General features: G+C 38.1%; 1 protein-coding gene across 4 annotated transcripts; it reads right to left on the reverse strand.

The window, feature by feature from the left end:
- Nucleotides 1-15,587: 15,587 nt before the first annotated feature.
- IL22 (interleukin 22) lies at nt 15,588-54,307 on the reverse strand. 4 transcript variants are annotated; one of them, XM_072655321.1, is made up of 8 exons: nt 54,038-54,307; nt 36,986-37,115; nt 33,670-33,753; nt 21,612-21,841; nt 20,620-20,685; nt 20,220-20,363; nt 18,924-18,989; nt 15,588-16,227 (listed from the first exon to the last, which is right to left on the reverse strand). In XM_072655321.1, exons 4-8 carry the CDS (start codon nt 21,792-21,794, stop codon nt 16,150-16,152), a joined length of 537 nt encoding a protein of 178 aa, XP_072511422.1. In that variant the 5' UTR covers nt 21,795-21,841; nt 33,670-33,753; nt 36,986-37,115; nt 54,038-54,307; the 3' UTR covers nt 15,588-16,149. The 4 variants fall into 4 exon arrangements, with proteins under 4 accessions (XP_072511422.1, XP_072511420.1, XP_072511423.1 ...); XM_072655319.1 differs by lacking the exon at nt 33,670-33,753; XM_072655322.1 differs by lacking the exons at nt 33,670-33,753; nt 36,986-37,115.
- Between the last annotated feature and the right edge of the window lie 1,215 nt (nt 54,308-55,522).

The following is a 55,522-nucleotide window of genomic DNA, read 5'->3' on the forward strand; positions in this document are numbered from 1 at the left end:
AGGAGAGTGGGGAAAAAGGGGATCAGCAGGGGGGGGGAGGATGGAAGGGAGGGCAATGGGAGGAGGGAGCAATTTGAAGTCAACACTTGGGGAGGGACAGGATCAAAAGATAGAATAGAAGCAATGGGGGGCAGGATAGGATGGAGGGAAATATAGTTAGTCTTACACAACACGACTATTATGGAAGTCATTTGCAAAATTACACAGATATGGCCTATATTGAATTGCTTGACTTCCCAAAGGGAATGGGTGGGGAGGGAGGGATGAAGAGAAGTTGGAACTCAAAGTTTTAGGAACAACTCTTGAGTACTGTTCTTGCTACTAGGAAATAAGAAATACAGGCAATGGGGTATAGAAAGTTATCTGGCCCTACAAGACAAAAGAGAAGATAGGGACAAGGGAAGGGAGGGATGATAGAAGAGAGGGCAGATTGGTGATAGCGGCGATTAGAATGCTTGGTGTTTTGGGGTGGGGGGAGGGAACAAATGGGGAGAAAATTTGGAACCCAAAATTTTGTGAAAATGAGTGTTAAAAGTTAAATAAATAAAGTAAAAAAAAAAAGAAAGAAAAAAGGTAGGGAAAAACGCACAAGGTCATATTGAGGGGCCAAGCCAATCAATGGGATTTAAAACTAAATGAAACTTTTAGGGTCTTCCGGAGTCTAGTTCAAGGAAGTACAGTAACTACTATTATCTTCAGAAATGTAATAGATGTATCTTTTTAATTACTTCTGTAACAGTGACTACTCTGGTCCCCATTGTCTGAATCATTAAGGGGTTGGGAAGTGTCCAGTCTCTGCCATTAGCTCAACTGTTCATCGATGGTATTCCTTGATTTTTAAGAACTCCCTCTGCCTAGTTCCACTTAACCACTCAACAGTCAGATTAGCTTTCACAAAGGAATATTTTTTTCAAAGGTAAAGCAAGAACAAACATATAAACATTCCCTCCAATAGGTAGAGGTATAATACCCCACATAGAGATGCTTCAGTCTCTGGGGAACAAGGTAGGAATTAGGTTCCCAACTTAGCTCAGATCTTGTATAGCACAGTCCCACCAAGATCCAAATCTAAGTCCCCACTGGGTTTGGGTCTTGGGTACTCTGGCTTCTCAGTTCTTGCCTTCTGGCAAGCTGGCAGCAACATCGGTCTGTAATCCTACCTCCAAAGTTGCCTTAGCTTGAGTCTAGGCCCAAGGACTCCACCATCTGTGCCCAGAACTGAGGTCAAATGAAACATATTAAATACCAAGCCCATTTTTCATAGCCACAGAGCCTAAAAGAGGAAGGAGGAAAGGTAATCCTTACCCCCATCTAGTTCAGTTCATAGTGCCCATGCTATGGGTGAACAAAACATCCCTCTATTTGCCTCTGGGAGAGAATGAGACTGCCCCACCATCGGTAGTTTTAAAGATGCAACCCATTCTATCAAGTCAGTAGAAAGAGGCTGTTCCAACCAATATGATAGGAGGGGCCTTGACATCTCCCATGTGGGTTCCTCCAAGTTAAGTGATCTGAGCATGCATAAAATCCTTTTTGTACTTAGTTTTCTCATTAGATTTCAAGAGCTCTAGTCTGAAGGCTTAATTGTGTCCATCTTCCTAGGAAAAACCCCCTTTTTTGTATCTTTCTAACGCCCTACTCATGTAATACTGTATGTTACAGTCATCTAAGATTGCATCTATCTCTTTTTCCCTTTCTAGACTTTCAGTTCTATATGAACAGAAGCCTAGGTACCCAATGCACAACACCCTGTATACATTAGTCACTTAATGAATGCATGTTGAAGAAACAGCCACAGTGAGCAATGACTGATTTTGATAGACAGCACTTCTCAGAAATGCAATGACTTAAAACAATTTCAAAGGACTTATGATGGTAAATCCACATTCAGAAAAAGAATTATGGAATCAGAATGCAAAGTGAAGCAGACTATTTTCTTTTGTTTTCGTTTGTTTTTCTTTCTCATGTTCTCTCACATTTGTTATAATTTCTTTATGCAACATGACTACTATGAAAATGTGTTTAGTAGTAATGTATGTTTAGAGCCACATCATATTGCATACCATCTTGGGGAGTGAGGGGAGAAGGAGGGGGAGAAAATTTAAAACTTATGGAAGTAAATGTTGAAAATTAAAAATAAATAATTTTTTAAAATAAATAAATGAGTGAATGAATGAATGAATGAATAAATACATGCATGTTGAATTGAAGAATATCCAAATCCCAACCATTTCTTGAGAACATAATATTGAAACAAGCTTGACTTAAATCTCATGAATCTTTGTATTTGTTGATTCATTTCTCATGTACTACTATAGCAACCATTTCCCAGGAAAACCAGATTCCCCTCAGACCCAGGTCTTAAAGCATGTTTTCTGATAACCTAGTCATACTGACCATGCAATCAAACCTTTCACTTATGACCACTAGTAGGATGATCTCAACTGAACTCTGATTGTTTTGTTTGTCTATCTCTAGGGCACCAAATTGATTCTAATTTTCAGTCTAGTTATGTGTCTACTTTATCACCCCTATTTTATCATAAGCTACCTGAAGATATCCTGCTCCCTCAGTCAGTACTGGTGAAGTAAAGCATACACACATTTATCTATCTAAATAACAATGGCACTCTAACCGGATTAAAACAAAACGGAGCAACTAATTGATATTTTTCTATGTTTGGTGAAAAGAGGAGACCCTTTAGGAGTCAGAGTGAAAAAACTGACAGTTATGAGAAAGATTTATTTCTAAATCTAATAGATATGCTCCGAAAGTATCGCTCCATGAGGGCAAAAACTATACAACCATCTCTGTGAAAGGCTAGCTCTCTCAACAATCATATCCAAAACGATTTCACTTTTATCTTGCACAACACTATCCAAGAAAATATTGTATCTTTGCTAAATGGAAAAAATCATCTCATAATTTCTGGGGATGCTACTGACTGCAGATACTATGAATAGATGTTCGTTGTGGTGATGTATTTTTCTACCACTTGTTTTTGCTAAAAATAATAAAACTTTTTTGTTATTCTAAACTCAGCAAACAACAGAAAACATGGACATTTCCATATACAAAGAAGACAGAAGGAGGATTATACATGAATAATGAATCTCCATTAGGTAATGATCGTATGTTTGTTTTTCAATTATATAACTTTGGGACTTTATGTCCAAGGCTGTCTCATTTATCTGTTTCCCTCTGCAACTCATTGTGTTCTCTCCCACTCATACTAATTTTTTCCCATCATTAATATGTTTTGAGCATTTACAGTGTGCTAGGCACAATAGAAAATACAGAAAAACATTTTCCCTGTCCTTGAGGAGCTTATATTCTATAGCAAAAAAATATATATACCTCTCTCTTTAAATGGTATTTTGTGTTTGTGTTTTTTACAAGGGTAGTGAGAGGATTTTGCAGCGTGAGCTTTGTTTACAACATAGCTCCAACCATCACTTGGTGAGAAGATTGTGTTAGGGGAAGAGTTTAAGACAGATAATAACAGACCATTAAGTATAGGGTTTAGAGTGAGATTAATATTTCTAAAAAGCTACTGTCTCACTCAATTAAGGGAAGATTTCCTTTAGAAAACAGGAACAGAGCCAAGAAGTCCTACTCATTTTTAATGCTTCATTTATGATCTTACCATTCTTTTTGGTGTGTGCATGTGTTACTATTATTATGTCACATACTCTCCCCACCACCAGTTTTGCACCCCCAATAAAAACATCCTTTGTTGTAACAATTAAATATAGTCAAGCAAAAAAAAAATCAAAATAAACCCACCACAAACTGGTTACATGAAAATGTGTCTCATTCTGCACATCTAGTTCCTAATTTTTCAATCAGGAGGTGGGAAGCATGTCCCATCATTAGTTTTCTGGTTGTTCATTATATCAGTTACGGTCCTTAAATCTTTTCAAATTGTTTGTCTTTTCAGTATTATAGTTGTTATATACATTCTTCTCTTGATTTTGCTCACTTCTCTCATCATAAGTTCCTACAAGTTCTCCCAGGTTTCTCTCAATCTGTCCCTTTCATCATTTCTCATGATACAGTAGTATTTGATTATGTTCATATACCACAATTTATTCAGTTATTCCCTAGTTAATTAGCACCCTCTTTACTTCCAGTTCTTTGTTACTGCAAAAAGAGATGTCATAAATGTTTTGTGTATGTATGTTCTTTCCTTCTTTCTTTGGTCTCTTTAGGGCATAGATCTCAGTGACATTGTTGGGTCCAAAGGCATGCACAGTTTAGTAACTTTAGGAGCATAGTTCCAAACTGCTTTCCAGAAGTAGAGCAATTCACAGTTCCTTCAACAGGGCATCAATGTGTCTTCCCACAGTTGCTCCAACATTTGTCTCTTTCTTCTTTTGTTGACTTTTTCAATCTTATAGAAGAGAGGTAGAATTTCAGTGTTGCCTTAATTTGCATTTTTCTCATTATTGATGATTTAGAGCATTTTTCTTCATATGACTATTGATTGCTTGGATTTCTTCACTGAAGGACTGCCATTCATAACTTGTAATCATTTTTCCTTTGGGAAATGGCTTTTATTTTGAATTTTGAATCAGTTTCTTATATATCTTGGAAATGAGATCCCCATCAGAGAAACCTGTGGCAAAGATTTTTTTTCTACTTAACTGTTCCCCTTCAATTTTAATCCCATTGAATTTGTTGCAAAATCTTTTTAATTTTATGAAATCAAAATTGTCCATTTTCTCTTCAATGATCCCCTTTTCACTTGTTTAGTCATGAACTCTTCCCCTGTCCATAAACCTCTTTATAATCTATTCCTTGTTCCTTTAACTTAATTATGATGGAACCTTTTTATATCTGGGTTATGTGTCTGTATGGAGCTATCCTTGGGATATGATGTGAAGTGCTGGTTTAAACCTATTTTCTACAAGTCTGATGTATAGGTTTCCCAGCAGTTTTTGCCAAATAGTGAGTAGCTGGGGGTGGGGGGGGGGGGAGGGGGGGCGGGGTCTTCAGATTTATCCCAAAGAGATCTATCTTAGCTCCCTGCTTTTCAATATTTTAAAAAGTGACTTTGATAAAGACATAGACAGTACAGTTATCAGTTTTGCATGTGGCTCAAAGCTGGGTGGGAGAGATAGCATATCGGATAACAGTCATCATTCCAAACAATCAAGATAAGACTGGAATATCAGATTCAATCTAAAAAAGTGAGATGTAATAGGTACGTGTCAACTATTGAACTTGGCATTAAAAAATCCACCTCAAAAGAATAAAATGAAGAAGGCATCATTAGATGGAAGTTCTTCTGAAAAATAATCAGAAGTTTTAATAGAATGCAAAGACGAATGTGGGTTAATAGTGAGTTACAGCTACAAAGAAAAGGTAATGAATTGACTATATTGAAAACAGCTTCCAGGGTAAGAAAGGGGATGATCTCACTATGTTTTGCTCTAATCAGAATATGTTTTGAATATTATATACAGTCATGGACACCACATTGTAAAAAAAAATTGTTAAGCTGAGAAGTGTCCAGAGAAAGACAATCAGGATAGCAAAGACCCTCAAGTTTATACCCTATAAGGACTTTTGAAAGGACTGAAGATGGAAACGAGAAGATATAGGAGTAATATGATAGTTATTTTCAAGTATTTGAATGATTTTCATGTAAAAGAAAGATTTGACTTTTCTGCTTGACCTCAGTGTCAAAATATTTTTTAAGTAACCATTAATTAGGATTTCATTGGCATTTAATATTGCTTTTCTCAATTCTAAACAGTTAAATTTCTGCTTCTTAGCAGATTTGCAACTTTATTCAACTTTATATTGACTTTTTATAGCATAAGCAATTAGACGAACATTTCACATTCTTCAAAAATACAAATTCTGATTTTGTCTTTTCTGAGGTTTGGAGGTTTCTTCCATTGGAAGTACCAAACTAATATTTTCACAAAATTCAATGAAAGTCAGTTGTTTCTAGGTTTCATATTTAAATAAATTTTTTGATACAGACATTTACATACTCTTAATAAAACTGACATTTGGGATTTTCAAAACCATAACCAAAAGCTTGGACTAATAATGAATGTGCCAAAAGTGAAAACAAAGGAGACTTAGTGCCCAGAGGGAGGAACTGGGCTAGAGCCATAGCAAAATGCCTCCTCTTGACCTCCCTCTCTCAAACAGGAGCTCATTTTTTTTTTACCCCCCCCCCCCCCCCCAGCTAGGATTTTGAGGTTAAATGCGAGAAAAGTTTATTGACTTCTGCTCCATAACTTTCTCTAAGGAAGGGAATCATTTATTTAATCTGGACCTATGATGGTTGGCAAAACCTGAACCATGGGTAACCAATTTCAGTAGTGAAATAAAGTTGATAGTTCAATAGGCGGAAAATACTTCAAAGGTCACCTGATCCATCCTGGTCTTTTTTATACTGAGGGTCTGGGAAATTGAGTGATTTATCCACAAACAGAAACAGAGACAAGTAGAGACAGAGACAGAGAAAGAAACAGAGGCAGAGATGGAGACACAAGGAGAGAGGAAGAGACAGAGATGGAGACAGAAACAGAGACAGAAACAAACAGAGGAGTGGGGAGGGAGAAGAGGAGAGAAGGAGAGAGGAAAGGAAATGAGGTGATCATATAGTTAGTAAGTTTCTAAGGTAGGATTTAAAACCAGATATTTATGACTTCATATCTAGCAATTGATTTCTGCTAATTGATGGACAAAGAGAATTATTTTAGGCAAGCCAAACCTTTGTTTTTCTTTCAGGTATAAAGTAGTCTCTGAGAAGGAAGCAATATAACATCTGAAGGGAGGAATAGGGAAAAAGAATGACCCCACCTACATAAGGGCAGGGACCATCCAAGACAGAGGACTGGTTTTCCTAAGGCAGTGGTTCTCAAAGCTTGTGAGTTCCTTGAGACCTTTTCAGAGGGTCCTCAAAGTAAAAACTATTTTTATAATAATAGTAAGATATTATTTGTCTATTAAAATAATCCTCCTTTTCTAAAATCTGTAAAACGATTGCACTCTTCTCACTAAGTCTTTTTTTGTTTTATAAAATATAATAATTTTTTAATTGTTATTTATAGGAACATCATAGATTTATTATTTTAAATGAATTAATAAAAAATTTAATTTATCTATTTTAATTTCTATGATAAATATCTGTGTATATAAGCAACATAAGCAAAAGTTCTTTGGGGTTTTCAATCATTTTTAAAAGTATGAAGGGGTCCTGGGAACCAAACGTTTGACAATTGCCATCCCAAGCCATTTAGAGGAGTAGTTCCTCTAGAAAGGACCATATCTAAGTACACTGCATCAGACAGCTCCCCTTTGAGAAAGGTCAAAAACCCAAGTGTCCTACATCACAAAAAGAAAGCTCATTTGAATATGGTACAGTATAGATCCCCTATGTTTCACAGAGTCTCAGACTAGATACTTCATTGTATTCACCAATCTTAGACCCAAGATCAAAACTTTTTCTGCAGTAGACCCTTGTCTTCCTAAGTAAGATTCCAAAAAGGTCTAGGGAGGCTGGACCACAGAACTACCAAAGGAACCCACAAGTATCAAACAGGGAGAAGACTGACTATTTGATAGAAAGTATTAGAAGTCCATGAGTCAATAGTTGAAAATTGTGGAAGGTGTAAGAAGTAGGAATTATTTCCCTCAGAAGTATTTGTCTCAGGTGCCTCAGATGTGTCTTCTTGAGGTGAGGGTTTAGAAATAATAAAGAAACTAAGGATAGAAGGGCAGTAACTTAAAGAAACACTTTCTTAAGGAGAAAAAGGCAATGACTAGAAAGAAAATAACCTTTGAAAGAAGGAATAAGGGAGAGAGTAGCATTACCAGGCCAAAGGCCACGGAAGAAGGGGTAGACAGTTTTCTTGCTGGGCTCACTGGTGCCAACCCCAGCCCCTCCCATGTGCATGTTATAAAAGCGTCAATATCATTCTCATTATCATAGCCACAATGCAGCACCACCATGGCTCACTATCTTTGGGAGTAAAGCTATATAATATTTCACCTTTGTTTTGTTTTTGTTGTTTTTCCATGAGTCAATCTGGTTTCATACCATAAAGGGCAATATCATGCTGCTGGTTTCATGGCTTTCTTCCCACACACTGTTCCCTGTATGAGTCAGTGGTACTGATAACAACCTTCTTGTGGGCACCAAAATTGCATGTATTATTCAGAATGATTTCAGAACAGAGATCCAGAGATGATCTATGGAGAAATGTGCTCTAAAAGAAAAAAGGTGTGTGTGTGTGTGTGTGTGTGTGTGTGTGTGTGTGTGTGTGTGTGTGTGACAGACAGACAGACAGAAAGAGAGACAGACAAAGACAGAGATGGAGACAGGGAGACAGAGACAAAAACAGAGACAGAGACAGAGCTGATCTATGGAGAGTTGTGCTCCAAAAGAGACAGAGACAGAGATGGAGACAGAGACAAAGACAAACAGAATGACAGGGATAGAGGGAGACAGAGATGGAGACAGAGAGAGAGACACACACAGAGACACAGAGACAGAAACAAAAGCAGAGATAGAGAGACAGAGATGAGACATAGAGAGAAACAGAGACAGAAAGAGAAACAGACACAGAGGGAGGAGAAAGAAGAAGGGAGGAGAGAAGGAGAGGGGAAGGGTAGGTAAAAAAAAGATTCTAATGACCATTCATCTAGTAATTTGGAGGTCAGAAAACTTTTCATTCTTACTCTACCTCCTGTTCCCAACAACACCTAACCTAAAGTCTTTGGTTGATCTTAATATCAATACATTCAAAAGAGGGAAATTCCTTTTATTTTCCAACAAATGTACAAAACATAGCAACTAATTTACTTCCAAGTCCTCCATTCATATTTCTTTGAACTGAAATACTCCAAAGTATCCCTTATTACTTCTTCATTTTAAGCAAAGATAGCAGTGTGAACCACAGAGTAATCCCTTGAAAGTCCATCTTTCCAGTAGTATTTCTCATCAGAACCCTAAATAAAAATTTACCTGGGATGAGCAGCACAAAAAACTCCCTAAAATCTATTTTTATGACAAATTAAGTTGAGAGAGAATATCCTGGCATGTGCCCAGTGAAGAGACAGACAAGCTAACACTAGCACCCAGTACTCCCCATAAGATCACTGCCGGTCAGGTAGGAGGAGGTAGTTTCCTGTTTAACTAATTATCCTTGTAGGGGGCAGCTAGGTGGTGCAGTGGACAGAGCCCTAGTGCAGGAGTCAGAAGGACCTGAGTTCAAATCTTACCTCAGACACTTGACACTCACTAGCTGGGTGACCTTGGGCAAGTCACTTAACCCCAACTGCCTCATCCTGGGTCATCTCCAATCATCCTGATGAATATCTGGCCACTGGAGGGAGAGTGAGGCTGGTGACCTGCACAGCCCTCCCTTACTCAAAACAAAGTCAAGTGCAAGTCATGTCAATATTTCTCTGATGGCATGGTTTTCTTTGGCAACCAAGGACAAACACAGAGATGTTAAAGAGATGTATAATACAGGGGAATCAAAGGGAAGATGGAAATTTTTTGGATAATTGAAGAGGGGGCTTTGTTTTTCTCCAAAGCAGTACATTGTCAGCATCTGTTAATTTCTGATCTCCTGATACATAGCCCTGTTTATCTCTCCCTAGTTATAGCTCTGCCCCTCAGACTCCTCATACAATAGTGTAAACATGATGGCATCGTTTGGTATAATAGATTTCATTACAACTGATCCCTCTTTAAAATCTCTCATGCTATGCACACTCAATTTAGCATGAAAATACATCTTACTCTGCAGGAAAGTAGGGGAGAAGGCATGTGGGGGGATGATAGAAAGGAGGGTAAGTGGGAGGAGGGGGTAATTAGAAGTAAACACTTTTGGGGGGACAAGGTCAAAAGAGAGAATAGAATAAATGGGGGGCAGGATAGGATGGAGGGAAATATAGTCTTTCACAACATGACCATTATGGAAGTCTTTTGCATAACTACACATGTATAGCCTATACTGAGTTGCTTGCCTTCACAGTAGGGATGTGTGGAGAGGGAGGAAGGGAGAGAAGCTGGAACTCAAAGTTTTAAAAACAAATGTTAAAAATTGTTTTTGCATGCAACTGGGAAATAAGAAATACAAGTAATGGGGTATAGAAATCTCTCTTGCCCTACAAGAAAATAGAGGAGATGGGAATAAGGGAAGGGAGAGGTGTGGTAGAAGGGAGGGCAGATTGGGGGAAGAGATGATCATAATGCATGGTGTCTTGGGGTGGGGAGAGGGAAGAAATGAGGAGAAAATTTGGAACTCAAAATCTTGTGGAAATGAATGTTGAAAACTGAAAATAAATTATAAAATTTTAAAGTACCATAAAAAAACTTTCATGCTAATCTCTTTGGAACTCTCCTATGGCCTTAATATAGTATATTTTATATGTATTTATTTGTCTACACATCTTCTCCCTTATTTCAGATTGTAGCCCCTCTGAGGGCAGAAGTTCCATCTTTGTGTTCCCAGCACAGAGAAACAGTGCCTTCCACATGTTTAATGAATTAAAGGTTTATTGTAAATATGCATTCATGTGTACATAATCATGTTTTTCAGTGCATTGCTTCTTCATCATATAAGCACCACTGATCTTCCTTCACTACCACTGGCAATTTTGCAAGTGGAAATGACTGTGGTTGGGTAATTTATAATATCATGGGCTAATTCTCATTGGAACACTCTGCTGCAGAATGGAGAAGGGAATTGTTACATTGACTAGTCTCCTAAGGCTTTTACTTATCACTGAATCCACTATTGTCAAACCCCTGTCAAAATTCATTCTTCCGCATATGCTTTGTATATTCTTATGTGTACACATCTTGTCTCCCCCAATAGAATGTAAACATCTTGAGAGTAGGAACTGTTTCATTTTTTATTTGGTATCCCCAACACCTACCATAGCGCCTGAAACAGTTGTTACTTTTTGTTCAGTCATTTCAGTCATGTCTGACTCTTCATGACCCCATTTAGGGTTTTCTTGGTAAAGATATTGGGGTGGTTTGTCATTTCCTTCTCCAACTCATTTTACAGATGAAGAAACTGAGGCAAACAGGGTTAAGTGACTTGCCCAGGTTCACACAGCTAGGAAGTGTCTGAGGCTAGATTTGAACTCATGAAGATGAGTCTTCCTGACTCAAGGTCTGGTGTTCTATCTACTACACCACCTAGCCACCTAATTGCCTATTGATTGATAGGTTAATTGATTGAGCTGGAATGTTAGCATCAGACTCACAAGGCTATGAAAATTACATTACTTCATGTAATAGTTGCAAAAAGCTTTCTAACCACAATTATTCTTATTCCTCATAACATTTAGATGAGGCTAATATTGGCTGACAACTTTATCAATGAACAAACTCAGAGTAGTTGAGTAATTGTCCTATCATCCCCCAATTTCATCAGTGGCAGATGCAGTAACCAATTCTCTGAGCAACCCTTCTGGCATTATCATTCACAACTGTGTTTTAAGAGACCTGAAATTGAAAGTTGTCTGAATTCACTTTGGCACCTCTTGCCTCCAAGTTGTGATGGGACTAAGCAACAATGCAAAATCCATAAAGGTGTTTGGAAGCCAGCATGACTAAGAATGCCCGTTACCCAAAACTGAATAACTAAAAATGTCAAGGTTACAACTGGGTTGGGTTTCTTATTTGTTTGTTTTCAAAGAATTGGATCATTGCAAGCCATCTTCAAAGAGAAACAGCATCAACTCATAAGGATACTATCGGTCACTGTAGAGAGGAGGATGAGGTTAACTTGTAGGCTATCCGAGTAAGAGGAAAGATGCTAAGAATCACTCAACTCAGTTTTTCCCCCACGTGTAGGAGAAGTGGGCTGTAGCAGAGAGATGTAAGGATTACCCAGGTAGCCTTATGATGTGGAGCATCACTGAGTATCTGTGACATGCACAAGGCACCTGATCCCCACAGGAAGCACATTATAGTTGTCCCCAGCTAACTTCTCCACAGGGAAATAAGTGTGCTTGCTTCAAAGTAAATGTCATGTGATTTGTTATACGATTTCTTTCATTTATTTTAGTCTGACTACATAGCATGACTATAGTGAAAATATACTCAATAGGAATGCATATGTAGAATCTATACAGAATTGTATGCAGTCGTGGGGAGGGAGGGGGGTAGTGGGGGGTAGGTGGGGGGGATAAAATCTCAATTGTATGGCAGTGATTGTTAAACATTAAAAAATTAAAAAAATAATTAAAAAAATTAAAAAAAATAAAAATGTCATGGCATTTGATCAGATGGCAGTTTGGCTGAAACTGAGATTATCAAGTATAAGGAGACTGGAGGGGAAGGGAGAAGAAACCCATAGTTGGAAAGATAAATTCCCAGGGTACCTGTGGAATCAAAGGGAAAATTGGAACTTTTTGGATAATGATATCACGCTTTTCCTATTACTAATTAAATATGGCTAAGAAACTAAAATTGCTTATTTTATTCTATTACTTATTTTATTGTTTTGAAACTGGGATTATAATAAACACATATCCATTTGCCCTTCTGGTATTTCATAAGCCTTTCTTATAACACATCAGTTCCCTGCTCCTAAATTTGCTAAACAGCCAGCCAGTCACCAAGACCTTCTTTACCCTCATTTTCCCTTATGGACTCTCCCTTTTAACTGAGTATCGAGACTCAATTTTGCTCCTTAAATTGGGGGTTCTTGACCTTTTTTGTGTCATGGACCTCTTTGGCAGGCTCCGGAAGGCTATGGAACCCTTCTCAGAATGAATGAATTTTTAAAATACATAGTATATAAAGGAAACCCATCATCTTGAAATACAGCTATCAAAATTTTATAAAACAAGTTTACTGAATACAGCTATCAAAAAATTTTTTTTAATTTCTGAAGTTCATGAACTTCAGAATTCCCTGCTTAAATAGTTACCCTCTGAGTCATTTTTTTCCCCAGAAGAGAAAAATCCATCTCTCAAAAATTGATTAAAAGAGAAGTATCAGGGAAAATACAACATTCTCTGGATTGTATTCTCAGGGAGCAAGTAGGGGCTAAAAGAGTGAAGGGAGCAGAATGAGAGGACATTGTATGTAGTAAAAGCAATATTGTTTTATGAATTACTTTGGGCAACTAAGTCATTTTGACTGTTATAAATACATGAAAAGTAAAGAACATATGAAGAAAGATGCTAGTTGCATACAGAGAAAAAATTGATAAATAGAAATATGGATAGAATAATTTTACATATATATCCCTATTTGTCTAGTGGTAGCCATCTCTGGGGGGGGGGGCGAGGGGAGAGGGAAGTAAAAAATAGGAAAGAATTTACGTGATAACTTTGTTACATTTTTGAAGGAAATAGCAAGCTGTGCATAGTAGTTTCATGTGCAGTTATCTTTTTTTATTGTATTGTATTATGGAAATGCTTGTTTTGTTCCATGAACAGAAAATAAGTAAATAAGATGGTATAGGGCTAGACAGGTTGTGATGGATGAAATCATAAGTGTTTGATGTTTGAAAAATGCTCACATGCAAATTTCATTTATAAAGCTTATATGGCACCACTTTTAAAAGAACATTTTATTGACCCCTTTGATCTTTACTTCGCAATCATTTCAACTGCCATCCTCACATCTAACCTCCATTTAACCCTCCCTTGTGACAAATAATAATAGCTAACTTTATATATGTTACCTTGTCTGGTCCTCACAACAACCCTGTGAAGTAGGTTCAATAATTATCTTCATTTTCTATATGAGAACATGCAGTGACTTGCCCAGGGTCATATAGCTAGCAAGAATACAAAACAGAATTTGGACTCAGGTATTCTTGACTCCAAATTCAGGACTCTTTCAAGGGAGATAACATTCGTATGAAGCACTTAGTACAATGCCTGGCACATAGTAGGCATTTAATAAATATTTGTTCCCTAGCCACTACTTCACTTACCTACCTGGAAAGAGAAACAATTAAGGAAAAACATCATTTGATAGAAAATCCATGTGCGACAATGTTTTCTCCTAGTGGTCCTATAGGTGTCTGCCACAAAAAAAGGAGGAAGTAAGTTTAATATCTGTAAGTTTAATAAAACCATTTTTGGTTTGCTCATTTAGTTACTCAGAGTTCAATTTTCTTTTAGCCATCTTTTCATTTCCGTTGTTGTAATAAGGTCTATTATTATCTTGATTCTTTTAGTTTTGCTCTATAACCACTCAAGGGGTATATGGGATATTCAGGAAGGATTAGCACCTCTGGTGGGAGGGATTGCCATGTCCTTTTCAGGGCAACTCTCCCTTGTGGCTCAGCCATGTACCCAGTGGCCACACCCCAGTAAGCCATCTCAGCAGAAAGGCTAAATCAGGTTGAGGGTAACTGATGGGCTTCAAATCTGTGGTTGAGTTGAGGAGCTATCTACCCCAAGCATGTGAAGACCTTCCCCTGTGGAATGGATGGATGAGAACAATTGAAACCATGAAAGCAGCTGAAGTAGGCACTGCGGAATGCTTAGAGCTTGGTCAGTCAACAAAAACACCAAGGGTTCAACCACTGCATCCTGGACCATTGTCGGTCATTTTAACTTTTGTCCTGTCATTGGACTTTGAGGACTGAAAGACAGAGTAAGGCTGACTTTGTGCAACCCTACCTCACTTAGATCTAATTCACAAGCACATCAAGACATCACTCTGTGATGTCACTGGTCCTCTTCACAATGAAGGACAAGGAACAATATCAGTTCATTCTAATCTCATATTTCCCTGATTTCTTCATATTGGTCATTTCTTACTACCTAATAATTCTCTATTCCAGTCATATACCAAAAAGTTTAGCGTTTTGGTTTTTTGACTATTTTTTTTACCTTCTTCAGTCAATTAGTATCCAATTTGTTTCCAGCTCTTTCCAAGCACAGAGTATTATAATTAATATTTTGGCATGTATATAATTGCTGTTTCTCTTTGACTTCCCTGGGGTAGTTCCATAAACGTATATTATATGTAGGCATATATGTCTCTATATATGTGTGTGTATGTGTGTAGATATATATACATATATATGTTCAGTCATTTTAGTCTTGCCCAACTCTGTAATCCCATCTGAGGTTTTCTTCACAAAGATGGTTTACCATTATCTTTTCCAGTTCATCTTACAGATAAGGAAACTGAGGCAAATAGGGTTAAGTGATTTGCCCAGAGTCACACAACTAGCTAGTAAGTGTCTGAGACCAGATTTGAGCTTAGGATGTGTCCTTACTTCAGGTCCTGCACTCTATCCACTTGATACCAGATGCCCCATAACTATGTAAATAGATATACACATATGTATATACATATGTCTAGAAATATATTTATATGCTTATTTATACTCCTTAGAAGAATTTCTGGGTCAAAAAATATGTAAGACTAATTACTTTTCCTGAAAAATTCCAAATTGATATTCAGAATGGGTGTAACTTCAGTTGAAATGTACCAATTTTATGAGAATTCTTTATATGGCTATTAAAAATCAAGTAAATTTTTCAGGGAAAATGAATGACACAAATGATATTGACACACACTATGATAATTTCATCCAGAAAATAATCAAAAAGCAGCCAGATTGGTGAAAATCAGTGTATTTATTAATATCAAATAAATATATTATAGCTATATGATTACAAGTATATATGAACTTCTTTCAATCAATTAACATTTAATGTTTTCAATAAATAAAACTATTAAACTGAAATCTTTATAAATAAAACATATAATTATGTCATTAATAAATATAATCAACATTAGGAAGAATTCTCCACACTAAAGGATTAGTAAGTAATCATTAAATGTGTATAGAGGTCATTTTAAAAAAAATAATTAATTACACTTTTTGTATAAAACACCTTGCCAGACTAACATTTTAGCTATATAGCCCTAGCAAGGTTTCAGAAGCTCACTTTGGGGGCTCAGAAGCAGAATAATAACATTATTATTAATAAGTAATATGCTTGAGTTTTCTCCTTAAGTCAGTCGATTAGGGGTACATACGGAATGGACACATTTATGCTAGAGTTTGGACTTCATAATTGCCTTTTTGAGAGGGGAAAAAAAACATTCTGGCTTCCCATTTTATCTTCTGAAGCTTTCGATTTTCTTTCTCTATTCTTCTTACTTAGGCAAGAGTTTTAAATACAGTATTTTTGTAGCAACTTGAGCAGCAAATCCATCTCACTAATTATTTTAATCTCTCCATTCTTTCCCAACTGGAAAAAAAAAAAAAAAGAAACAAGACCATCTTAGGACTTAAACCAACAGGATCAAAATTAGAAAGAGAAAAAAGAGAAGAAATATTTAGATCTCTGGAAAGAAGCAATTCTATAGTAATAAATTAATTCAATCAAAAACATCTTTTAAAGAGCTTACAATTTCCAGTCCTTTTAAAATGGGTTCAAAGTAATATTCTTTGAATAAGGGAAGAAACTATGGTTGGGCCATTGTTGTTGCTATTACTTGTATTTCATTCTCAAAAGGACTATGGCATTAGGAAGGTGATGCCATGATATGCAAGCGAATTGGATTGGTTGAATTGGAGGACTGTGCAAGGTCACCAGCTTCACTTTCTCCTCTGGAGCCATGTGGGTCCAGTGGTCAGATATAGATCAGAAATATCACCAAAAGCCATAGACTGCAGCTATTAGAGCCATAGGGACTCTGCAGAACCCACTTGGGCACCCAGTATAGTGCCTGGCATCTAGTAGGCACTTAATAAATGCCTATCTATTGACTTGCACTCTCTGAGCCTCAATTCCTCATCTGTAAAGTGGGAGCAATAATATTTGCTCTTTTTCCCTTAGCTCCCTTATCTCACAGTCCAGATTTTGTAAAAAATCTATCTCATACCATTGTTCAAGAAATATGACTTATAACCCTTAATGTGCTATACAGTAATGGATTCTTATTTATCTCCTGAAATATACTATAATTTTAAATATACTTTCCACTAACTGAAAGTTCAAATTCATTTTTTTGCCTTAATTTCTACTCACTTTTGTCATTCTCCCAGAGAGCATTCTCAAAATATCATTAATAATCATTGGATTACTTTAGCTAACGGCTTCACAAGATGATTTAAAGTCTCTAGCTATATTAATGAAGTAAAATTCAATGAACCAGCTTTTTTCTCTCATACTCCACTGTTAGTGGAAAGCATATGATGACAAAACAAACTGACACCAGTAATTTTATGCAAAAATAGTATTTCCACAGATCATGCATCAGCCCAATTTCCTATACCTCCTAAATACACAACCCAAATTCCAAATGATCATAATTTATTATTGTTATGAAATATCACTAAATTCTCAGTCATCAACATAAGAATCAGCAATGTTTGCCACACTATATTTAATAGGCATTAAGTTAGATTAATATGTTTTAGGAAGAATTTCCATAACTAGGTTTGAAATTTTCAAAATTTGCAAGGTATAAACCTCCATAAACCTGAAAGTACAATTAACTAGGCAACCCACTTCCCAAATTTCCAATTTCACGTTGTTTCACTGTACCTATTCCATAACAACAGCATTTTCTTCACAGCACATATCCATTCCCCTTCATTCTAGTTGAGCCTCAGCTGTTATTTGGGGGGTCTACAGTTGAGGAATGTAGAAATGGAGTCCTCCAGAATCCTGTACACATGGAACGACTCCCAGGTCAGACTTCCTTCTTCCTCTCATAAATTTTACCACAACAAAAAGAAGGTATGACCTTCTGCTATATTTATAGGCAGCTGCTAAATATTAGGGCATGTTGACCATTTGTCTCACATAAAAAACAAAAGTGTTGGATGTTGTGTTAGGGTAAGCTGGACCTGAAAACTCATGAATGTTTCCTATAACATAAATCTTACAATAAGATTCCAGCTTTTCCTCCATCCCTCACTTATTTCTCCATGTTTTTAACCTTTTAGTTAAAGAGCGCCAAAATTCATTTCAATAAATGGATTTGTTTCCTGACCTTTTTTTTCTAAAGTCTTATTGAGCAAATATAACTCTAAAATTAGAAAAGTGAAAAAAAAATTGACATTGATCTCCATCACTCATTTTTAAGTGAGGTAATGATGATAAGATTAAACATCACCCAGTACAGAAATGTATATATTCCAAATCCTAAAAATATACATGGGTTCCCAGTTTTCAGTGGGGTACGTAATGGAAAAAGTCAGTGAACATGTTTTCAAATTTCACCTCTGTGACTCTGGACAAGCCTCTTAAAAGTCCTGAGCTGCGTTTCCTCATCTGCAAAATGAGGGGGTAGGAGTTAACGACCTCCTAACTCCTTTTCAGCTAAAACAGAGGGAAGTTTTTTGGAAATTTAAGTGCATCTTGAATTGAGAGTCAGACGTGAGATTTAAATCTTTACCCTGATACTACCTTGCCATATGAGTCTGGTCAAGAGAAACAATTAGTATGGGTCTCTATTTCCTCATTTGTAAAAAGAAAAGGTTGGGCTAGTTACTAAGGTCCTTTCCAGCTCTCACAGGCCTTGATTTACACACACACACACACACACACACACACACACACACACACACACACACACACACACATACATATATATACACACACACGTATATGTGTGTGTGTATGTACACATACATACATACATAGGGTGTCCCGAAAGACTTAGTACAATTTTAAGTTGTAAGAGCTTTAAGAACTAAAACTTTCAGGACACCCTATGTATAAACAAAAAGATGTAGACATATGTATACACACAAACTAATATTCATTCAGCAAACTTGCATAATGAACTAGACACTGTCATGTTTCTTTTGATAATATTTTGACTCCCAGATCTAGAACAAGCAAGTATTACCCAATGAAGGAAGAGGCATTTTTTTCTCCTTCCTATTAAACTCCTTAATATTGCAATAGATATAAATATAAGTAATTAATACCCGTTTTAGTTTGTTCTTCAAGTCATCCATTTGTTTCCGGACAAGACGGCCATTACCTTTCAAAGTCTACAAAAGGAAAATACAATGTCAAATATAATAGAAATTTTAATATAGTGTTTCTTAAATTTATGTCCCTTAGTCTGAACATGAAGTTGAGGCTTCCTTTGATTAAAGACCTAAAAAGAATTCCATCAGTCATTTTTGTAACTGGTGACTTAGATTTTCCAAGCTGCTTTTGCCCTTGGGTCAACGCAGATCTGGTCACTTCACCTACATGAGACTGATTAGTCCGTAAAGTGATTTACTGCACATTCTGAATTTAACCCAAGCTATGCCATGTTATTCTTGTATTTTGTCCAGCACCTCACAGACAATCAGTAGCTAAATGACTCATGAACATACACCAAGAAGATTCTCACAGTTTTAAGTTTCCAAGGAAATGGATTTGGTCCCTTCCTATAGCAATCACAAGGCCCTCATGAATGTCCTTTGACATATACCCACTGTCTTAGCACCCTATGACAAGTTCTTTTACCTGTCTGGGTCTCAGTTTCCTCATCTGTCAAATGAGAGGACTTAGACAAGATGATCTATGAGGTTCTTTCCATTTCAAAATCTATGATTCCCTGAGTCTATTTTGAAAACTTACCATTCTGCTCTCTAATCTTTCTCTCCATTCCTTCCTCCCCTCTTCTTGACTTTATAGCTCTTACATTTCTCAATCACTTTCATTAATATATTTTAAGCTAGATGGAGCAATCTGAGTTCCATTCCTTAGTGCATCACCCCTAAATTGCCAAGCACACATGAATTCAAAAAGAATGACCATACTCTGTTCATTTTTAAAGGTCAGAACTTAAATAAAGCAAATCAAACAAATACTCATACACATTCCCTTCCTTCAAAGGATTAGAAATTTCATAGACCCTCAGAGTTCAAAGGGATCTACCTCCAAGGTCATTGAGTGCAACCTGTACCCTACAACAAGAATCCCTCATTTAGTATCCCTACCAAATTACCATCTAGTCTCTTTTTTAAAGAACCTCCTACCTCCCAAAGTAGACTATTCCACTTTTGGACAGCTCCTAATTAGAAATTCATATCAATGAAAAACCAGTCTCTACAGAACTTCTTCTACTGGCTCCTACTTCTTCCCTAAGGGGACTAGCAGAAGAAATCTAACCCTACTACCATGACAGTCTACAAGGAAGTATGCTGGAAATAACTGAATGGGGGAGATTGCTAAGAGTAATTAAAGGAAGGTTGTCCTCTGAGTAAATAGAAGAGCCTACTCACACAGCTGGCCAATTTGTTTTTCTGATCATTGAAGAAAGGCAACACATCTCGCAAGTATGGCTGGAATTTTGGCTGGGGAACAGGTGACATGCTCTTCAAGGTCAAGTCCAGAATCTCCTTCATCAAATAACAGCGATTTGTGTCCTACAAAACAAAATTCACCTCAGGTGGAGTGAATCACAAACACAGAGCATCCCTCCACCCCCAAGTTAAGTCAACTAGCATTTGCTGATCCCTTAGGGATAAAACAAAAAAAAAAAAGAGAGAGACTATTCACACCTTCACACCATTCAAAAGGGCTTCCATACTTCTTTTTAAAAATTGTGTTTCACAAAATAAGCCTGTTACTCTCAATACACAAGGATGTCATTCTGTCATGTAGACTCTGGTCATTACTTACTTCCACTTGGTTGAACATGTAACGCTCAAGGAGTCGAGTGCTGGTATCATTATCGGACAAACTGGCCTGAAAGGGAAAAAGACCAATGTGGAGACTTTTAATAATAGGAAGAGAATGAAGCAAAAAAGTAAACCAAACAGAAAATCCAAGTGTAGATTATATATTGAAAATGCCGGAGTGGCAAGGGAATGTCAAGGAAGGAGGGAGAGAATGAAGAGTCAATGAACCAAATGGTTCCTTTGGAGATAGCTCTCAGTGAAATATCCCAAAGGCCAGTATAGCAGGTTTTCTAGCTAACCAAAACATGTCCCTGTGTTTGGCATATAAAACTTGACTCCTTCTCCTTCCAGTCTTCTTACATTTGACTCTACCCCATGCATTCTGTCTATGACCCACTTGCAGAGCCTCTAGCACAATACTCCATCTCTCGCTTCTGTGGATTTGTACTACTTGTCCCCATATCTCAAATATTCTGACCCTTCACCTCCACCTCTTAATCTATCTGTATCCCTTCAAGGCTCAAAGCTCGCCTACTTCAAGAAGTCATTCCTGGTCCTCTCTCCTTTCACATCTCTCCTTTCAGATTATTTTTCCATCTACTCTGTAAATATCTTGTATATTCCTACTTAGTGGCATGTCTCTTCCAATAGAATATACTTTCCTTATGGCAAGGCCTGTGGGGCTGTTGTTAGTTGATTTTGTTAGTTTTGCTCTTTTTTGTAAGCCTTAGCCTTAGAGCATGGTAAGTGCTTAATAAGTTTTTTTTAGAGAGCAAAAGAATCAACTAGGAATTTAGAATTTCCCAATATTTGCCCTAATCTACTATGGTGAGAAAATTTTTTTTAAAAGATTCTTAAAGACTTCTGAACTTTACTGATTCTAATACTATGAAGCAATTTTATTTCCAACTGTACAGCTTCCTGGAGGTGGGGGTAAAAGAAAGTATTTCTTGTTTAGTCAGTAGGAGAGAAGGAGAGAATATTTTTTCTTACCAACTGGGCCAGCGAGAAGATTTGGTTGCTAATGAAATACTGCATCAAGGAGGGCTTTGAAAGTTTGCAGGAAGGTTGGATGGAAGCCCCTTCTCCTCCCTGAGTCAACAGGGTCATGAGAAGGAAGTACAGAGCCAAGGTCCCCATGGAAAAGAAGTTCCCCAAAGTCTGCTGGGTCTTCATTATTGTCAGTTGGGTCTCTAGTGTTGGAGGATCTCAGGTTGGAGAATCTGTTGTTAAAAGAAGAAATACAGAAACGTTAGCAACAGGAGGTGAACTGGAATAAACTTTAAAGCACCTACAAAACTAAATATATTAAAAGACTTACAGTTTCGATGAATCTCGTTGTAATGTGAGCATTAGAAGGTGCTACTTTTATAGATCCCAGGGTCTCAATTTTTTCAAATTGTGATTTAAATATGACATCAGCACATCGTCTAATTTCCAGTATTCTCTTCTAAGAACCACTTAACCACTACAGGAGCCCACAAAGCATCCCCTCCCTGGCTTCCTACCTTGAGACACAAAGAAGTGTCCTTCAGTTGTCCTTATCATAACACAGGAAGGGCTTTCATAAACTAATCCCAGAAATTCTTTAACCCCAGAGATTTTTCAGAGAAAAGAATTGTGCTATCTTGATTAATTCCAGGTTTTAGTAAAAATGGCCCTTGCTCTCCCACAGGGGCTGAGCAAGCATTTTGGTTGCAAACTCATTTTTCTACCCATTTCATAGATTCTTATCTCATTGGGTATTTTGATACAAAAGAGCCAAAACTTATATTCTTTGCTGGTAGTTTTCCTAGCGGATGAGTTGAGACCAGGATTCTTAACCTGTTTTGTGTCATGGGATCCTCTGGCAGTTTGGTGAAGCCTATGGACCTCCTTCTTAGAATGATGTTTTTAAGTCCATAAAACAAAATTTAAAAAAAAAATAAGATTACAAAGGAAAGCCATTAAACTGAAATGCAGTCATCCATTTTTTTAAACCCAGGTTAAGAAGTTCTGATTTAGAGATATTTTCATGGGCAAAGAATTTATATGGAAAATAAATTATTGTGTTTATTTTAACAATTTTCAAAAACCTCCTGAATCCTAAACAGTTTTAAAGATAAATTTCAAATTTGACTATCATTTTTCACATTATGAAAGGGCTCATGAATAAAAGAATGCAACCAATTTCATACATATGTTGAAGATAGCAACATGTAACATTACACTTGGTTTTAAGTTTTATTATAAAAATTAAATTGCATGAGTAAGTATGAGAATGGGCATATGATTCAAGACTTACCTAAAGCATAAAAATAATGCAACCTCTATCTATCGAGTAAGAAGTGTACAGACAATGAATGGGAGACATCTACTGTTGAATCAATATCCTGTTCTCTACCTTCTGGCACTACCAAGAGAGAATATGCTGCATTTGGGCAGGGAGGGGGTTGAAAACAGCTGTAGAACTTTCAAATATGTAGAGGGCTTAGAAATGGGGAAAATTTAAAGCAAAGAGTCACTGGGAACCTTTCCTCCATTCCTCCCCTCTCCTGCCCCAAGCCATTCAGAATATATGCTATGACCAAGTGCTACGGGATGCCTTTCTCCCTCAAACTCTCTGCCAGTTTCCCTTTCCCCTTCCCTCTCTGACTGCACACTAACTCCTTCCCCCAACCCACCTTAATCATATTCATTCCTAGAGGAGAGAGTCCCGAATCCCCATTCCACATTCAAGCTCACTCTCACTTTCTCAATGAAGGCATATGGGTGAGGGGAGCTTTAAAGCTCCCTGAACCTTAGAGTGGATCTGGATTTCACACTGTTTGGATGAGACACCAGCCCTTGCCATCTACCTTGATACTATATCCTAAAATCCTCTGGGACTTACCATCTACTTTAGAGTTTTGTTCAGACCCCCAGGCACTACCTTGAGACCTATTGATGCTTCCTAAAGACCCTTGGACCTTTTCTTCTACACCCTTAAGATTTCCAGGTATTTCTGTCAGCCCTGTAGCTGAATTCCCAATTAAGATGTTAGTTCCTTGAGAACAGGGACTGTCTCACTTCTTTATTACTATTTCCAGCACTTAAAACAGTACCTCATACATCATAAGCATGTGAGAATTGCTTTTTCTATCCATTCATTTGTACATTCATCCTTTTGTCCATTCATTCATTCACATAGCATATGAGACTCCCAGACAGGGCTAAGCACTCCATTCTAAAGCATCTCCTGCTCTGTCCCCATTTGATTTTCTCCACTTTATTACAGTATCTGAAATTTACACTCCTTAGAGTTTCATTTGGGTTAACAAGTACCCTCTTTTAAAATATAATTGCTTGGGGAAAGAATGGACACAATGCTATTCATAAATATGGGACCAAGGGCTTCCCATGTGGTGTGTTGGTCCAGTTTCATTTGACATTTTCATTAATGATTTAGAACAGGGGACATTTAGCAGGGCACATAAAAAAAAGACATTTCACAGTAAATCTAATTATTCTCTGCGGATATTTGATGGTCCAGACGTTAGTAAACATAATAGTAATATCTGACATTTTGAGAAATTTAAGGTTTGTGAATCACTTCATGCAACATCTCATTTGATCCTCACAATAACCACTGAGAAAAAGTATTAGAAGTATTATTCCCATTTTACTGGGGTTTCAGAGACTTGCACATGGTTATATAACTACCAAATGTCAAAGGTAAGATTTGAACTCAGGTGTTCCCCATCTCTAGGTCCAGGATTCTTTCTAATAATGAGACCAAGAATGTAACTCTGATTCCTATACTCATCTGTTGACTTCTCAAATGTTATTCTATCACTACAGGCTTTTCCCTCAAGTCCACTGAGTTCTGTTACGTGTGCTGATACATATGTGAGAGCTATTGATTTTATAGGTGAAAGATGATGAAGGAGTAAGGCAGTTTTCTACTAAAAGAAAACAATTGGAATCACATCTACACTCAAACATGTACATCGTCCAGGACTTGTCTTTTTTATTCTGTTTTGTTTTCCTCATCTGGACATTTCCAAGTTTAAAGAAAAATTCAGGAAACTAAAAGTGATGTGTTAAAAGTTGGCATCTCTAAGTCTGTTTTGTCCTGTATTCACCATTTTTTGCTATGTGATGCCCTGACAGGTCCTCCAGGGACAACTTCAAGCAAACTGTCTCATTCAATATCTCCCTTCCACTTTTCAAAGAACTCTGATAGCCCCAGAAAGGTAACTCCTATTCTTTATCTCATCTGATAGAGGAAGTATTGCTCCCCTTGATCTAACAGGACTGATTATTGAACAATGGCCTATTCCTTGGCAAGCAATCCTCTTTTGTTGTGTGATACTCCAGCTCTTGTCCACCTGCCCTTCTTTGCCTCCATGTATTGTATGGAGGACAGAGTGGTAAAAATTTCTTCAGTTGAATGGTGATGCACATGCCTCCATTTTCTACGGATAAAGCATGCCATATTCTACATGAATAAACTGCAGGGTTTCTCTGTCTCCTGTGCTGACTTATGGGCAATGGATAGTGAGGACTAAATGAGATTTCTTGCAACAGTTCCATATTCAAATGATGAGAATGTCTAGGGAAAGGTCCTATTGAATCCTATGAAGAACTTAAAGGAAACATAAGTGAGTCACACAAGAGAGACACTTACAAAGGAGCTAAATGATTGGAGGGAACACCAACTTCAAGTAGATCATAGATCGTATGAATTATTTGAGTTTTTGCCAAGCTTGGGACATCCCTCCATAAATGTCAGTGAAAGTATCACTTATCGGTTGGATTTAGAGGACAGTTCTCTGAATCATCACTACTTTTGCCCCCTCTACCCCCATCTCAGTCCTGAGATGTTTGCTATGTGCTGACCAGTGGTTGTTAGACATAGATGAACTGAACAGACTCACTGACTCATGGCTTATTTCTCTGCTGACTGTTCACTGATAACTAAAATTCTACATTGATAGAATTATGTTTTATTTTAAGACTTTGATTCCTCTTGAAAGACAAATAACTGCTATCAGGAGATTTGTAGTCAGATCTGGGCTTGAATCTGGATTCTGCCTCCTGTCCAGTCTTGGGCAATTTACTTTACCTCTGGAATTCAGTTTCCTCTTCTATAAAATGAGGGAAGTGCTCCAGATAGCCTCTATATTTTCCTTCTGGCTCAAAATCCTATGATCCCATGTAACTCTCTGAACTTATTAAGAAAATCATTTCAAATGTGGTGTAAATGCGTTTCAGGTCCCCTTCATTAAAGCAAGTTTTAATAAGCCCACTCTAGGGAGAGATAGTCCTCAAAGACACTGGCCTCCCCAAAAGAGAGGGGTCTGGAGGTACCATGGTCTGGGACAAAGGCAGGGATATTGTGAGGTTCAAATGAGATAATGACATGAAGCACTTTATAAACCTTAAAGCACCATATAAATATTATCATTAGTAGTAGTATTACTATTAGTAGTAATATTACTATTAATACTACTACTACCAATATTACTAGTACTGGTAACTAGAAATAATACTAGTATTACAACTAATAGTACTAATAATCATAATAATAACCTTCAGTCACCAGGCCTCCAATTTAGTGATAATTTCATTCCCTCCTACCCTCCTGATGAGCTTAAGCAATGTTTATAGAGCAATACAGGGGTGTGCTGCTAAATACTTAAAAATCAGTTTCTCTGGACAGAAAAATATATGAACATATTGTTAAGTTTAATTGCCTTATTAATATTTTCTTAAGCCTAGATAAGTAAAAAAAAATCAATAAATCAAGCCCTGATTTGTAACAATTTCTGAGGTATAAACGGTCACACTGATAATTTAATAAGAGGCTCTCACAAATAAGTTAGAAACAGCAGCTGCACACTCCTGGGCAAAGGATAAAGAATAAAGGGTCTGGGCTCTAAAGATAAACTTTAGCGACTTTACAATTTTGCCCAAGTCTACCTCACCTGCCCCAGGGCAACTTCCTGCCCTGCTTTCCCCCTTTGTTATATACATGCCCACAAAGGACAGACTTGTCAACCACAGCCACCTTTCTCTTCTTCCTGATGGCTTAATCTTCTGACCTCTGGAGTCTTGATTCAAAGTTTGGTGACATACAGACTTGGAATCATCCATAAAGATGAAAGAAAATCATTCTTATAGGGATAGTTTCTTTTTTATCCTCTAGATTTGTCATAATTTCCTTCCAAGTATCAAGTTGGAAAATCTTTGAACAAGACAAAATGGTGCAAGAAAACATAGTTTGCCCATCTTTACTATTTCGATAAGATTGAAATAACTCATAGGAGAAGTCCTTCCACAGACTCATCTACAATTTCTAGTCTTAGAGAATAACCTAATGTTCAGACTTTAAGTGACAGGCTTTCAGTCACATAGAGAGTAAGCATGAAGGAAAGGATGTGAATCCAGGTCAACCTATCCATGAGGTCATGCTACTTCCTGTACCTTATGTGAAAAAAATCTGACAGTTAGATTCACAATACTGTTTCACATTTTTTTCCCATGCAAATGGAACCATTTGCAACCCCCATGGAAATGGTGTGATCATTACCACAATCTCTCTTTCTAGTAATAGCACAGGCAGCTGTATAAATAAGAAATTTTTATAGGAACATGCTTATTATGTTATTATAATAACTGCAATAATGAGGATGGTGATGATAATACCATTTTTATAGTACTTACTGTGTGCCAGACACTTTGATAAGTGCTTTATAACTATTATTTCATTAGGTGATTGCTATCTCCATTTTATCCATTGCATATAATATATATATTATATATCATATATAAGTACATGTGTGTATAACTATATGTAGATATGTATACATATATGTGTGAATATATATACACACACACACATACACACACACACACTTCATCATTGGTCCTCTAATTTAGCATTGCATTCATCAGAATTCTTAAGTCTTTCAAGGCTATTTGTCTTTATAATGCTGGAATTGCTGTACAGAGTATTCTCCAGTTCACTTTGTACATGTTCATATAAGTACATTGAGGTACTAATGGTACCTTGTCCTTTTCATCATATTACAGTACAATAATATTACACTACATTCCTATAATGTTGCTAACTTCTATACAGCAAGTTAGAGTTTGCAAAGCATTTCACCTCAAGCAAACTAATATATACGTAAACTGTTTTACAAGCTTTAAGGTGTTATATGCATATATATATATATATGGATATATAGTGGAATAATATTATACTACAATATGATAAAACATACAATACCACATTGGGAAAATTTGAGGAACTAGGCAGAGTGAAGTGATCAGTTTATACCATCACTCCAACATTGGAAAGATAAATAATTTGGAAAGTCTTCAGAATTCTGATCAACAAGCAATAAATATCTTGCATGTCTACAGAGGCCTGATAATGAATTATGCTACCGATCCCCTAACAGAGACAGCATGGATTAGAGGTGCAGAAGGAGGTAGACATTTTTTTATATGACCAATGAGTGGATTTCTTTTGCCTAGCTACATTTGTTGGTTTTTATTTTTTTATGGGGGGGCACTGGTAATTTGGGAATGCCAGTGAGAGCAATGTAAAAAAATAAGAAGTATAAAAAATGATAAGAACAGCAATGAAGTACGAAAAGTGCCAGAAAAAAAATAGTAGAAGGAAATTCAGAGGGACATAGAGATAATAAGCAGGGCAAATGAGGACGTAATATGCTGAACGCATTGTGCACTTTTTTAAAGTTATTTATGATAGTCTTCTTTTACTATTGATAGTCTTCTTTTACTATTAGTATCAGTACAGTTCAGAAAAAATTATTTTTAATTATTTGTAAAGACATCTCTGCATTAAGATAATTAAAACATTTACAACATAAAGTATCACTAGGTAGGCAATTCAGACAATTCTAAGTCAGTGAAAAAGGTCTGAATCATAAACATTTTTAAAAGAAATAGTTTTATTATTTTCAAGTTCTTATGGTAAAATGAAATATAACAATGTATTATTAAAGCTACAGTATGACAATTTTAACAAAGCACCTGACAAAAGTCTCCCATGATACTTTTTGTAAAAAAAAAAAAAATAGAGAGAGAGAGATAGGGGCAAGAAAATAGCAAATTTAGATGGATTCAGACCCTGTTGAAAGACCAGAGCCAAAAAATAGCTGTTAATTAACGGTTGACTATTAACCTGGAGGGTAACTTCCTGTGGAAAATCCAATGATCTGTCCTTTTCCCTATGCTGGTTACCAATTGCATCAGTGACTTAGAAAAAGGCACAGATGGCATGCTTATCAAACTTGCAGATGACACAAAACTGGGAAAGATAACTAACCCACTAGGTGACAGAATCAAGATCGACAAAGGTCTTGACTGGCTAAAAAATTGGACCAAATCTAATAAGATACGATGTAATCAGGATAAATGTGAAGTCTTAAACTTGGGTTCAAAAAGTAAATTTCACAGATACAAAATGGAGGAGATATGTCAACATATCTTTTAAAAAAAAATATCTGGAGAGTTAAGTGAACCACAAGCTCAATATGAATTCATTTTGGCAACCAAGAGAGGTACTATGATCTTGGAAAGCATTAAGAGAAGAATAGTATCTGTGCTAGGGAGGTCACAGTCCCTAATAAGTTTTCCTGGACAGATGACAACTAAAGCATTACTCAGTTTAGAACGCCACATTTTAGGAAGAATATTAATAAACTGGAGCACATTGAGAAAAAGGTGATTAGGACTGGTGAAGGGTCTCAAGATTATGCCACAGGAGGATCAGTGAAGGAATTAAGGATGTTTAATCAGAGACAGAGAACAAAAGAGCTGACTCCAAATATAAGAAAGGCTGCTATAGGGGAGGGGGTTTAGAATGGTTCTTCTTAGCCTCAAGAGGGTTGAACTATGAGGGAACCTTGGGTGGTACCTGGAGAAATCACATTTAGGCTTGATATAGGGAAATGTAACAGCTAGAGCCACTCCCAAATGAAATGGCTCCCTCGAAAGGCAGTTGAACCATGGTGCGATGGCCACTTTTCAGTTAAGTTATAGTGGGAATCTTTGTTTATTTGTGGATTGAACTAAATGAACTCTGAAGTCCTACACAACATGGAGAAGCCATGATTCTGGGACAGCAGCTCCCGCCATAAAGAGATTCTTGGTCCGATATTAAAAAATGGAAATGTCCAATATGACTAAACGAATATGGAAATTCCATAATAGAATAGCTATCTCTATGTAAAAGGATGCTCTGAAAGGTTTATTTTTCTTCTTCTCTGAAGTGAATCCTAGTTTACAACCTAAGACCTGACTGCTCTAACTAGAGGTTTCATTCACTCCCCCTTTGTAAATTCCTTCCTCTCAATCTTCAAATAAATCTCTCCTATCTTAAAAAAAAAAAAATCTCAGTGCCACAACCCTTTCGTGCTGGCATCCAATCTCTACCCTTCCTTTTATTGCCATATTCACTGGAGGTGCAGTCAGCACCCACTACCGCTACTCTCTATCCACCCATTCATTTCCTCTATAAACCTAGTCATTTAGCATCTGGTGCTCTCTTGAAACTACCTTTGGGCCACATGTTGGGTATATAATGGACAGAAAAAGTCCGCAGTGATTTCATACTCTGTACAAAGGCATAAATACATTTTATTCAACCTGCACCACCCACCTCATGATAAGAGAATCTGCACAGAATAGAGAGTGACCAAGAGGGGCATGGGATAGAAAATGATGACTCAAGAGAAAATAATTTTAACCCTAGCCTTGCCACCAACAAGTTGCATAAATGAACGAATCATTTCATCTCTGAAGATCTGTTTTCTCATCTGTAAAATGGAGAGGCTAGACTAAGATGCCTGTGAAGGTCCTTTCCTGTTCTGACATTTTAGGGGTGCTTTACATACTAATGTTGGAAAGGCCAAGTATGGAGAAGACTGTGGGCATGTGAGTTGGCTCTCCTTTCCTTTCATTGTTAATCTTCTTTTGATATAAAAATAGCCTCAGATTGCCTCTGAAACATTTGCTATTAAAGGTGAAAGGGGTCCATTTTGATGTGTGTGTGTGCTCCAAAATTTCTACTTATACTGCTAAGGAAATAAATTATCAGTCTGGAGAACACTGGCTCGTTTACTTACAGACAGGCCCATTTCCCTTTATTTACTCCCCAAGATGTCCCAGAAAACTCCTCACCAGTGACCCAACGAAAGCATGCTTGAAGGCAACAGCTGCCTATTGGGATTCCCCTGGTTCACCATGGTGGTTTAGTGTTCTCGACAATGACTTGTAAAACGAGGAAGATTTGGGGGAAAGAACTGGAAGTCAGCATTACTCTACCTCAAGACCCACAAACACTTCCTTCTTTCATTTAATTGAACCCACAAAGAACAGATCAGAGTTCTACTTTTCTCTCTGGGCCTCAGTTTCTTTATCTGAGAAGGGAGGGACAAGGAGAGGGAGAGTTGGGGCTACATAATTTTGCATTTCTGGTCCTCTCTGTGCTTATATGGCTTTATGAATAGAAGTGGCTGATAAGTATTAGTTTTTCTTTAATTATTCCATATACATCATTTCTGCCTTCCGTTTGGAAGGTCCTTTAAAAAAATTCCAGCATATTTAGTTAGGAATTGGCTGCACAAAGTCATTAGACAAAAATTCACTTATAACACAAAAAATATATTGTCATTACAACCAATTGTATCTGAATTTGGGGGATGTGAGGTTGACACATTACAGAAACAGATCAGATGAATTATGTAAGCCCCTGTGAAGTGGCCTACACACCGACAGAGTAGGCAGCCACCTACCTGGTATGATTTGGTAAACTTGTCATAGCATCCAACATTTAAATCACTTCCATTAGCTTACTGAAGGCAACAGCTAGTTGGCAAATCTGAGGTAAAATTTCCCCTGAGTTTGATCCCCTGTGATCAAATCAATTCATGAAAATGGATAAGTTTAATTCACAAGCTCAAGACATATTACTTGGTTGAGAAATAACTGAAATAACCCTGAAATAACAGGGTCCAGAATCAGATAAGCTTGCTGGAAGATTGAGTAATCGGAAACCCTCCTAGACTATAAACCAGACAGGAGCCTTTTATCAGGGATAATCAGGGAACCCTTCATGGAGGAGGTTCTTGAGATGCATGCAGAAAGATGAGAAGGATTTGGATCAATGAAAGAGAAGAAGGAAGCTCTCTAGATGGAGGAAGACTATATAACCAAAAGTGAAGAGGCAAGAAAGAGTATGGTGAATGTGTGGGACAATGCCAGAATCTGCCTGACCCCAGGGCAGTTTCCCTCTAGGGGAAGAATAGTTTAGTGTGATATAACGAACATTTATATGTACATGGTGACATCCTAAGAGTCATGAAAAGGAAGTCAGATACAGATTGTACCCCTAAGGTCATTCATTTGTTCAACAATCTAATTCAACACTTATTAAGTATTTACTATAGGCAAGGTTGCTATTTGTTTCAGTCCTGTTTGACTATGACTCCATTTGGGGTTTTCTTGGCAAAGATACTTGGGTGATTTGCCATTTTCTTCTCCAGCTCATTTTACAGATGAGGAAACTGAGGCAAACAGGGTTAAGTGACTTATCCAGGGCCACATAGCTAGTTAAGAGTCTAAAATCAGATTTGAATTCAGGAAGATGAGTCTTCCTGACTTCAGACCTGGTACTCTATCCATTGTGTCACCTAGTTTTAGGCAAGACAAAGGCAAAAAGACTGCTGCCTCTGCTCTTGAGGAACTTAAACCTCTACCGGGAGGTGTAATTAATAAGCAGACAACTAAAAAAAATTGGAAATAGATGACAAAAAGAGACATGAAGGACAAAGAGAGACAGATGGAAAAAAGACAGAGAGACAGAGAGAACAGAAGGAAAGACAGAGAAGGAGACACAGACATAGAAAGAGACAGAGACAAAGATGACTTGTGGATAAGGAGTGTATGAAAGCAATCTTCAAATTCATCATTATTGAGAAGACATCCTATTTGAGTAGACTTATCCTATGTTACTTCAGAGCATAGAACTTTGATCAATGGTTAGGAATCTCAGTGAAGTTAATGAAAATAATAGACATTTACACAGAGCTCCATACATAATCTCAATTGAACCCCATGACAACTTCAGTCATCAAATTGATCTTCTTAAAGTCCAATCCTGACCAGGTCTCTCTCTATTTCTGTCTCTGTCTGTCTTTCTCACTCTCTTTCTCTCTCTCTCTCTTTCTCTTTCTTTCTTACTTTCTCTCTCTCTCTCTCTCTCTCTCTCTTTCTCTTTCTTTCTTACTTTCTCTCTCTCTCTCTCTCTCTCTCTCTCTCACACACACACACACACACACACACACACAGATATACACACACATAGCACCTAATAAACACTACCCATTACCTTCAAGATTAAATATAAAATCCTCTATTGAATCTTTTAAAGCCCTTCATTACCCACTCATCCCTATTTTTCCAGTCTCCCAACACTTTACTCACCTCCAGGTTCTGTTCAATCCAAAGACACTGGTCTTCTGCTGCTCCTTGCATGGACACATTCCCTAAACTAGGCCTTTTTATTGGTTGTCTCCCATTCCTGGAAGTCTTGCCTTCCCCCTAATCTCTGCCTCGTGGCTTCCATGACGTTTTTCAAATCTCAATCTTCAAAGATAATATCTTCCCTCTGGGATTACATCTCATAAATATCTTGTTTTGGAGATAGCTGTTTATCACTTCCCCTATTAGAATGTGAATTGCTTAAGAGAACTTTGAGAGCAGGGGCTTTTTTTGCCCTTCTTTGTACCCTCTGTACTTAATAAAGCACCTGGCACATAGTAGGTACTTACAAAATACTTATTGGCTTGACTTAACCTGAAGACAATACTGGCAAAAATAGGTAATATTATTACCTTTTTCTTTTAATAAAATTGAAGCTTAGATATTTGTTCAGGGTAACACAGTAAATGTCAGAGGTCTTCTTGACCCAAGATATAAAGTTCTGTCCACTTAATGGCACTGCTTCTGTAGTTTGCTGTTCAAGAGAATAAAGGACTTTCAATTAACCTACCACAACCATCCAACGAGGAAGCAGCCTCCATTCAAGCTACTGGGCACAGGCAAGAAGAAGTTGGATGACCACCTGTCAAGGATGCTTCAAAGAAGATTGCTGCATTAGGAGGAAAGTTGGACTAGTTGGCCTAAGGTTCCTTTCAAATCTCAGATTCTATAGAACAGAATTTGTTAATGCACAAGAGATTTCTGTCTTTCCTTGAAGATGAGACTTTTCATCAACATTCAATTCCAAAGAGACTGGAAGGTGGTACAAATACCCTCAAATCACTTTAGCCATTAAAACCTATCTATCATTCAGTGCTGAATGGTCAACAAGTCCTCAGGTTAGCATTTTCCCTTTGAAAGTTCATTGCATTGAGGGTTGGAGCCAAGAGGGTAGAGTAGAAGGACAGACCTGCTCTAGCTCTCCCCCCACAGCCCATAAAATACCTGTAAAAAATGACTCTAAACAAATTCTAGAGCAGCCGAAGCCACAAATTGACAGAGTGAAACCGATTTTCAGCCCAAGATAGCCTGGAAGATCGACAGGAAAGGTCTATAGCACCAGGCCCAAAAAAAGGGGAAAAAAATAAGACTATGGAAGGTTACTCTCTTGGTGAAAAGGTATTTTCTTCCATCCTTTCAGATGAAGAAGGACAAAGTATACCATCAGAAGAAGACATCAAAGTCAAGGCTTCTACATCCAAAACCTCCAAAATAAAATATGCAATAGTCTCAAGTCATGGAAGAGCTCAAAAAGGATTTTGAAAATCAAGTAAGAGAGGTGGAGGAAAAATTGGGAAGAGAAATGAGAGTGATGCAAGAAAATCATGAAAAGGAAGTCAACAGCTTGCTAAGGAGACCCAAAAAAAATGCTAAAGAAAATAACACCTTTAAAAATAGACTAACCCAAATGCCATAAGAGGTCCAAAAAGCCAATGAGGAGAGGAATGTTTTAAAAAGCAGAATGGGACAAATGGAAAAGGAGATTCAAAAGCTCACTGAAGAAAATAGTTCTTTAAAAATTAAAATGGAGCAGATAGAAGCTAATGACTTTATGAGAAACCAAGAAATTACAAAACAAAACCAAAGGAATGAAAGAATAGAAGACAATGTGACATAACTCATGGGAAAAACAACCGACCTGGAAAATAGATCCAGGAGAGATAATTTTAAAATTATTGGTCTACCTGAAAACTATGATAAAAAAAAGAGCCTAGACATCATCTTCCAAGAAATTAATCAAGGAAAACTACCCTGATATTCTAGAACACATAGACAGAGGGCACAGGGTGAGCTGAATATGAAGGGAGAATATCTAAAAAAAATAAAATTTATTGTTGAATGGAACATACTAGGAGTAAGAGAAAGGGAGAGGTAGAATGTAGTAAATCATCTCACATAAAAGAGGGAAGAAAGAACTTTTACAATGGAGGGGAAGGGGGGGAGATGAAAGGAAATAATTGAACTTTACTCTCATGGGATTTGGCTTAAGGAGGGAATAATACACACTCCATTACATATGGGAATCTATTTTACCCTGCAGAAATGCAAGAGGAAAGGGGATAGGAGAGGGAAGAGAAGAGAAAAAGCAGCAAATTGGGGAAAGAGACAGTCAGAAGCAAACGCTATTGTGGGAGGACAAGTCAAGGGAGAGAATGGAATAAATGGAGGGCAGGATAGGACAGAGGGAAATTTACAACATAACTGTTATGAAAGTGCTTTGCATTGTTATACATGTATGACCTATATTGAATTGCTTATGTTCTTAATGAGGGTAGATGGGGAGGGAGGGATAGAGAGAATATGGAACTCAAAGCTTTAAGAATGAATGTTAAAAATTGTTTCAGCAGGCAACTGAAAATTAAGGTATACAGGCAATGGAGTATAGAAATTTATTTTGCCCTACAGGAAAAGAGAATGAAAGGGTGATGGAAGAAGAGTGAATAATAGAATGGAGGACAGACTAGAAGAAGGAGTGGATGGGGTACATGCTGTCCTGGGGTGTGGGGTGGGGAGAGGAGAGATGGGGAGGAAATTTTGAATTCAAATTCTTGTGGAGGTGAATGTTGAAAACTGAAAAATAAATAAATTATATATTAAAAATAAAGAAAGTTCATTGTATTTTCATGCACAATTGAAATAGATAATTTCTTTCTGATTTCTATAGAAATGTGAAGTCTCCAACCATGGCTTCACAAAAATCTTTTGAGGACAACAATTACCATGAGGATTCCAAAAAATAAAGTGAAGCTATTCCATTTCTCACTAAACCAATATTCTCAACATGAAAAGGGACCTTGAAACCTAGTCTCTCAGTTTGGAAATTATAGTCAGATTAGTGTGAAACCCTTAAGTGATCTCATTATTCAGATTTGCATTTCATGTTTCCATAAGTTTGAACCAATTATCATATTTTACATAATTATAACTTCAAATAGTGCAAATTTTAATACTTGCAACCACTGCAGTGGATTCATCATTCACACTAACCAGGACCCAACTATACTTCCTAGAAGCAGTGGACAAACTTTGGTTCTTTACTTACTGAATGCTAAGAGTCTGAAATCATCCATAGTTAACCATTTATTGGTACATAATAAATCTATCTATCTATATCAAATGTACAACATTTGATATAGATAGATAGATGGATACATGGATAGATGAATAGATTCTCCCCACATCAATGACTCCATGATCTCATCAGTATGAGTATTACTCCCTTCAATGGCATAGATTGCAACCCATTCCCATCTCCTTTTCCATGTCCTACCATCAATCTTTCATAGAAGATCAACCCAACATACAAGACTTCCTCTATGTGTTTCAACATTTCATGGGTGCAAAGGCAGTATGTGGGTTCTACATATATCACTTCTCACTTCACTCCCCACTCTCCAGCCATCTTTTCCATGACCACCTTGCCTCTGCACTTGTACTCTTTTTTTCACCCCACCTCTCCATTTAGAATTATGAACCACAATCAAACCAACTCTGCCATTGTTTCTCGATGGAGTGTATCAATCTGCCCTCCTATTGTCCCACTCACAATCCATATAACATCCAAGAATAAAGTGTCCCTCCCTAGCTACCACTCCCTATGCTTTTGCATTTATATCCCCATCTCTTAGCATAATGTTTAGCATAAAGTAAGTGCTTACTAAATATTTTTTAAAATTCATTCACTATATGACTGATCAACATTTGATTATCATAACCAATGTTCATTTGTTATGATCATTTAAAAAAAGAACATTATTTCTTGGGGGATAGAAGAGTAAAGAAATTAGGAGGAGAGACAGTGCATGAATCATTTACTATTTACTCACATGAATCTGCGATCTCATTCATATGAGTATTTCCTCCAAACACATACTTCTCCATCCTTTGCACATATTTTCCATATTGTTCCATAAACTCATCACAATAAATTAGGGACTTTCTTTGCCTTCTCTTGACCTAGTAAGAATATCAAAGGAATACACAGGTTGCTTATCAGTTATTCTTGGCTCTCTCTGTCCATGACCAACCCATCCTCTTGTTCATTCGTGACATTTCTTTGATGATTTATTTTGCCCCAATTCTATTTCACATTCCTTATTTTAAATTGCCTCATCATAGCTACTATGCATTTCTCTGTTGCTTTCATAGGTTAGTTTCAATTTCCAATTTAGCCTCTTTAATTTATGTACATGAACAGGTCAGCAAAATTATGTGTACAGAGATTAAATTGACTGAGCTCCCTGTTAAAGTTCCCAAAGTTGGTGATACCACCCCCCAGGGGGACACTGGAAAAAAGCACGGGGGAAACAGCAGCCTCAGGTATGATTGGGGGGGCATTAATTAAAAATAAAGGAGCAGTGGAAGCAAATGGAAAGAGGAGAAAAGAGGAAAATTTTGAAAAACCATTTGTACAAGTTTCATCTGTTGTGTAAAAGAGTTAAAGTCATAGTGATTACATTATTTTCCAAACAAATAGACAAAATGCAATCTTCATCAACCAGTGGTCAAGTACACCAACAGGTTTTAAGAAGCAAGTGTTGGCAGGCGAGCATATCACACATTGTTGGGAAGCCCAGCACACATAGGCAGGAATATGTGTGTGTGATGACTTTTTTACAATACAATATTTTACAATTACATGAAGCAATATTGTGTCATCAAAATTTTAGTGTAGAAGAAAAACACAAATTTACAATAAATTATTAAATTTAAGGTCTTTTTTTAAAAAATATCTTACATTTTTTATATTATGCCAATTTTTAAAAAACCATTAAAGGGTTAAAGAAAGTAGATTTCCAAGTGGCCAGATTTTTTTTTTTTTTTTTGAAAAGCAGGCAGTAGATCAAATAACTTTGAGAACCTCAGTTTTGGGAAATGGAGTAACAAAAAAAAAAGCTCAACTAGGGAACTGAAAGTCAATACTAGTCAATTCAACACTTATTAAATACCTACTACCCACACGGCTACAAGTAGCTTTAAGAAATGTAAATTTTAGACAAGATAGGCCATGAAGTTGATCACAAACACATAAATTACTATAATGCCCATTAATAAATAATACATGTTGGGAGAGGTGCTAAATGAAGTGCTATGAGCAGTTTTAGGGTCTTATAGGATACTGCAATGGGACACTGGCAAATGTTTAACAACCAGCTTTCCAAAATTAACACCCAGCTTTCTGAAACAAAAGAAAAGTGTACAGGACACATTATTAAGTTTAACAGCATCACTATCATTTTCTCCATTGCTTCCTTAAGTCTAGACAATTAAGAAACCAAAAATTCAAGCCCTGATTTGTAATGTTTGCCCATTTCTAAGGTACAAATGCTCACACTGAAAATATAACAATTGGTTCTTTCCAGCTAATTTGTGCACCACTGGGAAAAACAGTCACTGAACTTCCCCTCTCCCCAACACACAAACTCACATCCTTAGAGAAGGAAAATTAATGAGAGGCTCTGTGATGTCTGGTCCTATGTTAAATCAAATGGTTACTCCACTCAGATGACTCTAGGTGTCATGTTTCTTTGGCCAGTTTTATCCACACACTCAGAATAAACCACATAATCAGTAATTCTATCATCATCGGGTCTATTAAGTATTGTGGGAGCAATTATTTAGATGCAGAAATTGGTCAGATGTCCCTCTTTGAAGTGGTTTGACACTCTCCCCAAAATGGTGGTCACTATTTTGATACTTCAAATGGTAGAAAGAAATGTAGCTTTTTTTCATTGTTTGCAGCAGGGATGGGATCAATAATAGGTCAGCATATTTTTTTCTGGTTAATCTCATGTCCTTCAGGTTTCTATATCACCATCAAGAGAATACTAAGCCCCAAGGTATTCTTCACTGGCATGAACATTTGATTTGGTATCTTGATTTTGGTGGTATGATTCTTCTATCTGTCCCAAGACATAAGATCAGTTCCAGAAATCTTTAGAGATTTTGACCTACTCAGGAGTCCTAAAAATGTCCTTTTCATCATTTCTTACTTTGAATCGCATACCAGACTACATGATTTAACCTCACTGTCCAAGTATAAGCAGCAATTACCATTAAAGCATACAGCATTAACCCCCAGTCCCATGAGAGAGGAGTAAGATCTACTGAAGTCTCTCCCCAATAAGCAGAGCTAGTTATTCTCTAAAAGGGAGGGGAGCTGTCACTGAGACTTGATTAGTACAAGGGACTAGGGCTAGTGGCATTATGTCAGTCCAGAAGGAGTTGGTTAAATGAGTCAACAAACCTTGTGCCTTAACATACCTTCTAGACAGACATATTTCCAGACAGACATAAGGGCATCTGTGTCCACCACAGCCAGCACCCTGTCCTTACCAAGTTTATCCTCCATGCTGTTGTTGAGAAACTTCTTTTTTGTTAAATGTTGGGTAGACTACAAGTGTCTCATTTCATTCCAGTTCTGAGCTAAGTCCATGGGACCAACCTGAATCACATCTAGCCTAAAATGATCCCCAGCCATGGGTTTAAATAGACATGGTTCATTCAATCCTGCTAGGCCTATACCTTTACTCTGAGAACATCAGAGATGAGCTTATATATCATTATTTGAAGAAAAGGTATAAGGAACCTTAGTTTCCTTGCAAGCCTTCAGGCTAACAATATACTGAATACAGGACAGACTTAATTTTCCAACCAAAAGTGAGAAACAGAAAAGAATTTGCACCTGAGCTCACAGGTAGTAACAGCAATTCTCCTTTCACCTATGATAAGTCCCACCTCGCTTAGGAACTGATATGGCAACACAGACTTCTAGGATCATGGATTTAGCACTAGTTAGGGACCATTAAGACTAGTCACTTCATTTTACACATACTCTTCCTCGTCATGGTTTGGTCCTCTAACATGCCTAAGCTCCAGCTCCTATTTGGTCTATAACATAACATCGACACTCAAAGTTCTCTGTGTAGAACAGGAATTCTCTTCTGGAAATTTGGGCCGGGAACTTAACATAATTCATGAAAATAGGTCAAATTTCTGAAGTCCCCAAGGGAGACATCGAATAGAAACAAAGAGTTGAAGAGAAAGATTTTTGAGAGATACTCCCAAGATTATATTCAATCATGTCAACCCAAAGTTGTAGTTCTGGACATCTGGATGGACCAGATTACCTATTCAGTTTCCTCAGCTGTAAAATGAGCTGGAGAAGGAAATGGCAAATCATTGCAGTTTCTTTGCCAAGAAAACCCTAAATGTGGTCGTGAAAAGTCGGACATGACTGAAAAAATGACTAAAATCTCTTATATGGATTACAGGGAAGGGAGAAAGGAATAAGCATTTATTAAGCCAAGTACAATGCTAAGTGCTTTACAAATATTATCTCACTTGATCCTCACAACAGCTCTGGGAGGTAGGTGCTATTATTATCCCCATTTTACAGCTGAGGAAACTAGATAGGCAGTGGCTAAGTGACTAGCTAGAGTCACAGAGCTAGCAAGTATTTAGGTGGCACGGTGAAAGAATACCAGTCCTGGATTCAGGAGGATCCCAGTTCAAATCTGATCTCAGGCATTTGATCCTTACTAGCTGTGTGATGTTGGGTAAGTCACTTAAGCCTGATTGCCTCACCAAAAAAAAAAAAATGTAAAAAACAAATAAAAATTATTTTTAAAAATTTCTGAGCCCCGGTTGTTCCTGACGATAAACCTGGTGCTCAATCTACTGCAACGACCTAGGAGCCCAGATTAAGAGGACATACAGACAGACAATAGACAAGAAAATCTGAGTATGGTAACTGAACTAGCAAGAGGCAAAATGGTATAGTGGATAAAATACTGATCTTAGAGTTAGGCAGGGATCAAATCCTACCTTGAATATACACTGACTATTTGACCACAGGCAAAGTTGCTAATCTCTCAATGCCCCCAAACTATTCTCTAAAACTATGTTAGTTACAAAGCATATGCTGATCTATTCCCTCTGACAATGAAATCACAAGAGGAGTCCAAAAAAAAACGAGTGGAATTGCAGGGTAATAGAAAGCACAGTGATCCTAGAGTCAGGTGAGAGCAGAATTTAGATCTTGTCTCAGATCCCTACTGGCTGTATCAATGAAGCACTGAGTCATTCTGAACCTCAATTTCTCCTTCCATAACATGGGAATCATTACATCTATAGTACCTATCTCTCATAAAGTTATTCCAGGGATTCAATGAGACAATAGAGAGAGAGACCATTCCATATAGCTATAATTATTACTTCCAGATTTTTAATAGTGCTAAGAACAGTTCAGCTAGCCACCTTAGCTATTTAATAGTTTGGCTTCCCAGTTTACTATTTATGTACTTACCACTTACTTACCATTTATTACTTACTATTTACTATTTAACTGCCTGGTGGGAATAGATGGGGCACAGATAGGGGTACCAGATGTTGACCCACAAAGTCAGAACAGAATCTCTGTCTTAGGAGCTTTGGAATGTCTCCATCCCCAATACCAAGAAACTATCTCCCTCTCAGCAAGAAATGAGTTTGCGAAATTATTAGGTATGGCTACATCAATCTACTGACTGAATTCAGGTGTGGTTCTGATACCTAAACTAGAGAGAGTGAAAACAGAAAATAAAAACTATGGACCAAATTACCTCATTAATTTGGATTTTATTCAAATTAAAGCTTTAAGATAATGCAAAACTCATTTGAAATTTATCTTTACACTATAATATAAGCTGAAAATAATTAATAGCATGAACAATATTCCCAGGAAACGTTTAAAAATTGAGCAAAAAGATGACATCTATGATTTCATTGGTAAGAAACTCCCAGTGGAGGAAACTCTCTCTCAAATATAAGTCAATGCCGCCTTCTCTTCAACTTATAGTTTTAGAGAGTTTCTCAGAGCACTGAACAAGTAAGTGACTTGCCCAGGGTCACATAGCCAGTATGTATCAGACACAAGACCTTCTTAAACAATGTTATAGTGTCATTTATGAAAAGTGATATGTGAATCATAGATCATTTTTATTTATTCATTAAAGGAGGTCCCCTAAACAATGAAGAACATTAGATTACTTTAGTATCAATCAATAATCAAGAGAAAGGGTTGGATGAGAAAACTATTGTGAAGATAAAAATAGTAAAATTTTTAAACTTTTTGGATATGTGGGATAAAAGAGAGTTAGGGGTCATGGATGATGCCAACATTCTGAACCTTGGAAACTAGAAGAATGTTGGTGCATTTAACATAAATAAAAAAGCATGGGAGTTAGGTAGAAAGATAATGAGTTTAGCATTGGACATGTTGAGCTTAAGATATCATAAGATAAGATATTTAAGTGTGAAATATCCAATAGTCAATTAGTGATGTGGGACTGGAGTTCAGAGGAAAGACTATAGCTGGATATATAGCTCTGGAATTCCTCTGTACTGAGGCAGCTCAATGGTACAGTGGACAGCACTGAACCTGGAATCAGGAAAAAGTTCAAATCTGGCTTCTGTTACTACCTGTATGATTCTGGGCTTAAACACTTAACCTTTGTTTTCCCCTACCTCAAAAAGTTGCTGTGAGAATCCAATGAGAGAGTATAGACAGAGCACAGGTCATTTGGAGGAACAAATGAGAAAGCATTTAGTACTGGCACATAGTAGGTACTAATAAACCCTCATTTCCTTCCCTACCTCCCTGTCTCCATAGAGATGACAGCCGAAATGTTGGTTTCTGGTGAGACTGACAAAAGAAAAGAGTACCTTAGATACTGCCTCTAATTGAGGGAAAGGGAGAAGGGGAAATCTAAACCAACAAGGGAGATTGAGGAGACCTCAGATAGTTAGAATGAGAACTAGGAAAGAGTAGAGTTATGAAAAGCAATAAAGGACATAGGATCAGCAGTGCTAAATGATGCAGAGAGATTAAGAAGGGTTAAGATGAAAGGAAAGATCATCAGATGTGGCAACTAAGAGATTGTTGGCAGCTTCAGGGAGATCAGTTTTCAGTTCAGAGATGAGATCAGAAATTAGATTGCAAAGGGGTAAGGAGCAGAGAGAAAGTAGAGGTGATAAGCACAGATAGCTTTTTGGATTTCTTTTTTCTCCCCCTAGGACTCTGACTGGGAAAGAAATGAGACATATAAAACAATAACTTGAGAAGATGATAGGGTTTAAGGAAGGGTTTTTTTTGTTTGTTCGTTTAAGGATAAGGGAAAAGGAAACTGAAGCATGTTTGAGGTCAGTAGGAAAGGAATTCATTGATAGGGAGAGGTCAGAGATTCAAGAGTGAGTTGATTGAGAGTGCAAAATGCTGAAGAAGATGTGTAGAATGGTTGACGTTGGCTCCCCTTCGTCAGAGACTAGAAGAAAAGAGGAGAGAGCAGGAGATGTGAGATTCTGAGATGGAGAGAAGAGGGCGCACTCATTGAAAGGTCTCAATTTTCTTGTAGGAGTTGAATTCTTTAATCAAGGAGGTAAGGATGAGGATGGGAAAGAGGTGGGGGTGGCTAGAGGAGGGAAGAGAAAGTTTGGAATAACTATTGTGAGGAGTGAGATAGGAAATCAATTAGAGAGGAATAAAATTACTGCTTTGTTGCAATAAGGGTCCAGTTTGTTGGATAATATGAATTTGTAATTTGTCCAGTCAGTAGGGAGCGGCTAGGTGGCACCTAGTACATAGAGTACTAGGCTTGGAGTCAGGAAGACTCATCTTCCTGAGTTCAAATTTGTACTCAGACATTTACTAGCTGCATGATCCTGGACAAGTCACTTCACCCAGTTTGCCTCATCTGTAGATGTACAGATGAGTTTCCTCATCTGTAAAATGAGCTGGAGAAGGAAATGGCAAACCACTCCAGGATCTCTGCCAAGAAAACCCCAAATGGAGTCACCAAGAGTCACACATGATTGAAGCAAGTGAATAACCAACCAGGCAATATGGCTGTAAGATTTCCTTCAGTTCTAGTCAAAAGCCCCTCAGTTGGGTGGAGTAGAGAAACAGATTGTAGGAGCAATCCAGGGCTGAGGTCTGGCAAGAAAAGAACAAGTACAGGACAAAGAGTCAAGAGATTTAAGGAATGTGTAGGAACGCAGAGAAAACCAGGGGGTTGAAATGACTACCTGTTGGGTTAAGACTGGAAGGGAAGCAAAGCAAAGTCAGTGTAAAGACAATGTCCTGAGAAAGTACTTAGGGGTGGAGACCCTGAATTTCTCAATAAGAGTGATGATTAAGTTTAGAAGGCATAGAGAGTTTGAACAATAAGAGGTTATGTTAGATAAGGGAATGTCAGACAGTCTAATTACAGAAGTGGAACACTTGTGGGTAATGGAGAGATCTAGTGTGTGGCCATCCCTATATGTGGCAAAGTTTAAAAGTAGGTCATGGGTTTGAGAAGGTAAGGAGTTTGAGTGATATCTATGTATATATTAAAGTCCCCTAGTACAAGGTTAACCCTGAATGGCATAACTCAGTTTCACTGAGCTAGATGAATGCTCTCTGTCACAAGGCAGTGATCCAGGAGAGGCCATAGTGGAGAGTTCTGATAAAAGGTGATCCACTAAAGACAGAAATGACAAACCATTCCAGCATCTTCACCAAAAAAAACCCCATGGACAGTATTAAAATACTAAAAGATGTACCATCGGAAGATGAGCCCCTCCTGTCAGAATGGCCTGGCATACTATGCCACAGTGTCCACAGTGTCATGAAGTATTGAACACAACTGCACAACAACAACAAAGTATAAAGGCAAGAGTTGGGGGAGGAGAGAAAACTGGTAAACCAGATGCTAAACTCCTTCAGAAAGGAAAATGACTTGGAACTCAGTTCATTACAGCCATCATAATTTTGTTTGGGAGGAAAATTCTGATGGAGTGGACTTGAAAGGAAAGAAGGTTACTGGGTGATTGAGACAAACAGAGAATCTAGAAATGACAAAGGGGAGCAAAGAGTATTCTGACCCTGTTTCCAGGACCTGGAGGCAAGCGAGAGAGGAATTTGTGGAAGAAGGTACAGATACAGCTAGAAAGAATAGCTGGGGATGTGATATGGTCAGTGTCACCAGAGGAGATAAAACTTATTCAAAGCAAAGGCAGCATACATTCATAGAACATGCCTCTTCTCTTCCAATTAGGAAAAGTTTTTCCTGGTAACCACCTAGTATATTATAAGATCACAAGACTATTGCTTTCAGTCTGAAAGGGACAGCAGCCTAACTCTCTCATTTTACAAATAAAAACAGGACCAAGGAAGGTAATATAGTTTCTCTTACTTATTTCCTTCACTTTCACGATGAATGGGATTCTTAATGAAGCTGTAACAACCTTCTAATGGATTTTATAACTGACTTTGTAAAGCGTCTTTTTTTTTTTTCCTTTCCTAGTTTTTGAACATAGAAATATATATACAGTAGTTTGGCGAACTGAAATGTGTCTAGAGGTGGTGGATCCAGGATGATGTCTGAAAACCAGAAAGGGGGGCAACTGTTAAAGAAACTCAGGATTCATTGCTGTCTGAAACTATCTGAAGGTCTGTCTCACACAAGAGATATTTTGTGTATGTGCATGTATACATAGACACATTTGTATGTATATATACAGATGCATATATACATATATGTGTCTAATATACATATATATGTATGTAGTTTTAGAACACAAAACTAGGGATTCATAGATGGAAACTACAGGCATACAGATTTGGGTTCAACCTAAGGAAAAACTAATAAATGGAGAAATTCGTAAATAGAATGGGCTACTTCAAATAGTAGAGTCTACATTATTAGTAGACCATATAATCCAAGTCCCATCTTCCTACCCTTCTACAGATGGGGAAACTGAGTCCTCAGGCAGTTGTGCTGTCTAAAGTCACACCAGTAGGAAGTAGCAGGTCCAGGATTCTAGTTCCTTGGACTCCAAATCATACCTAAAATTGTATGGTTTCAAGTAATTTTAAAATGTGTCAGCAAGGACCCCGACATACACAGGAGGGCCTGCTGAACAGATTCTTAGATCTGCTTTTCTAAAAGGAAAGCAACTTTTGAGGGGTCAACAATCATTTTAATCAAGCACATTCACTTAGTTCAGGGGAAAAAGTCAGCACCCTGAACTTCAGAGAAAATACAAAGAAATAATCGACAGGGCTTCCAACTGTCTGACCGTAAGCAATACATACATCACAGATCAACAGACAGATTCAACTGTCTGTCCATACAAACATAGTTACCAGAGAGAGAAGTACCAACATCTGGGTTTTCAAAGCTAGGGGAGGAGGAGGGTTCCTCAGTGGCTACCCAGAGTCTCATCTGGCCAAACAAACATTTCCAATGAGTAAGCCCCAAGTAAAACCTTATATACTTTTCAGAGCCAGAGGGCATCAAAACCCTTGAGAACCAATGCCTCATTAGAAAATCAATAAAAGGTACTTAAGGACTATTAATGGGCCCAAAAAATCTAATTAACATTACAAATTGTCTTCTTGAAAAGTGATGAAAGTCACTCCTTACAAAGGGGATGTGTGTGTATGTTCTAGTAACTATACTTCAGTTTGGGGTGTTGACAGAACCTGTCACATTCAGAACATACGCCCAAGAATTACTGCTTAGATTTTCCTTGCCCACAAAGAACAGGATGTAACAGGTTAATGCCAAATGACTCTTCTTTGGTAGTGAAAATACTCGAGTAACTTTCATTGTAGAATTCCACAACTGTACCATTCTATTTGCTATTTCTAGAAACAAAGCATCAATAAGGTCATGTTACCTTCATGCTGAATTTTCATGTGGTTTCTCCAGAAACTGAGCTAATTTGACATGATTTCATGTTTTAACTGGGACATTATATAATCAACTAAATTGTTCACTGTGGGCTCATCCCTCCTTGATGAGTGAGATGAGCTCAGAGTTCTCACTACAACTCACATAATTGCTCTTGGCCTATACATTTGGACTATCTTAATTTCCTTATCATATAACCCAACTCCACATTTTTCTACTATTTCTTCAATATTTTTGGCATTGTAGAAACTCTCTCTCATCTTCCAGGAATAAGTATCTCTGGATTTAGCTAGGCTAGGGCTCAGATGATGGTGATTTATTAGGCAAACCTGAACTTAGAAAGCCTATTCGGGCTGGTGAGACCTGCCAGACCTTAGGCCAGCCTAGAAACCAAGATAAAATCTATGGGCCCTGCATTGAGATAACAGTAGCCAATATCTATATAGCATTTACTGTATGTCAGGCATTGTGCTAAGTGCTTTACAAATTTTATTCTCATTTACTCCTCACAATAACACTGGGAGGTAGGTGCTACTGTTATTCCAATTTCACAACTGAGGAAACTGAGGCAAGCGGAGGTCAAATGACTTACCCAGGGTCACATTGAGAGGAAGCATGTGGGGACAGATTTGAACTCGGATCTTCCAGACTCTATAGTGCACTATCCAATGCATCACCTGACTGCATAGACTTTAGTGTAAGTTTTATTCCTTTCTTGGAACAACCAAAAATCTTGCATCTTACCAAAACAGTCTTTGGTAGTGTACTTATATTTAGAGGGAAACCGGTTTAACTTTCCTTTTATCACACGTCAGACTGATTACTGTGGGTATTTTACCTCTGGATTTCCTGACATATGTGATAGGACCACAGTTGCCTTAACACACTTTGCATAGGATAGGTAATTAATTCCACACAGTAGAGTCGCTGAGTCACTGCACTAGTCAGAAGCAAGCTGTCTCACCACATACCGGAAACAGAAAAATCATTTCAGCACCTCCGCCCCCAAAATGCCTTTGTATTAGCTATATATGTAGGTCATTATGGATAGATCTAAGATATCTCAAATGACTAATATAGAATACAGAGTTGGTTCTTGTTCTTTAAATCTTAAATTTCATCAAAATAATAGCTTGTTTTATCTGTATTTTCAATATCAAATATGGTTAGAATGAGAAAAATAGTTCCACTTAATTAAGAATTTGAGACTTCAGTAGACAGCAGACACCTTGACTCATGTTATGATATTGGGGGGTGGGGAATTGCAATTTTACAGTTTACCTGACAAAACCAAGCATCTGAGAACAAGGCTAAACATTAGTGACTCTTCCATTCATTAACAAGTCTTAGTGTTTTATGAAAAAGACTTAAGATGTATATTGCACCATCAATACCTGGTACTGATTTCTGTATAGATTTTAAACGATAAAAATTATGAACTAGGGATATCTGGAGTTTCACCAGAAAACAAAAAACATGAATACCGTAAGCATGGATTATCTTCCCCTCCCACCCAACCTTCCAACCTTCCTTTCTTCAGAATTTCCCTGTTACTGTCTAGGATGTCACCAAGCTCCCAGTCACTCCAGCTTTCAACCATTCATCCCATATATCTGATGGCTTGCCAGATCTGGTTGTTTCTGTCTTCACATTCCCCTTATATATCCCCACCTTTCCACTCACAGCTGCCCACAATGGTACAGGCCTTCATCACTCTTGACTAACTATTCACTTTCCGTCTGCAGATCTGCTAGATTTAAATTCCAAGAACTCAGAACTCAGATGGAACTTGTACCCCATCATTCCCCCCTCAAACAGATGGGACCCAAATTCTTTTGTGGTAAGAGGCGAAGGTCTCAGTTCTAAAACCTCTTCCTGCTGGCAAGGGGCTTAGAGCTGTCCCTGCCTCTCTGGGTCCTGTTCAAGGGGTACATAGCCTAAGTTGTCATCTGAAAGTTGATGGCTTGCACTCTGGAAAAGACAAACTTGGCAAGCATGTAAAGCAAACAAGGACCAAACAGGAACAAAAGGATTATAGTCAGTAGAGGAATAAGAGTAGGGGCAAGTATAGAAAGAAGCCAGGATTCCCATGAAGAAGATTTGGGGGCACTGATGTTATTATGGTCCGAGTTTGGGTGCCCCAAGGATCAGAATAGTTGCACATTAGGTTCCCAGTTGAGAGGGGTGTCTTTAAGAGATCAATAAGAGTATTGTAACTAGAAGGAGCTCTGGCATTGTGCCTTAACTTAGGAGTAAAACTTAAAAAGATGAAACCCAGTAGGAGAGTAGGGAGAGGGATGCAGTCAAAGGTGCAAATAGGAAATGCTCCCTTGGAATGATTGCTACAGCTGGTGGATGTAAAGTTCCGGATACACTTGTAAGCAAGGTGTTGTGGTGGAAAAAACAGCCCATAGAGAGGTGGCCAACATAAAAGGGGTAGCAAGACCTCTGAGGAAGTCGTATTGGGGAGGGGAGCTTTCTCCAAAATGGCCTGTGGCAGGAGGTGAGAGAGAGTAGCCCAGTGGGTGTGAGTGGCATACACAACAATCTTGGACTCCCCTCCCCCTGCCTAATGAGTTTCCCAGTTTGACCAAGGAGTTATCCTCTCACTTTCAGAGGTGGAGGAAAAGGATTAACACTATCACAGCCAATTCAAAAGGAAACAGTTTCACAAGAAAGAGAAAGTTATATGTATATATATATATATATATATATATATATATATATATATGTATATTCCCCTGGAGAGGGTTAAAGTAGATTATGGCAAGACCAAAACACAGAAGGACATGTTTGATAAGGGAGTTTTGTTTTCTATCAGATATCCCCTTTCTTTCCAGATTGCTCCATGGGCACATAGAACAAGGAAAGCATATTTTGAGTAAATAAAAATATCAGCTGGTCTGGGGTCAGGTCCTAAGGAATGGGTTAAGACTCCCAAAGCCGGTCTTCTCCTTTCATCAACATACAAAGTGAACAGTTTTTCTAGATTAGGTTTAGTTTTCAAAGTCTCAAAAGCTTTAGCCTGGTCTGAGTCAGCACCCTGAGCAGAAACATAAAGGGGTTTAGCAAAAAAAAACAAAATCAGGAATCCAGAGTCTACAACATCCAGCCATGCCTAGAAAAGTTCAAAACTGTTTCTTAGTGGCTGGAACAGGGATAGACAGGATTGTCCTTTTTCTCTCAGAGGTTAAGGAGCAAGAAGGGGGTGTGAGTTCATGGCCCAGATACCTTACCCATTGGATTGGCATGCTATCTGGACTTTGTTCAAAGAGACCCTATAGCCTCCAGTGACTGAAATTAAGAGCTTCTTGTGGCAGCAGCCAAAGACACCTCCCGGGTTGGGCTACAGATAAGAATATCATCCACATACTGAATTAAGCTACTATCTGCTAGTTTCAGGTCCCTTAAATCCCTTCTCAAAGCCTGGCCAAATAGATGAGGGCTATCTCAAAACCTTTGGGGCAATACTGTCCATATTAGCTGGCATGGACTTGATTCCCCAGAAAGAGTCCATTCAAAGGCAAAAATAAACTGTGAATCTACGTGAAGAGGTATACAAAAAAAAAAAAGGCATTTTTGAGATCCATTGGGTGTCCCTAGGATTTGAGTGAGTATAGAATATGGGTTGGGGACTATGGGGTGTATTAGAATAACAGCTTCATTTACAGCCCTGAGATCTTGAACCATTCGGTATTCTCCATTAGGATTTTTTACAGGAAGGATGGGAGTATTGCATGGGGATTGACAAGAGACAAGAATTTTGTACCTAAGGAATTTTTCAGTTAAAGGTTGTAGTCCTTCCCAGGCCTCAGGTTTAATATGATGGGGAAACACATTAGGATCCTTGAGGCAAACAATGCCTAGAGTAGCATGAGCAGCTCTCCCAGGAATTCCCTGATCCCAAACAATTGCCTTAACTGTCCCCCACACCTCCAAGGGAACATGGGGAGGTCTAAACAGAGGGAAAATGGAAATGGGAGGTTTGACTAGAGAAAACTGACTCCCCAATTTCACTGTCAGGTCCCTTCCCAGCAAAGGGGTGGGACAAGAGCAGATAAGGAGTGTTCAAATAACATCCTCAAACAGGCAGGGGAGGGGATATGTCTTTCAACGTCCCTTAGTTTTCCCTTCTATGCCCATAACTCGAAAGGAGGAGGGGCAAGTAGAGCTAGAGTAATTGGTTACAACAGAGAAAGTTGCCCCAGTGTCAATCATAAATCAAGTAATCTTACCTCCAACCTCAATATTTGCCCAGGGTTCAACAAGAGAGATGGAGAAAGTGGGACTTGGCTCTCCCATCATAACAAATCTTGAGAAGACTGGAGGACAGGGTAGTGCTGGTGGCTCCACCACTCTTCCAACCTCAGGAACAATCCTTCCTCCAGTGTCCCGCCTGGTTGCATACTGGGCATGGTCCCAGAGGAGTCGGTCCTGGGAGCTTCCTCTGGAGGGGTGCCTTAGAGGGGCATTCTTTGGACCAGTGGCCCTCCTTGTGGCATTGAAAGCAGGTCTCACCACTACCCAAGTTACCAGGAATACCTTCAGGTCTTTTCCTGCCTATGGCAGCAGCCAAGAACTGAGCATGTGCTCTGTCTTCGTGCTCTTTTTCCTCCGCTTTGGCTAAGTCTCTGTTGTTGAAGACTCCAAAGGCTATCTCCAGTAATTGGGCTTGAGGTATTTAGGGTACCATTGTCAATTTCTGCAGTTTCCTCCTAATATCTGGGGCAGATTGATTAATGAAATACATGCTAAGGATTGCTGCCCCTTCCATAGAGTCAGGACCTAAATTTGTTATATTTGTTAATAGCCTCTCTATCAACCTGTCTTGGAAAAGGGCAGGGTTTTCCTTTTCTCTCTGAATAATTTCTTTAATCTTTTGAAAATGTATCAGATTGGAGGGCAGAGCCAAGATGGCCAAATAACAGTGAGAACTTTCTAGAGCATTCCCACCAAGCCCAGTCAAATATCTGTAAAAAAAATAGCTCTAAACAAATTCTGGAGCTGCAGAACTCACAGAAGGTCAGAGTGAAGCAAATCTCCAGTCAAAGATAGCATGGAAGGTTGCTGGGAAGTGTATATCACACCACGCAGGAGGCAGAGCGCAGTCCAATGTGGGCCATGTATGCACAGAGGGGACTTGAGTAGGCCTTGGGGAGACTAAATCTCTCATACGTGTGGTGATTTCCAGACTCCATGACCCCAAAATGCTGAGGATAAATTGGAAGGTCAGTGGAAAAAGCCTGTGAGACCAATGAAGAAGAGTAGAGTGGTCTGGCCCCAGTTCCAGGGCGGCGGGGGGGAGGGAACACAGCAGCAGCAGAGGTAGCTGCAGCCACTGTTTCTGGAGCTCTAGGCCCACTTACTGGGGGGGTAGGGAGGGAGGAGATCAGGAGGCTGACTATTCCCTCCACCCCCACTACAAGCGGAGAACTACCTTGACAAAGAGCTCAAAAGTCAAGTAAATGGCTGGGGAAATGAGCAAAAACCAGAAAAAGAATCAAACTATAGAATTTTACTTTAATGACAAGGAGGACCAAAGCATGTCAACAGAAGAAAACAAAGTCAAAGCTCCTCCATTCAAAACCACCAAGAAAAATATGAATTGATCTCAGACCATGGAAGGGCTCAGAAAGTGAAGTAAGAGAAGTAAAGCAAAAATTGGGAAGATAAATGAAAGTGATACAAGAAAATCATGAAAAATGAGTCAATTGCTTGCTAAAGAAGACCCCAAAAAAAATGCTGAAGAAAATAACACTTTTAAAAATAGACTAAGTCAAATGACAAAAGAAATCCAAAAAGGCAATGAGGAGAAGAATGCCCTAAAAAGCAGAAATGGCCACATGGAAAAGGAGATCCAAAAGCTCCCTGAAGAAAATAATTCCTTAAAGAATAGAAAGGAGCAGATGGAAGCTAATGACTTTATGAAAAGTCATCATAAAGATGACTTTATGAAAAATCAAAAAATTATAAAGTAAAACAAAGGAATGAAAAAATAGAAGACAATGTGAACTATCTCACTGGAAAAACAACTGACCTGGAAAATAGATCCAGAAGAGACAATTTAAAAATTATGGGATCACTGAAAGTCATGATCAAAAAAAGAGCCTAGACATCATCTTTCATGAAATTATCAAAGAAAACTGCCCTGAGATTCTAGAACTAGAGGGCAAAATAAATATTGAAAGACTCCACTGGTCACTTCCTGAAAGAAATCCCAAAAGAAAAACTCCTAGGAATATTCTAGCCAAATTCCAGAATTCCCAGGTCAAGGAGAAAATATTGCAAGCAGTCAAAAAGAAACAATTCAAGTATTGTGGAAATATAATCAGGATAACACAAGATCTAGCAGCTTCTACATTAAGGGATCAAAGGGCTTAGAATATGATATTCCAGAGGTCAAAGGAGCTAGGATTATAACCAAGAATCACCTACCCAGCAAAACTGAGTATAATACTTCAGGGAAAAAAAATGGTCATTCAATGAAATAGAAGACTTGCAAGCATTCTTGTTGAAAAGACCAGAGCTGAATAGAAAATTTGACTTTCAAACACAAGAATCAAGAGAAGCATGAAAAGGTAAACAGGAAAGAGAACTCATAAGGGATTTACTAAAGTTGAACTGTTTACATTCCTACATTGTAAGGTCACAAAAATGGGTCATACTTCGTGGTTCTCCAGGTGATACTGAGGCCAAACAGTGTTGCAAACGAACACCAACTTTTTCTTTTTAAGTTCTTTAGGGAAGCTAATTTTTTCCCAATTTTGTAAAAGACAACCCAAAGGCAAATTTTGAGGGTTTGAAGAGGATTAATCCATTACAGATGTGAGGCTGGTAGTCCCTCCCTCTGTAAAGAAGGATGTGGGAGTAAGCCTTGAAAAAAAAAGAAAGAAAAAGTAACATTTTCCTAATTCCCTAGCACTGAGGGAATTGAGAGTTGGGCATACACTTCCCAATAGGGTGTCTGTCCTTGTCTGTGCTTTGGAGGGTGTGCCCAGATTCACAACCTCAAACATAGCCACTGGACTGACAACCTGAGAGCATCAAGTTGAGTACAAGACAGCCTTTTATCTGCCTGATCTACTGGGACCTGAGGGGTCAGGTCCAAAAACCCCTTCCAAGGTGCCTGAAGGAGATAGGGAGAGGGGGAAGCTTACATACCTTCCAGTCTTGGCAGAAGAACTGGAAATTAGCAGTTCTTCCTGATCAGGGAACCAAAATGTTGAGGTTTGGGGTCCTGGGGATCCCAAAATACCGACATGCTGGGTTCTGCTCAAATGAATTCTACACAAATCTCCTTAAAGCCAAACAAAAACTAACTTTATAAAAGATTCGTCACATTGAATTGACTCTTAAGGAGCCTAAGCATTTGTAATGCTTGTATTAACAGAATCTCAGCTAGATAGAGTCTGAGCTGGATTGAATGTGAGCGCCTTCATGGAGGTGAGATGGAACTTAAATACAGGAAAAGAGTGAGGGAAGAATCCAGGCGTGGCCAAGCAGTCTCGGTCCCAGGGATGGTCTTGATAAGGGAGGTCAGCCTGCAATGTAGATCAAACCCAGGGAGGATGGGGGTGGTTGGTAGTCCAGACAATCCACAATCCTGGCTAGGTGACTGGGACCTCAAAAGAATGCTAAGTAATGGCCAATAGGGAATATGAAAAGAATGCTAATAGGATCCAAGGTAGGAATATGAAAAGAATGCTGAATCTAGTAAGGGGAATCCAAGGAACCCCCAAAGGCCAAGCTTTCCAGGGCCCCTCAGACAGATGGGACAAAGGCCCTCCAGTTCCAAGAGAAAAAGGTCTCAACTTGGACTTGTACCCCATTGAGTGGGATAGACTTGGTGAAGACTCCTCAGATTGTGGTTTTCTCCCAAGGGTGAGGTGGGGCCGGGAGGCTCGGGGCTGCAGTGTTTTTGGAATAGAATAGTTCCATATAAGGTATAAAACTGTGTGGTGTACTGGGGTCTCAATGATTGGACAAAACTTGCGTAATTCCTCGGTGTCTTCATTTCAAAGGGATTGGTTAGATTTCGTGTCTAGAATGTAAGACCATATCCTCAGCTAATGAGGATAATGGTCAGTGGGGGGAGGAGGGACTTGCGTTAGGGTTTATAAATCACTGTCCTGATTTTTGTCTTCGGCTTTCCTACTCCTACAGGTGAGCCCCGCTTCTCGAGAATCGAATAAATCACTTTTCTGTCATCACTTTGAGAGGCCTCTAAGTAACTGATTTATGTAGGGACCTGAGCCATCCCACACACCATCAATTTTACAGATGAGGAAATCGAGGCAAACAGGGTTAAGTGACTTGTCTAGCATCACACACAGACAGCGTCGGTGGCTTAATTTGAACCCACGTCTTCCTAACTTCAGATCCTGCACTCTATCCACTGTACCACCTAACTGCCTGGCATGTAATAGGTGTTTGATTAATATTTATTGAACTGAATTGCCTGAACTGTTGCAAAAATCTGCTGGTTGGTTCCCCTGTCTCAGCTATCCAAAATCCTGTCTTTTCTCCACTCAGTTTCCAAAGTGATCTTCCCAAAACACTTACCATCACTCCATTTCAGGAAACTCCAATGGCTTCCTATCACCCTGAAATCAAATAAAAAATTCTGCTTGGCTTTTAAAGTCCTTC

This window comes from Notamacropus eugenii, chromosome 3, assembly GCF_028372415.1.
Source record: "Notamacropus eugenii isolate mMacEug1 chromosome 3, mMacEug1.pri_v2, whole genome shotgun sequence".
Taxonomy (NCBI): domain Eukaryota; kingdom Metazoa; phylum Chordata; class Mammalia; order Diprotodontia; family Macropodidae; genus Notamacropus; species Notamacropus eugenii.

Coding starts and splice junctions, on each gene's coding strand:
- IL22 (XM_072655322.1), bottom strand. CDS start 21,794: ATGAAGACCCAGCAGACTTTGGGGAACTTCTTTTCCATGGGGACCTTG. Junction 20,686..21,611: donor TCTTCTCGCTGGCCCAGTTG/GTAAGAAAAAAT, acceptor TTTCCCTTTCAG/GCCAGTTTGTCCGATAATGA. Junction 16,228..18,923: donor TGAAGAACAAACTAAAACGG/GTATTAATTACT, acceptor TTTTTTTTCCAG/TTGGGAAAGAATGGAGAGAT.